Source organism: Colossoma macropomum, unplaced genomic scaffold, assembly GCF_904425465.1.
Source record: "Colossoma macropomum unplaced genomic scaffold, Colossoma_macropomum, whole genome shotgun sequence".
In the NCBI taxonomy this organism is placed as follows: domain Eukaryota; kingdom Metazoa; phylum Chordata; class Actinopteri; order Characiformes; family Serrasalmidae; genus Colossoma; species Colossoma macropomum.
The window spans coordinates 1783574-1855662 of record NW_023495267.1 but is presented as its reverse complement, the minus strand read 5'-3'; positions in this window follow the sequence as shown (position 1 = coordinate 1855662).

Here is a 72089-nt window from a genome sequence, read left to right as displayed (position 1 = left end):
CTTGTCTCTCGGTAGGCATGCATGACATTCACATTTTCGATTCATTTTAAGCAGGTTTTGTAATGAGATGCAGGCACTGGCCATCCAAGGGAGCAATCCTAACACAAGCAGCTGTCTGGAGAGAAACACAGGACAGAGTCGTCTCTGTGCCAGAGCAGACCTAGCTAAGCGATCATGATTTATTTGTGCTAATTTGACACTTTGCAAGAAGCCACTGATTCATGGCTAGCAAAATCACCCAGACAAATAGAGTAGGCCTGTTTGTGATGAATGGTCCTCGCTGTCTTCCCTGGCACTTGATCCCAAAGACGTGACTTTTCCCAGTAGTGGCAGCTGTTGGTCAATCAGAATCTGCAGGAGCAATCGCAGCCTTTTGTTGCACTGCACTTTCAGCTGTATTTAGAAATCACCAGAAATTATTGCCAAGAAAGCCAAAAAGAGACACTGCAAGATCACATTATCTTCTTTTTCCTCACATGATGGTTGGACCCTTGAAATGGTGCTTCTCCACAGCCTAGAAATAGAAATATGTGCACATAAATCACACCTAAAAAACAAAAAGGAACTACATTCATGAACTGCTTTACTGCAGGTTCACCTTGCTGGTGTATAGTTAGAAACTGCAGCCCGTCTTGCTGTCATGCACAATTTGTATTAGTCATCCTCTAGCACTTTGTCAGTGGTCAGTTTCTGACCACAGAACTGCACTTGGCTGGATATTTTTAGGTGATGGACCCCTCTCAGTCTAGTAGTGACACTGATGTATGTAAACCCCAGTATACTCGTAGCAGCCTGTACCACTACTATGCCACTACCACTGCCAACATGATTCTGATCCATTTAATTCAGATGTACTTGTGAAGTGCTTTTTATAACAGGTTTTGTCACAAAGCAGCTTTACAGAAATCTGGGTCCAAGCCCGTAGTAAGCAAGCCAAGCGTGAAGGTTGCAAGAAAAAACGCCAAGAACAAGAGGAAGAACCAAAACTCAAAAGGAGAACCCATCCTCCTCGGGTCAACACCATACAGCAAAACAATGGCAACAACAGAAATAGGAGTTATGAGAATAATGAATAAGAAAATGACAATTATATTTTACATAAATGCATAAAGCCTAATCATTAGTCAGAAGTATTCAGAGTATGCAATAAAACACAATTAATGTCTATCAAAGGCCATCTTAAAGATTAAATAACTAAATCGATGATTGTTGTGAATACTTGTTAGTATGGGCAGGTAAAGAACAATATAATGTACAACGTCTAGGACTGGATAGTTTAGTTAGAGCCCACGCAGGGATGTTCCCTACTCAAATATTATCTGGTCAAAAGAGTTCCTATGGTTGTAAACTGACCAATGGGTAGAGGTTGGCTGATTAACTATGCATGACAAAAGAATGTCTACAGTCTGTAACTGTAGACCTACAGACCAAATCAGAAAGTTTGTCAACATGAAGGTTGGCTATACCTCCGGGTCGATAACATCCAGTCAGTGTGAAATTTACAGTAAAAACAAACAGCACAGACAAAACATTGAAAAAAAAAATAGCAAAATTCTTTTGTATTTGAGGCTGTACTGTTAAACATATGCAGGTATGTAAAAAGGTTTTACCTATGTCCTTCAGGTTTTTCTGGTTTCAAAATCAGGTGGAGCTGCTTTAAGTAGTATTAACTCCAGTGAGAGATACTCTGTCTTTAGAAACATGAAGCTGAAGCCAATGACAATTTAGTGAATTTAGTGAATCATTTGTTCTTTCAGATGAAGATGAATTTGTCAAGCACTATTACATGACCAGAAAGTGCACAATAATGCAAACTAGGACAGTGTGTTGAGGTGCTGATTGCTATTTTTGGAATTATTACTGAAGAATGTTTGCCACAACGGGACACGAGCTAGTTAAGTAGCTAACACTATTAGCATTTAAGCTAGCAGCCAATGGATGAGTGTTTTTGCTCACATATTATAATTCAACAGTGAAAAATATAAGCTTTCTTAAATTCTCCACCTGATTCTGTTTAAATGTAGGCGTTTTTGTGAGTGCCTGCACATAATAGTGTAGTACCGTTTTGATATCAGCCAATACGTTAAGCTAACTAGTAAGCAAGGTAGCTAATTAGCCAAATTATATGCTTTCGAATGATACAAAATGAGCAAAGAAAGCATTCACTTGTTAATCATGGTTATTGGAACATTGCAACTGTCGCTTAAGCATACATGGACATGTGTATATGGACGCTACAAATTACACTTACGATTTCTATGTTTCTATGTGTAAACAACCAAAATCATGAGTGTGATCTGTAGTGTCTATATGCCTGTGTGATGTGTGTGCAGGCGAAGGTGAGTGGGATTCTGCCCAGGAGACGGAATTTGGCATAACACCTGCAAAGACCATCAGGAGAGAAACATTCATGTCAACCTACAAGGTGGAGTAATACTATATTAGAGTAATATTACAGGACTTTATTACAGGAGGTTGCAAACTTTCAAGGCTTATTCAACGTAGATTGACAAAAACTGACCGAACTTTTTGGTGTGAAATTTCTATTTCTTTGCATACTAGCCTGGAATGGGACTGAGGTTAGATGGCACAGATAAGGTTATGGCCTCATTGCAATCTTTCATAAAAAAAATTGTCGGGTATGTACACTCTGCTGTCAGATTTTCATTGTTTTCCCATTTTTTTTCCCGCTGAGAGACTGTCTTGCAACCTTTTATCTCTTATCACTCTTGCCAATGAGTAAAAGCCAGTCTGAAATTTACTCTTGCTCAGTCACGCTCTCTTTTCTCCTCCTCACTTCCTCAGACAATGTCATCTTCGGTCTCTTCGAAAGCCTCTGCCATGATGTTAATACTGAGAATACTGAGCTAGCTTCTTGTTATAGCTGAAGAGCCATTGCTGTTGATGTGTGATGTGGTGCTGTAAAGCACTATGCAGTTCTCGCAAGAGGTTTTGTGTCCGCTCCTCTGAAGTTACATAGCATTATAGCAGTCGTTCCGGGCCCAGAGTGGCAATGACAGAGGGGCCATTCTCCCTATAATAAGTCTATGTACTATCAAAATGATTTTTAAGCTGTTATTTTAAGGTAAAAATTGTTAAATAAATGTTGCTTTACACCCTGCAATGAAATGTGTGGCTGGTGCAAGTTCACAATTGTATGACAAAAATGTACTCAAAGTTGTGAATTTATCAATCTGAGAAGATAAAAAAAGCTTTGTTTGTCCCCATATTTTGATTAAATAAGCCTCAGGATCCTAAGTGATGCTTTGCTGTTGTGATATTTTAGAACTTGTCCTCTCCTTATTTCTGCACACTTGCTAGTCTTCCTTTTAGGTTTGCGAGGAAGCTTGCAGTTACAGTTACTCGGTGAAGACTGAAACGAGTGTCTAGGATAAACAGAAGTATAGCCAGGATGTGATTAAAAAGCAGTTTGTTTCAAAAACACACAGGCTATCTTTTAAAAGGTAAAACAGTTACCTGCTTGCTCTATGAGGCAACGCAAGGCCTTCAGCACCTCCTTAATTATAACTTTCAGAGCTAACATCAAACCGACAAGGATCCGGCCAAAATGATCGCACCTAACACTTTACGACAAGGTCTCCATGACATCACTCTTTAATTTGCCATTTGAGGTTACTTCTGTCTGGTCAAATGTGTAACTTTAACCATTCATAACCACAAACTGTCCAGACATGTTTGCGTGATTCCTGGTTCTACGAGTACATAACCTTGATTGTGTTTTATTAACAGCCAACCTTTATGTGACAGTAATTGTAAATTACAGATGTGCTCTTCACCACATCAAACCAGCAAAGAACAGCATTGTGTGTGTACGCCCAAATGAAAGAAAAAGAAAGAAGCCTTGTCTCTTCCGTATGGAGTTTAATAAGTATGACCGTGAGGGGACAGAATCACTCTCTGCTCTTTTGTAAGTTCCTTGCTGTCTTTGGGAGTCAATGAATGACATTCCGACCACGCTGCATCTCGTAGGCTGACTGGAATGCGGAGGAGAAGTTGTGCTGTTGTCCGGCATGTCCAAGAACTCCTCTCTAGAGGGCAAGGCCCTGGGCAAGAGCGATGCTCCATGAACATAAACACCACTCCACAAGACACTGGCCTCCCTCTCACATAGATTCATCGTGCCAAACTGACCGCGCGGGGCAGACTGGGGGGGCAGTAGCCTTGAGATATTTGAGCAGAACAGAAGGCTTGGTATTTCTCTTCCTCGATTTGGAAAATGCTGAATTCTGTTGTTGCTGTTTTGCATGGCTATAGTGTTGCATTGCGTGAAGAACAGGACAATCGGGGGTAATATACTTGAGTAACTGTTACAAAAAAAAAAGTTTTTTGGAGGATTTGTACTTTTTTTTTTGCTTTTTATTGAAACATTTAACAAAAATTCACATAATTGAAAATTTCCCACCGTTGTGTCACATTATCACTCACCACCACAAAAAGAAACCTTATATTGTTATCTAAAGTTATTTGCTAAAACATTTAGGTTTACACACGAGTAAGTTTGGATGTTGATACTTTTGTACTTTTACTCTACTTTTATATTTTAGGCTTTCACTTTCAGACTTTCACTTTTATTGAGAAAAAAACTGACACAGTACCCATTTATTCACTTAAATGGGAGGTTTTTTCCAAATTTTTCACAGTAGTTTGATGTGAAACCATCTGTTTTAGAGAAAGTTACGGAGTCAGAATTGTTCCTAATGGTAATTATAGGAACCAGATGTCCGAGGAATTCAATACTTATAAAACCATTACCTCATAGAAAGCTTTTATATTAAAGGAGGCCAATCTTATTTGCAAAGAGCTGGTGTGGTTCAGGTCTATTATAGTTAATTAAAACTATTACTAAAACAAAAACTAGCAGCAAAAAAATTGTCAACTGTAATAAAAAAAGACTGTTTTCAAAAGCACAAAAACTATAATGTCCACTGCAAAACTAAAATGAAACAGAATTTCTAAAAACCATCTTTAGTTTTCATTTTTTCAGTGCATTAACAAGAGTTTAGAAGTGGATCCCTTCTGTGTTTGACCATCTTTAAGGAAAGCTGGAGCTGAGCCAAGTTCAGTCTACTGTTCTGTTCATTTTAATCTAGTCTTATCAAATGCCTGCTAAATAAAAACCTAAACTAAAACTATTACTTTTCAGAAAATAAAAACAAAACCACAACTACTAATGCACCCTTAAGTCTAACTGAAACTAAACTGAAATAAACTGAATTTCAATTCAACTGTTTGAAGACATAGATGGACTGATTAAACAAGTAGAATCAGATGTGCTCCTGCTTGTTTGTAATGAAAACCTGCAGCCACAGGCCCTTTGAGGAGATTGGACACCCCTGCACAAAATGGTTCCAATATGCTGCTTGATGCCTGAGACATAGTTTAATGAAAGTTTTGAGAGATGATTTTGGCCAAAATCATGAAAAAAATGTATTATCGACATTATGTTAATTTAATTTTATTATCAACATTAAGTATAAAAATGCAGAAGACTTGTTGGTGTTGGTCATTTTGGAAGGTAAATAAAATGGCTTTATCTGCATTGTAGACATCATGACCCCTGGTTCCTATCACCACCACTGTGAAGAAATGCATGTTGGTAAGTTTCCCTACAATGCAACACTGTACACTAAACTGTTCTGAATAACTTTGTTTAGATCTCAATGATTGATTTATGCAGTAATTTTGGAAAGATGGCATTCTCCTTTGTCTGAAGTTTTCCCAACCCCAAAGAAAAGAATTATGCAAGCACAAGAGCCACGATCCAGCAGAGAATATCTAACTAATAAAGTCATAATTAGCAAAAATGTTTATCACAGAATATCCATTATTCCTGAATGTGCTGTAATGATTCCCAAATAACACTTTAAATAGCCTCGGAGTGTTTTAAAGCCTTGTAATTAACTAAGTAATTACAAAAATACAACAGCACAGAAGGACCCCAATACGAGTCAGGTTTGACTTATAGTGCTGATTGATCACATTTAGCAGCAGCAGCCGGACTGCCCTCACTAGAGAGCACTTCACTAATTACGGGGTCAAAGGCCATGGGCCGGCCTCTGTGTTCATTAAACAAAGTCAAACCAGCTAGGCTGATGATCGGTCTGTGCGTGTGATGCCCTCACTAATCTTAGGAAGAGGATGTTGGGGTTGAGCCCTGCTCGAAGGTGCTGTTATCTCTTCTCATCTAGCCATATTCATCATCGAGACAGGCTCCAATGCTAGACATGAGGCTGTTAATCTAATGCATGGATCGAGTCGGCCACTTAAGCAGGGGCAGGGGGTCAAGCTGCCCGGGACCTTCTGTCGTCCAGAACTGTGAGGCTAAGCACGGGAAAAGGTGAAGTGTTGTCAAAGTAAATACACAACAGGTCAGGTTCTTTAAATAAAGATATTTAGCAACACAGTAACACCTAATAAGTTCAGGTTTACTCAAACCATTTGAGAAATGTACTGCCTCAAATTATGTTTAGAAACACAGTTATTCATTATGCTAAAGTGGCTCTGCTTGATTACACAACTGTAATGATCATGCACACCTTCAAAAAGACTGCTGAGTTAGAAGTAATAACTACAAAAACTAACAATTAAAAAGAAATACAAAACATCAGTTTAGAATAGAATAGAATACCTACAAAGTGTGAACTGCACCCAAACTTATATATAGCAAATAAAACACCTAACACATTTAGGTGAAAAGGAAAAATAAGAGCTAATAAAGACAAACCAAGCAATCCCACCCCACGCTCTCTTATAAGTTGTCTGTTCAGTTTGTTCTTCTCACAAAAATAAGTAGTTCAGCGTATTACATTATGCTCGCATTGTATAGCATGTTAGCTTATTATGTTAGCTTGGATCTAAACCCATAGCTTTGGCTTCAAAAATGTTGAATACTAAGCGTTGCCCCTATCATCAGAAGCTAGCAAGTTCGATCCCTGGTGACGCTACAGCCATCTGTGGCCGGGAGCCTTGCTCTCTCTGGTTGAGTAGGATGGCCACCGTCTCCCCCATTACTCAGCACTATGCTAGCCAGTGTAGGCATCTGTTAGCTGATGTGACAGAACTGGCAGTTGCTGCTTTCCTCCGAGTGTGTTCAGCTGTCCAATGATGTTGCGTTAGCAGCAGTTTGAAAAGACGCAGTGGCACTTCACAGGTCTCGGAGGAAGCCTGTGCTAGCCTTCGCCCTCCTAGTGCTGGTTCTTACTAGAAGGTGGAATCGGATATGTCTAAATTGGGAACAAAACTAGGAAAAAAAGTTGAATACTCTCATAAACTGAAGATGGAACCATTAACATATTAACATAAGGCAAATTTTCAACCACTCCTTATTTTTGCGGCATTGATAAATATGTTGGAATGAGACACCACTGTATCGAATCGATCAAATTCTGGATTTTGTAAATCTTTGCACCCTAATTAGTACTTGAATTTTCAACCAGATAATACAAACAACTTGCCTGGGTTAAATGAAACTAATTATCATTTCAGAAACTATAAGTAAGAGTAATTAGAACTTTATTTAGGTACAAATAATATCAGGGTGTACAGTCAAGTTTTTTCTTTACTGAAAGCTCAAAGTTTACCAAGAATACAACCATATGTGCATCCCACCCACCTTAACCCCAAAACCAGACTACCCAAACAATCCTCTCATTGCACACGTCTCAACCTACTACACCACAGCCCTGACCTCACACTAATCCACTATAAGCAGGACCGCACATGCCATTCTACATTGTCTCAGCCAAGATCTCATGTAATCCATCACCTCCAAACTTTTGCCGCTTGTTTGTTTTGGATCCTTTCATCCTTTGTTTCTGTTTTCTCAGCATTTGATGGCTGCCAACATTAATCGGAATTTGAAGGGGTTCAAATGAGGATGCAGGGGGAAAAAACACAACATAAACAAATTATTCTCTCAAACAGAGCTGAATTGCAGAGACTGCACAGATTATCAGATCTTTTTCCTTCTCTATTTTTACCACGTTTTAATTCCAAAAGGCTCTGGTGCTGAAGGAAGCCTCCCAGAGAAAGGAAACACAATTCGTATACACAGCCTAGCAAATGAATACAACTTTATTACATTTAGGAAATCTCAATGAGCTCTGTGGGAAATGCAGCTACAGCTTGTCTGGCTGAGGCATTAAATATCGCTTAACTCTATTTAAGACACAGAGCCACTTTGGAAGTAACTACATCATACAGTCTTTAGTGCCGAAATCACACAGCCAATGCATAAACAAGTTCAAATTAAGCACATTTTGTTCTGTGGGCCAGGCCTTCATGCATGAACCCAAATTCTTGAACTAATCCTCTAATGCAGATAAATGTCCCTAGCGTTTTATTTGCAACACCACCAAAGGACATTTGCTTAATATGGATAAAAGGAGCATCTGATGTTCTTCACAATAAACAGTTCCTTGCAACGTCAGAGCGTTTGGAGTGATATGAAACTTCTGCAGAAAGGGCCTCGCTGCTGGCTGTGCTTTAGCCGTAGATAACTCAGTGAGCCTGGAGTTAAAACTAAATTATGACTGACCCCTCAGCATGGAGTGTCCTATCTAGAGTCAACACTGAGGTTAGGTTCCCAGGATCGGACAAATCACAGAGCAACATTCCATGTTGATCAAAGAGCAGAGGACGAACATTACAATATAAGCACATCAGAGTGGAGTTTCAAGTGGTACACTTTGTCTTTGGAAGTTTGCAGTGTGTTGTAATATTGTTCAAAACGTTAAGTAAGTGGTATGACATGACCTAACGTGGGTTAAAATGCTCCAGATATTTTATGTAGTTAAGCAGATTCCAGCAGAACGTGCTTTAGGTTGTTTGTATTCCCGTATCATTGTTAACTGTGAATCTTCACAGCATTCAGACAAACATTTCCTATGATTTGTCTTGAAGATCTTCACAACTATGTTATTTTAATCACTCTCTTTATGATGCTTGTAACATAGCATCATTTTGAAGCAACTCACAGCAAGAGCTAGCCAGGCTAAAGTACAGACTCCACAGAGCAGAGTTAGTTTTAATATGGTGTTACATCTAAGCCTCGCAAAGTAAGAGCTGAAAGACGTCCATATCTCTCTCATATAAAATCATGTTGGAATGGTTATTGACAGATTGATTAAAAAAAATTATAGATGTCACGTACATACAAAAACCAGCAGCTTTTCACATTGGATGAGTAGTTGAGGCTGCCTCTTCAGATGAGTCAATGAACTAACACTACAGCTAACCAGTACAACATTGGATGCTGATGATGACTCCTTGTCTTTTACATAAGGTATGCTACAGTAAGTTAGCCTAGTCAAGTAATGTCTTTTCAGTCATGTCCTCACCAATAACTGTAACATAATATACATTAAATGGCCAAAATGGCTGAGCTGTTGCAGACTCTTTCATTTAACAATCATAGCACACAGCTGATAGGGGCAGATCTACCAGGAGACAAATTTCTCAAACTGACTTGGGGGAAAGGTGGAGGTCTATGCAGTGCCACGTTTAAAGTCACTGAGCTCTTCAGTACGACCCATTCTACTACCAATGTTTGACTATGGAGAATGCACGTCTATGTGCTTGATTTTATCCACCTGAATGGAAATGGATGAATCTAAACCCCCTATACTCAATAATTAGGCCACATACATTTGGCCAAATAGTGTACATACTCGCTTATTGATATGGGCAAAACTTTCACATTTTACAGTCCTGTTAGAGGGAAATTCCACTGATTTTTTTTTTCTTCTGCATAATTTAATTGTTGAGATGTAAACAAAGTCATTCAAAGTTGTTTCATTTGAAATGCTTCATTGTAGAGAAACTTACAGACCTCATATTTTCTTTATGGCAGTGATAGGAACCAGAGGTCGACATGTCTACAACACAAATATAGCAATTTTATTTACTATCTAAAGACCAGTGAACGTACAAATGTCTTCTGAGTTTTATATGTAATGTTGATGATAACATAGTGGAAAGAATCTAAAAAAAAATTCTTTGGGAAGTATTCTGCCTTAGAACGCAAATAAAAAAACACAAAGAATGCTTCTTAAAAAATACAGTTTAAGCTTAAACCTTTTTATATCACAGTGTCTCAGGCATCAGGAAATGTATGAGAGAGCTTATAGGGGCATTAAACTCGTTGGACGTCTGGTTCCCATCACTTCCACTGAGGACAAATCTGACTATGTATGCTTCTCTAAAATGGAGCATTTCATATCAAACGACACTGATGACTTTGTTTACATCTTAATATTTAAATTATGCAGAAAAAACTCCTACATGCACACTCCTACATACAACCATTTCAAATGTGCTCAAGACAGAAAATGATTTAAACAGTGCATCAAAACAATAAGAATCTTAAAATTCAGTACACAGAAAAGTCTCAGAATGTAATACCACACTTCACAATAACTGTGCAAAGTTACATTCCTGTATTTGTACAAACATCAATGTAAAAAAGTAATATTTGTATCATTGATCATATTATTAATAATTAAGCTTCAGAGTCCACCATGAGAGATCGGTCTTGATCATTAACAAGTTGAAAAAGGGCAGCTGGAATCATGTCATGCCTTTGAATTGCGAAAAAAAGTCTTTTCAGATATTTTTCTTGCTCTGCAAATTTCCCTCTGCAACCCTACGCCGTTGTGCTCATCTTAGTTCATGAAATGAACTCTAAACGGCAAGATCAAACAAACATGCTACATCTAATAAAGGTCAAACAGTTTATGAAACAGATTAAAGTTACTTAAATCAAAAGTAAAAGCATCACAGTAAAGAACTGAAACAGTCATGAAGCAAGATCAAACTGGCTGTTTCTATTCTTGTTGAAATTCCATGTTTGCAATTTAAAAAGAAGGCAAAAAATACAGCACAGATAAATTAACAGCACATAGAACAACTCTCTTGACATCTGGCCACGGAAATACATTTCATCTTCATCACATCATCGCACCAAAAGCTTTCATAACTATTTGATGGCATGCAAAGCTCACAGAAATGGGACATGTCTTAGACATCGGGTCATGAACACTACGTACTGTTCAAGCGAACTCATTTGAGGAAATCTCGGCATACTTTGCGGACAAGATCATGCCAGTAAGCTGAGCCAAGCTCTAGAGTGACAAGTAGGAAAACTTAGTCCCTCACATAAAAGTAGAACGTATTTAGGAGGCTGTACGTACATTTCTGTATTTGTGGATAATGTGGGCTGAGTACATTTACCTCATCAGATTGCTAGTGTAATATATTATTATGCTGCTTCTGTAATGGGCTACCTATCTATTTGCACTATGCTGTGCTGCTGGTACAGTTTACGTATAATTTGCACAGTTAATCTACTGAGGTCTGTACTCCTCTTTTGCAACAACCACATTCGTGCTTTGCTGCTTTCTGTCTCATTCTGTTAGTTGGGCTTTAAGCCTAGCATTGCACTGTTGTGTACAATTGTATTGTTATGCATGTCTTGTTTAAAGGGGTAGTTCAACTATTTTTTTCCCCACATACCTCAAATGTAGGCATGTTTGGTGTCTGAAGATTGCTTCTTTATTTTAGCATTGGCACTACAATGTTAGCAAATTAGCATTAACAATAAGCATTATGAAATGCCTAAATCATGACACACTTGACACATGTCAAGAGATTGTAAGTCTTAAGTATGTCATAATTATGGCACATAGCTAAAACAGCAGCCTGTATGAAGAATTCTGTCCACACTTTTGTCCATTTTTATATATAGCAGTATGTCATACAGTGTCAAAAAAGCACATAAGCAAATCAATTTGAGATTACTGAACAACTTTACGGGGTTTGATGTGTGTGAAGATTTAGGCAGGAGGTGTAATTGGTGTACACTTGCATTAATCTTGTAGCTCCAGTGTAAAACTAAAGAAGCAAACTTCAGACACTGAACATATTTTGGCAGATCGACTACATTTCAGATAAGGGAAATCTGTTTACATTTAATTTTTCATCAAACTATGGCTTTAATGTGACTATGTGTAGTCTATGTCGTTGTTACTTGTATTGAGTGGTCCAGCAAACACTGGCACTGCCTTATATGTTGCATCAACAACATAAAAGATGAAGGAATGCTGTTTCATTTATATATGAAGTTAGAACAACAGTAAAGTTCTTCTTGATCTTGATCTATTTTCCTATTTTTGCACAACTGACGAAGCGCATAAAGGCTTGATAAATAGCTGATGCATCAAATCAGGCATGTTAGATGAGGGAAAACATGAAAATGTGCAGAACATGAGGTCAAACATCAGGCTATGCAGCTGCCCTTGGTTCACCTTGAGGAACTTTAAGCCTTATCTTCGCTCTCCTAGCGCAGCAGTTGTTCCTTACACCGTGGCTGGCTGCGGAGCTGCAGAGGCTGACCACTGCTCTACCATTTCACTCCTACCTGTCCTGCCACCTCGTCTCTCCTCCCCCACCCCCTCGTTCCCTTTTTTTTTTCCCTTTAGCTGCGGTGTACTGTTCCACGTTACCTTGGCAACATGGCGGTTATGTTCTGCTCTCCATTCAGCTGGTGCTCTGGTGCCCCGGAGGGCAGACACACATGGCTCGTCGTCCTGTCAGCCACACAGAGAAACACATACGCACACGCACACACACACACACACACACACACACACACTTGAATACTCCCACCAGAATAGGGAACAGCCCTTTGGATAGCTTTGCATATCCCCCCCCCCAAAAAAAACAATCTGCAGCAAGACATATACATCTCAAAGAAGAAAGGGTCCATTATTTCTGCACCCCTAGTTGCTCATCTAGCCAACCTATCTTGCATTATAAACCTCAAGCTGTAGTGCAAAGCTACAATCATCAATTTACCCGGAATGGATGAGGAGGTTTAAATAATGTCTACGATTCCGTCTGCATGCCACATGCTCTAATTGAGAACGCAGGTTGCCATGGGAACATATTAAAATGCTGGAAATGGGGTGATGGGAAAACACCTTGCTGCCGCTTGGCTTCTCCCAGCTGGACTGACATGCCACTGGTCTCTGACGCTTCCATCCTACCTAGCTTGCAAGACTGTGCTCGTTCCCCTTCGCATGACTTCCCTACATCTTCTGCAATATCACACACAGAGAATGTTAAAGAGGCTCTATTTCCTCATTCTGTTTCTTTGTTGTTGTGGGGTCCTGCATGCATTTACTACTGACTATCAAATGCAGAACACTGTTGGTTATTTTGTTGAGAAATTCTTGCAATTTGTGTTTGTTTCCCAGATGGATTTGAGATGGGTGAGATTACAGTGACTTTAAAAAAATATTTGTACACCTGACCAATGGTTAAACTGAAATAAAGTTGTTTAGGCTACTCCTTAAATGCTTGAAAATCTTTGCTTCAGACAAAAACAGCTTTAGCATGAAAGACTTACGCTGTGGAGAAAGCCAGATTGCACCAAGGGGGCGCTTTTAAATTCTCTCAAGCGTGTTTGTTTTCAGTGTTGTCAAATGGAGCAACACGCACCACGGCTAAAAACTGTTCTTCTAGCCTGTGCGGCTCACTTTGAGGTTTTAAAACGCGGGTTCAAAATCCGTCAACTTTTCCAGTGAGTGCTACAAAAAAAAGCATTATCATCATCACAATCAACACCGTTATCGTGGATGCCTCCTCTCTAGCCACCAACACAGGAAAACCTACTTTTGGCTGTTTTTGAACACCCAGAACTGTACAACACTCAGCACAACGATTAACACAAACTGAACATGAAAGGTTTTCAGTTATTATAAGTCAGTTTTGAAATGTTTATTGCTTGTGCAGGTTTTTGACGGTTCTCTAAGGCTTATTTTGAGACTTGCTTCTTTTTTAGCATGAGACACGACACGCTTCACATTTAAAAAGACGTCATCTGAACACCCCTTAAGTGTCCTGTAAAGCACGGGGTGAAAATATCAAAGTCTGGTTGGCTGCAAATCTAATGATCATTTTTTCTGTTTGTTTTCTAACACAGTGGACTTTGAAATATGGGTTAAATGCAGGACTAGGCAATATGAAAATCTTTATGGTTATTGTGATACGTCACAATATGCTAAAATATACTTTTCTGGGTATACTGTGGATATCATCAGTACCTAACACTTACTCAACACTTCCCAACTGCATGTATCATTACAAAGAGAGCTTTTAAGCCTGGATAACCACCAGTGAAGTAACTAGCTAGCACTTTCAGTGTTCTATAGGATACACCATTTCAAGCTTGGTTTTATTTGTTTACTCTCTTACTTTATTCTTTATTTTGTCATGCCCTTACCTTTTTGTGGAAAGTCTGGATTTTAATGTTGCTTTAATTCTTGGTCATCTTTAATAGCCACCTAAGCCACAGAACTATAATTTAGCAAATGCTAACAGTGTTTGCATGATGTGTGTTGGCTAAATTCTTGCTTGCATCAGCCACTAACACTGACAACTTCCAGCTAAATGTAACATTACCTCCATAATCTGTGTTACTGTGCCTTTAAGACTGATCTGATGATCTCTGTTTTGATTGACTGCATCATATTGATATTTCAAATATTTCTATTAATCCATTCATTGTATTGATATGTTCTATTTTCAAACACACAAGAAACAGTTGTCAGTTGTCAAATTGCCAAAAAAAGGAAAAACAACAAAAAATGGAGACCCGACATCATCTTAGTATCTTCAGAATCATTTGCATTTTTTTAATATTGACAATCAAATTCATAGCCCCTCTAAACAGCTTCTGGCTGGAAAGTTTTCTGTGTTCCAGACATCACAAATGTGGCAAAGTGCTAATGGTCATTTTGGTGTTCTTCTCTCAGGACAGGCAGAGGTGGTGTGTTTAAGAGGTGGTAATTTGAGGTAAAGAGTCGGTATGATGGTAAATGTTGACTTCAGCACACTTTGTCTGGAAGCTTATTCAGCACTTATGCCTAGTCTCCCTATGTTAGGGCAAACAAAAATGCCACATAAGCCTAAGGGATTAAACTAACGAGGGATGGAAGCATCGGTTACATCTGGATAATTTATATAAGATCATAATTTAAGGTGGTAACTCCCTGCTTTTAAATACACCCTCCCTGGCAAAATAAAGGTAAAATACAAGTCATTTAAACAGTACTGTGCAAAAGTCAGTGAAAACAGCCGTTGAGTACAAGTTGTTCATTTTTCAGGAGATATTTCTGAGAACATTAGATATAAAACAATCCACTTGTAAAATGAGAGAAAATGATAGTATATGATTTCATTGTTTATCCTGATAAATTTTGTCATTGGTTTTCTGATTTTATTGTGGATACTGTCAGTAGGTAAAGAACACTGAACAACTGCATGTTTCATTACAAAGAGAACATAATTAATCTTAATTAACTGGATTTAGCGCAGCATTGTATGTTGCATAATAAGGATTCAGTTTTTAAATGTGACACTACTATCATATTGTGTCTGTGTGTCAAAATATTGTTATACATGTTGTGTATTGTGATATACTGTTTTTTCCCCCCCATCATCCACCCCTACTGCTAAAAACCATGCAAGAACTGGCAGACCACCAAAACTATAAGCAAAAGATAAACAGTACTTAAATCTTTTATCTTTGAGAGAGAGGAGAAAATCAAGTTCCACTCTTGCTTCAGGTCCAAAAAAATCCACAGGTGTTTCTGTCCATCCTTCCACTGTGAGAAGACAACACTATGAAAACAGAAAGGATGGTTAAGAAGCCATTACTGAAAAAGGGAAATACACAAAAAAAGGAAAATTTGCAAATCAAATAAAAATGCTGCCAGTGTTTTCAGAACAATGGCTTGAGCACCTCAGAGTCCAGACCTCAACATCACTGAATGCGTTTTGGATTTCATGCATTGTGAGAAGCAGAAAATGCAACCAGTTTTTAAGGCTGAACTTTGTAGAAAAATTCTTGCAGATTTCTTTGAAAGAACAGAATGGAAAAGAATGGAAGGTGTAATAAAGGTAAAAGGTGGACACATTAAAGATGAAACTAAAAAAAAACTGATTCATAAAATACTTAATGGCTGTTTTGACTGGAACTTGCATAAACCAGGGGTTACATCTTACTTTTCCACAATACTGTATATCATTACCCCATTGTATCTAAGAGAAAAATGGCACCATCAGTTCCCACTGGAGCAATGTTTGTTAAATCCATTGCTCCGGTTTGCAGGGAGGGAGGTTCAGACAAGTTATCAACCTCAGAATCTCTGGTCAGTTAGAATCCAGTCAAGACTTTACAAACAGAGTGAAGGAGCTGTTATGGGTGTATGAGCCTGATTAGTCATGAGCCCTCATGTAAGGAAGCTGTGGAGCGTAGCAGTGCCTCACACACTCTACAGAGCAGAGATGGAGGAGAGAACTCCATTAGCAAGCCCTGCATACTGATATGGCCCAGCCACTGAATGACATCTTTCACTGAGGCAATCAATTTAGAGACATAATTATGATTTTCATACACGCTGTAATTCACTGAGGGCTGTTGTGGTAAATGGATGCAGACGCCAGCTCAGATAACTTTCGTCTTTCTTCTTTCCAAGAGGAGAAGCACAAACAATTTTATGTTTGATACATTGTAACAACTGAATGTGCTTATTAAACCCTCTTGAAAGAATACCCCAGTGTTTTTCCTAACCTAACGTCTATCGGTCTCATCTGTCTCATTCCATTGATTACCACAGAAAGTAATGTTGATGTTTTTCTCTGTGCATAGTAAAAGAATAAAAGACCCATTAACTCATAACTCATTCATGAGATATGGCATTCTAATGCCATATATAATATAAGGCATAGGAAATAGTTTTTTAAGGGGAAAAGCCCAAAAAGATGTGCTGGGTAGATATGACTGATTCTACCAAATTAGTTCAAAGTCTGGACTTCAGACCAAAATTCTTTTACTTTGAGTGAGCCTGTAACTTAATTATGTTAATTTTATTAAAACAAATGATTGAACACTGCATTTTGTTACTTTACCAAATTACTTTTTCAGTAGTGACAATTTTAGCTAATTAGCTTTTACTACCCTGTCTTGGCTCCACAGCAGAATTAGATTTTTAGGTAAACATAAAATGATCCTCCTTTGCAGTAAAATAAAGCTCTACTGATCGTTCTAACAGTTTTAACAATGATTATCTTAAATGCTGGAGTTCATGTATAACTGCTGATCATCCTTTAACCCTGAAGCAGACTGCTAGTCACCATAGCAATGCAGACAACAATCTTGGCTAGCTAGTAGCTAACGAAAGGGCAAAGAGAAAGATTTAAGATGAACATTGATAATTTGGAGATGAATGGACTTATTTGCATTTATAAGAACTCAGCTGGTTTCCTGATACATTTAATCTGCAGCGAGAATTTTCGAATTCGAACAAGAAGCTGCCGAATGAGAAACTGACTTCAGCCTCATAAAAGGTCAATGTTGACAGACATTTTACAAGAAACTATTCTACTTTTGGAAAAGTTTGGAAAAGAGGCTACAGCTGAGCTAAAGCTTAAAGCAGAGCAAAGTAAGTCTGTGTTTTCATTTATATATTTTGCCTGTACTTGGACATCAGTCTATACTGAGACATATTTACAGCCAAGAAGGTAAAATGTTTCTTCAGTAAAACGGACATAAAATGTTGTGGCTCCAAAGTGGTTTGATTTTTGTTAAAAGGACAAAATGACTCTTTACACTTTATTGTTCTTTTATATTTTTATTTATTTATTTTTACTGTGGGACTGCAGTTTGAAATAATTTAGTAGAATGGCCCATTCACAAACTGCACAGTCACTGTTTAGCAGAGTGTACTTAAGTAATACTTTTTTACACAGTCTTTCAGTTTTGTTGCATAGTTAAGAGTGAAAGGGGAATCCTCGGCTGGAGCGTGATTTTCTGCAAATGAGGCAGTGTGTCTGAGCTGTCGGAATGAGTTCCCTCTTCGCTCGCAGTGACTCTGAAGTGCTAATTGGGTAGAGAGGACGCTACACCTTACATTATTCTTAGCGCTCCTCACACAGTGTGACGCTGTATGAAGATCCCCATTGGGTGAAGTTTCTCTATATTTGACTTGCTCAGTGCACTAAAGTTTTACCTTGTTAGTTCATGTCTCTGGTTTTATTATGCACTATTCATCATATCCTATCATTTAAAGAGAATTTTTTTCAAAATAATTGTCTGCACTATTCAACTATTGAGAAATTAAATACTGTCTGTGTCCAGAAGTAAAGGCAGCTGTCTCGATCCCTTGCTGCTGTCTCATCAGTCGTTGCCTTAAATGGCAGTTTTGTGTCGAAGGTATCTGCAACTGAATTGAATTAGAGATACACTGTGAAGGCAGCGATACGACATGATGTTCCCTAGACACCACCAGCTTAGTGCTAGCTGTTAGCGTTTAGCTCTGATAGTTTCTGTTACCCAGAAAAATGTCTTTTAAGAAGTCTAGCATACTTAACTTTGTCTAACTAATATGTGGTATTTCAGGTACATTAAACAATCACCGCACAGGAAAAAAGCTGTAATGCTTAAAAAAAGTTTCACTGGGTTTATTGGCTAGGCTACCTAACTTTAGTGTATAGCAACTAAATTAGTAAGCAGACATTTGCAGCTGAACATGAAAAACAGGCCTAATGAAGAGCCACATTGCAATACTGGTAATTTTAATTTTATTTTTTTTAATGGTAATTTTACAGGACAAAGAAAAAAACATTATAAAGTTAATATAAAACAAATTTGTTTCATAGGTTTGTGCAAAACAAAATTTCAGCACAATGCAAAGATCAACTGGAATATTCAAATTATGCAAAAACGTAAAAAACACAACACAGGAAGTATATATATTTACGTGAATTGTACATAAATTACATGTTTATGTTTAAGTAATCATGTTTTTTCATGTTCTCACACATTTTTAACATGTGAAGAGCGCAAAAACCACATGATGTGAAATCCATGTGCTTATTTTCTGTAAATGTTTTTACAAGTTATGATGATACTGGTAAAAAAAACTGGTAAATCTGTGGGAAAAAGTAGGGCACTGTTAGGTACTATTTTGCCTGAATGTACCTCTCTGCCATGAACGGCTTTTAGAAAACACGTTTTCGGCCGCAAAACTCTTTTCTCTTTAGACTATCGCAAAACAATGTCCCAGGATTCAGGCAGCATATTTATCATCATTTCATGTAATAACTTTCTGTAAAGAAGCTTTTAGAACCATGAAATGGCTTGGATGTCTGGTCACTGTGGACAATTCTTAGCAAGTTTTACTAGAATTAAAGATTTAATTATGCAGAAATTTTGAAAAATGGGTGGAATTCCGCTTTCTTGTTTTGCCATAATCTTCCATCAAAAGGTAGTGACCCATGGCTAAAATGTCTTTTGAGTTTTGATCATGGCACCATGCACCAGCAGTCAAGGAAAAATAACAGAAACTCCTTTGACTGCAAGGGTTCTTATATACTTCAATTATTCATTCTCATAACTTCAGAACTAACACATTAGTTCCATAGTAGTTACTCAATAATTTGTCACAGTTACAATAGAATGCATGTTTCAAATATTGGCAAAAAAACAAGTAGTTCTAGCAACTTAGAGTAAAGCAATTTTTGTTACTTGGCAATCAGGCGTCAGTGGAGTAATGATCAAAAAAGATAATATAGTGCCATACTTTTCCACTACTCTGATTGACTGGTGGTAATGTCTTAAGATTAATAACTGAATAATTAGCCTAGTGTTCCAGGGATTAACCAATATTATTAAGTTTCAACTCCCACTGCTACCACCTCCACCTATAATCGAGTGAAACACTCAGCTGATACCCTCATAACATGTTTTTGTCATGTACAGAAGGAAAATGCATTATGAGTTCTGATTCATGCTGACTCGGCATAAGTAAGTGATGCTTTGAAATATTGGAAATGTCTTGTGTGTCATCACTACTTAGTACTGCTTGCCAACAGGAAAAAAGGACTGTTTCCCGTAAGGGATTGTTCATTTCTTCTCGTAATTGCACTCAAACAATAAGCACTGTTGTATTACTTGACACAGTTTTTAGTACTTTACCATTCTTGTTTTGTTTAATTCCATTTAATTTTATTTTGTTTTGTGTCCAGCTGCTGTACTCTGCACTTTTATATATTTATTTTTTTAACAAAGGTACGTATTTATGTGAATGTCTATGGGAAGGGATACCTGCACGTGTGTGTCTGACAGTGTGTATATGTGGTAGAATTCAGGTATTGATGTCTGAGTAACTGTACAGGTGTGAACCAGCTAATGTGTAACTGAAGACAAAATTCTTTGTACATGCAAACAAGCCTGATTTGATTTTTATAATACTGGAGCTGAATTTCAGTTACCTGCAGTAGGAAAATGCCAACTGGTCCATCAGATCCCTAACCTTATAATAAAGAACACATCGACACACCCCTTGTTTCACCAAGACAAGTAAAGCCAAGTTATAATTACACTCAGGAAGACTGACAAGACAGTTGCTAAACCTTATATTGGTTTGGAAGCCTCTGACATCACAAGTAACCCCAAATTAAAGAATTTTAAACATGTTTTTGCTTGATGCAGATCAAAAAGAGGATCTAGAGTTTCCTTTAAGCCTAATTCAGTTGAGTATGAGTGAGAAATTCTAACAAGTCACCTGTTCTGACCTGTGCTACCTAATTGAGCAGCACACTCATTCTGAGCTGTATTTACTGGCACAGAAAACAGTTTCCCATGACCAAAAACAATAAGTCATTAAGAGTCTCATTCAATTTCAGTCAACCAAATTTTGCTTGGGTTGTAGTGTGATTACAATCCATGATAAATTTCTTTACTGAGACTGAGAATTTCTTTTGTCAAAGAGCTCTAGAGGTCTGGAGGATTTTGCCCCGCTTTTTAAGTAGCATTGAAGTCAACCTGAAATCCAAATTTACTTTGCTGCCTAGTTAGTTCTTTTTCGTTTTCCAATAATCTTCCTTCAAAATATAATGACTCTCCCTGCTCCTGAGATGCACAACCGTCTGAGCATTGTCCCTACTGCGAGGAGATTCCATGGTCGAAACCCGGCAATGCTACACCTATACAATCGTACGCAAAAATAACACATCCTCTACAGCAGTGTTTCTCAACCCAGTCCTTGGGGTCCACCTGATGGTTCTACATTCTTGTTTCATCCCAGATCCCAGCATGCTTGGTTAGAACAAAAACATGGAACCACTTGGTAGGCCCCAAGGACTGGGTTGAGAAACACTGCTATACAAGGAACAAACAAATACCATATTTGCCTGTAAATTTTAGTACACAAATATATGCAATACATAGTTTTTTTCTTGATATGTTAATTTCAGCAATTAGACAGTAACTGTGCACTAAAGTGTTCAGAAGTGTGTTCTATGTAGAGGATGTGTAACATTGTACTTTTGCATATGACTAAACTGAGGAGAAAACTGTTAGGAAAAGGAACTCTGCTGAATGTTGGCTACATCATGATGAAAAAATAATATTGACCAATAAAATCATGTTTTGCTTCCCATTCGCACCACTCCAACCTATCTCTGAGTAAAAAAAAGCTCAGCTAGCTTAGAGACCTTCCCTGATGCCGTGTTTCACTCAAGACAACATCATGAAAGGAAATAAGCTATGATTTCTGATTCACATGAACCTTAATTCTCTAGCATTTATCCATCTTCTATTTCTAAACAGCAAACTAAAGGGATACTTCTTTAGGGTGCTGCTGTTCTTTGTTTATTGTAATCACTGTTTGTATATTTTAACGTGTTTCCATGTGTCCTTCGCAAAGTCTAGCCATTGTCCTGCAGGCTGAACCTTCAGAGAATGTTCCGTACTTTATCGTTCTTCGTCATTCTTTTGTATCCCTGTCTGTTTCTGAATTCTGAATCATTACCACCATTACATCATCTTTGTGCACCCACAACCTGGTCTGTGTTCTCCAGGACATCACAATTTTCCCAAGTGTTGATGGCTTCAGCTATATATCAACTTAGGTTCTTAACCAGGCCAAATTCAGAAAGGGCAGGTTTGCACTGTATAAAATACAAAAGAGCGTCCTTCATTTAAAATCTGTGATACCATGTGATATCTTCATCCATGGCATTCAAAGGCACATGCATACAAAGACACCAACATATGCTGAAGCATATGTCCCCTGCCCTGAGACAGAAAACGTTCCTTTTTGTTTTTAATAAGTGCATGCAACCCATCTGCACTTTTAGACATGCAACTAGGGTTGTCGCGCTAAAGAATTTTGACTTTGATACCAATACCAATGTAGAATCATAATGCGTTGAAAACAAATACAAAATAGGGTCATACCTTATGTTGATGAGTTCTACAAGCATACAGTTACTTATGTCACTGAATAAAGTATTCACTTGTGTTCTGGATGCTAAAGGAGAGTCTCTGCTAGGGGAGTAATAATATAATGATTTTTAGGTTTGATCTGATCAGAGTTCAAGATATGATTCAATTTACAATATTTTATGTGTTAAAAATCTCTTGCTTCTACAGAGATTTAATTAAATACTACATGGATTAGTTTGGCCCAAAAAAAAAAACTCTAACAAAGCAGCATGTCTTTGTACAAAATAGTCTTCAGTGCCACATGCCACAAAGCACATTTAAGTATGTACAAAATCTACCTTATGACACCAAGTATCAAGTATAACTAAGCTACTGTTTCAAGTGAAGATGGCAAACGTGACCATCGGTAGAGACTGATGGTGACACTATTGTAAATATTGATACATTGTTTTTAATTTTTTGATAGTTTCTTGAAATAATTACACCTTTAGGGACAGATTTACTGACATTTTGTAAGTACCAGTATTCAAATATTAAAATCACTATTCAGGCATTTGTTACCTTTCATCTCAGAAAGACAGAGAAAACACACAGACAGTACAGACAGTTATGTTTTAACAGGACTGGAAGATGTAATGATGGTAAAATAACAGTCAAAAAAAGGTTGCTGTAGGGACTTATTTGTCTTAGAACACCCTTCATGTATGGAGTAAAATACATATGGAGCAAAATAATTTGATTAAAATACATTTTAGGGGACTCCCGAGTGGCGCAACCGTCTAAGCGTTGGCCCTATCATCAGGACATCGCGAGTTCGAGCCCTGGTGATGCTACAGCAATACGTAGCCGGGAGTCCAAAAGAGCACAATTGGCCTCGCTCTCTCTGGGTGGGCGGGATGGCTGCCTTTCTCCCCCCATCACTCACTAAGCGCGATGCTAGTCAGCGCAGGCGTCTGTTAGCTGACGTAACAGATCTGGCGGTTGGTGCTTTCCTCCGAGCGCGTTCAGCTGTCCAATGACGTTGCGTGAGCGGCAGTTTGAAAAGATGCGGTGGTTGGTTTCACAGGTCTCGGAGGAAGCCTGTGTTAGCCTCGCCCTCCTAGCGTTGATAGCGTCGTGTGTGATTGAGTCCTAACTAGCGGGTGGAATTAGCAAAGACTAAATTGAGGAGAAAACCGGGTAAAAAAAAAAAAATTTTAGACCAAACCTTTAGCACATAACTACTGTAAAACAATGTCTCGGACATCAGGCAGTGTTATCATAAACATTTCAGGCAATAACTTTTTGTGAGGGAGCTTTTCGAGGTGGACGTCTGGTTCCTATCACCACCACTATGAACAATCCTGACTTCGCAAGTTTCTCTAGAATGGAGCATATCACACCAAACCACTCTGAATGATTTTGTTTACCTCTCGACCACTTAATTATGTAGAAACTTTGAAAACTCAGTTCCCCTTTAAGACAGCCAGGTTACACACTAAGTTCAAATGATTTTTTTTTTACAATGATAGTGTCGTATTGAAAAAGCACTGAACTTTCACTACGTTCTAAAATGCTACGTGCAACTTCCCAGTGTATCCTTTTAGCCCCATGAGCACATTGCCTGGCAGAAAGCCCGAGCAGGGCCGTGCTCTTGTGATGTGCAATCCTGTGTTTCTAAATGACAGGGAGAGAACAAACTCATCCCGTCTTTCCACACACGCTGACTGGAGGCCATGCGCCTGATCCAGTGGCTGATTTAATGGTGTGTCACCAGGGTGCTCATTTATGTCTGCGTGCAGCTTGTCTGGATGAGACTCGACTGGTCCGCTGTCACAACACCGAGATTTGTCACTGAAGACGTACAAGCAGGCATTTGCGTCAGTATCCGAGATAAGGACATAGTTTTCCTGTTATTGCGAGGAACGGAGCTTTTGTTCGTTCCACACTGCTATCTCTCTCTCTCTCGCTCAGTTCCATCAGTCAGATCGGCCATTAACATCTATGATGCACATACAAGTGCATAATGCACGCCAAAGTCTCTCTCTGTGTCTCTCACCCTCTTAGCTCAGAGTTGAGGCGTGGGAGCAGGCAGATGTGTTAGTAACGCTTCAGGAGAAACAGCGATTACACAGGCCACTCACACATTAGACACCACCTCTCCCTTTCCATTAGTTGCGCAACCAGCAGGACAGGAGCAGACCTGATGTGCGCAAACACAGATCCATCACTTCACACTCTCAACCAGCTGCTGGCAACCTGCAGAACTTGGAGGCGGAACTGTCTCCCATTACTCTGGCAGAGATTTTGACATTTTGTATCATAGTGCAGCCAAAGACACAAATTACCCTCAACTCCTTTAACCCTTTGAAGTCCAGAGTTATTATTATCATTTTGTTATACCTTTGAATTACATTATGTAATTATTCATATCCTCGCTGTCACATTAAAACCTTGTAACTCCATTTGTTTTTATTTTTTCTAAGCAACATTTGAAAACATCTCCTTAATCTAGCTTCTAATTAAAGTTCTACCTTTTTTGCGTTTATCGTTCATTTTGTGGAGATATTTCTGAGGAAATTAGATATAAGATAATCTACTTGCATTAGGACGAGGAAAGTCAAAGGAAAATAACAGAAAAAGCACAGGTTTCCAAAACTGCCATTTATAACAACTGTGCAAAACCTGCCAGACCACCAAAACCTGTCACTATCAGATAAACAGTATGTAAAGCTTTCATCTTAGAAAGAAAATCAGGCTCCACTCTTGCTTCAGATCTGAAAAAATCCACAAGTCAGCTCAGGAATACTCTGATGAACCATTGTCAATAAAAACTGTTGGTTGCAGTGTCCACAAATATACAAGTTAAGACTGTACTGTGCACAGCAAAGGTCATATGTCAACAATGTCCAGAAACGCTGCTGACTTCTCTGGACTCAATGCACAGTGGAAACGTGTACTGCGGTCTGGCGAGTCAACCTTTCAGACTGTTTCTGGAAATTATGGACATTGTGTTTTGAACACATTCTGAACAACACATGCTGCCTTCTACATGCTGTCTATTTCAGAGACGTCCATGCTTATTTCAACATAACACCAAGCCACGTTCTGCACATTATAAAACAGCACAGCTGTGAAACCAGAGAGTGCGGGTGCTAGACTGGCTATTGGAAATGCGTGCAAAACACAAAAACAAAGGCCTTGTACAGTTGCAGAGCTGAAGACTTGTACAATAGAAGAATGGCAAAATATTTTGCTTTCAAAGCTGGATCAGTTTGTGTTCAGTCCCCACACAATTATTAAGTGTTGTTAAAAGGAAAGCTGATGTAGTATAATTACAAAAAAAAAAAAAGAATTTCACAAGGATAAAACATCAAATATTGTGTTTTGTAGTGTTTTCAATTTAACACAGATGAAACAATTTTACTAAACAATGCTTTTTTGGAATTGGGTTTGTGTTACATAGTTACATTGACTTACAGTTAGGATTGTTTGTTCCTTTTTAAAAACATGAGCTTTTGTTATGACAGTTTCATGTAATTTTCATTTTTTTAATATTAGACATGTTACATTTAAATATGATTTCTAACCTTTTCTAACCTTTCCAGGTTGAAAAGATTCATTATGTTTATTGAAGTCTGTCTGCCAACCAAAGATACCCAGCCAACAGTGGTCATGTGGTCAGAAACTGACCACTGACAAAGGGCAAGAGGACACAGAGCTAATAAAGTCACCACATTGAAAAGACACAGTATGTCAGGTATAATAATAGTAATAATACTCAAAGCATATATCCATGTTTGATCTTCAACCAACTGGTTTGAATTCAACAGATACTGAATCATGCAATTTGAGATTCTGAGGTTCTGACGCTGTAGATGTTTTTCTTTGTTGAGCTCCTATAAAGGAAATACTGTGCAGCAACTCTGGTTTAAGCATGTAGGATTTGGATTCAGCAGAAGGTCTGCATTAACTGGGATCTGCTTGGGGCCAAGCACAAAAGGCGTGGTTTGTGTGTTTGCATTTGGCAAGAGTTCTTGGGCCAGGACCTAATAATACACTGACCAGAGCCTGCAGCCGGCAGCCGCCGCCATGACGCAGGCTTCTCTATCACTAAACATAGCCTGGCGTGCCATACAGAAGGTGGCGGTGGGGTGTGTGTCTGGCCTGCCCCTCATCACATGGACCTCCTTCAAAGACTCAAGGTTTGGGACAACTGCTCACATTCCAGGAGTGGAAACGTGGACAGCATGGCTGTACAGCAACAGCTCTAATCCCTCAGCGTCTGCTGGGACTGCAGCCGGAGATGCCAAAAAGCCACGCTGAAGTCATGCCAAGAAGAGAGGGCAGCAAACGACTGAACCGCTGAGTTGAGCTGAAGAACCTAAACTTAATACTGATTTGCTGTTCGAACAGGGGAAATCATTTGAACTTTAAGATTGCGGATGGCAATTGGAATTTGATAGAGACTGCATGTACAAAGTAAATAAAAATGAATATGTAATATTTTAAAGTTTCAGAATGTACAATATTTGAAATAGTTTTTGAAAAAAGTAAATCTGAGGACGCATAATACCAAAAGCCTATTGCTTTCAAAAAAGGCAAATTAATAGGTAAAGCAAATTTGACCTGCCTAAACTTCCCAGAGCTCATATTTGATCATATTTTTATGCCAGTCTACTTTTTCATTTTTTCTTAATGAAATGAATAAAATAAATACATTATAATTAATATTATTAATTAAATAAATTACAATTAATAAAGTTTTATTAATAGATAACGCAGTATTTTTTTTTTATTTCCAGCCAATGACTGAACTGTCTAGTCAACTTGAAAACCCTAAACTTGTTTCTGATTCGTCTGTTAAGAGATGCTGTATTAGCCTCTGCAAGCTGAAAGAACCTTTGTGGATAAAAATATCTGTGCTCTTTACATACTGACGATATCCATAATATGCTCATGAAAGCATACTGAGACACATAAATACATAATTTATCAAAATACTGATACTTGTCATCATACAAAAACAGGCTATTTTGAATTTACTTTTTTGTAATGTCATGAAAACCAACACATTTGCATATACGCATCTATTTAGCCAAGAGCAGTTTAGCCCCACCCACTCAAAATGAAGTTATAAGGAGTGTTTCAGTCCGGACTGATTTTTAAGGAGACAAGGCAGTCACAGAAAGCAGGGCTGTCTCAATAATACATTTACCAAGATCAGAATGCTGGACAACAGAGGAGAAAAATAAATGCCTTCATGCCATCATTATAGTCATTTTTGACCATTTGAAAGCCTAAGCATAATAAAACCAGAAGCCATAAAAAGTAGTAAAAGTAAAATACTGTCATAATTACATTCAGAGTGGGATCTTGATGCTTTATGTTAGCCTGTTCTCAAACACACTGGTGTATATGAGCCTGGTTAAAGAATATTCATATGTGATGATAGGACAACATTATGCTGTGCTTGTGTCCTCGGGATCAGGATGTTCTTAGTAAATCACATTTGGTTTATCCTTACACACAGCAACAGGGATCATTTTACTCTTTTTGAAGAGGCATCTGGGCAGCACCATGAAACACCGCCAATCTCATTATGAGTCAACTTCAGGTCATGAACGCCTCAAAACATGTCACAAAGATCAAGCCTATCCTTTTTCAAAGTCAAGTACAGAGCATTTCTTATAAAGGGTCAAAGGGACTCAGAAGACCCTCTTAGAATTAAAGCTGAACCTCACCCTGCCCACCCCCAAAAAAAGAGAGAAGCAAAAGGAAACTAGCTGCATTCAGAGAAGTACTTATAATATCTTGAAAAAACTAATTTGCCCACATCCTACATCTTTCTTGTATTTCATCTTATGAGGTCCAACTATGACGTGTGTTGTTTTATGTACCAAACATGGTCATAATGGATTTTTACAGTTTCCAACCTCAAACCTCATTTTCCAACCTCTCTATCATTTAGAACAAAAAAATGCAACAATGAATTCAGAACATGCTGTATATGGACCGTATGGACTGGGTAATGAATAGTATGTTTTGAGGCTTTAGCAATGTTTACCTATTACTTGAAACTCCTTTGTTGAAAAAAAAGTAAGGAAAGTAATTTTTCCATGATTTAGTATATAAAACCATACAAATATTAGACATGGTAATCAGAAGAAAAATAAAATACAAGAAAAATGTAGGACATGGGCACCAAGTTTATACTCAAAAGACGCTGTCAAGTATATCTTTTTGTAAATGTGTATAAAAGAAGAAGTATAATTACTTTAAAAAATCTGCACTCATGCACACACACTGTTCGCCATTTCACTGAAGGGACACGCATTCCCGTCACAGGAAACTGGGAGGTGTTAATGCATCGCCTGTGATGTCAGCCACTGAGGGTGCCAAGATGTGTGTCAAGCCTCAAAGCCCTGCTAACATTTTCAACCTTGCATGCATAAATGCAGGAGTAAATACACACAAATAATGCTATGTGTTTCAGGCAAAATAAGGTCCTCAGCTTAAAAAAATTCTTAAAAAAAATTAATTAATCAGGCCAAAATTTTGGTCTAAACCTCAATACAACCCAACCTAAGCCAGACTAGCACAAACCAAAGACTAATATTAACTCAAAGACCAATATTAACTTATTACAGTCTTTGTTTTTATTACCCAAGTAACAACGTTAAAGCTACACTATGTACGTTTTGGGGATTTGGAGACCTCTCTGGTGGAAATGTGTAAGTGCACGCAACATGCTGAAAAATGCTTTTTTCCCTTTCCCGAGTGGATGAACGCCTCTGACTTTTATATTACTATTTCAGGCTTTACAAGGTGACTTGCAGCAGTGCACTCACACAACATGTTTTAGCATTTTTTTCTACTGACTCAGTTATGCTACTTTTTTCAAATTTAAACTGCCCATTGACAATGAGAGCAGTCAACAGAACACTGATAAAACACAAAATGAAAAAAATGAACAGCCTAACCAGCAGTTATTCAAAATTATGTTCACAATTTATTCACCAATCAATGTCTTCCAAAATCACCCCAAAAGTTTTTAATTTGATAAACTTTAGGCTAATTAATGCATTGTTCTCATGCTGGCCTTGCTGGTGTTTAAAAACTCCAGCAAAACTACTGTATCTGATCCACTTGTACAAGCGCAACACACACTAACACATCACAACCACGTCAGTATCACTGAAAATGATCCGCCACCCAAATAATGCCTGGGTGGGATATGCAAAGAAACAGAAATTATTATGCAAAGCTACAGTCTATAATTGTAGAACTACAGAGTACACTTATATGGTAAGTGGAGCTGATAAAATGGACAAAAATATATATACAACGTATGTTTACCTAGTGAAGTGCTCAGTGTGTGTAGATTTTCACTGTTTCTGAAACTAGCTAACATCAGCTAGAGTCAGCCTCATTCGCGATAAAGCCACACTTTATTAACTCTGCCTTTTTTATCACTTCCTTAACAAAACATCCTTGGCAAGACGCTCACATTTAAGCACTTGAGTAGCAAAGTGCAATATCGATTCTTACTCATAAATATGATCAAAGCTTTAACATTTTACAGTCCTGTTAAACCACAGAAGTGATGTTTCATTGAATTGTTGACCTGTATGTTTCCTGCATCTTTCCATAATGACTTGTAACAAACACCCAAATGCTAATTTTAGTATCCAAATACTAGCACCTTGAAAGGTTAGTCTTCCAGTACCCGTGCACATTCCTAGTTCAAACCCATCCAAATGCAAAGGGAATAGTCTAGTCTTTTCAGTTTCTAAAAGTATTTCAAGCTCTAATCCAGACTGCCCTCTCTACAAAGTTAGTGTGGATTCAAGTTCATGTGATTTCATGTGTGAGTGGAATTACATTCAACAAGAAAATGAGGGCTGTGTGACTGGTCCTCTTGCAAAGAAGCATGTCTGTGACTACTATGCCTCACTACTATGATGAGGAAATAGATGCCATGCCATTTACTGCTTCAAAGGCTACCATGTGGGTGTGGGCCACGGACCATTCATACACAAGCATTTGTAATCTGAGCTTACTGTGGTGTGCCAGTTGGTCCCCTATATTAAATATAGCACAAACACTAAGTGTGAATTGCTCATGATCTTACGTTGGCCATTTTGCGTTTATATAAAACAAACAATTTCCAAAAATTGAGAGCTTTTTTTAAGATTGATGCCTATGTAAGAGACTGCCATTGTGGCCGTAATTTGACTGCACTGTAATATAAACATAAACCAAAATAAAAGAAGTCCAGCCACTCATCTGATTCACACAGTTTCCCTTGATACAGTTACATCAGTGGGACAAAGCTTGTCTGCACCGTCCTCTATTCTACCTTGTCTTTCACTTTTAGGAAAACAAAGCTGTTGACCTCTTTTTGAGGTCTGGAAATAGTCAGAGTTGTGGAATGACTTCAGCCTGCAAGAAATCACTCTGATCAAAGGGCTAGAAGGGTTTTTGTAGATTAGGAAGGGAAAGACAAAGCTCCTAAGCTATCCCACAACAATAACATTGTGCTGCCACACAAAGATGGACATTGTCCTGTGGAGGCAACCTCTGTGAAACGTGCCCTACAAAGAGGCCACAGAATAAACTGTTGGAATAAACTGTTGACACAAAAGAACCCAACAGCATTCAAACATTAGCTTGTAATTAGAATTTGATAGAGACTGCATATTCTCAGGAAATTGAAAAAGAGTCAGGATAAATTATTTCTTATGCAAATAAAGTACAATAAAAAAAAACTGCTCCAAAAACACACTATTTTTCTTATACTGCACATTTCTATTAACCCTCTGTCTGAAACACTCCGTTAGAGCTCCTGTGTCTTTAAGCTCCGCCTCCTGATGAACCCATTGTGCTCTGATTGGTCAACTGCCAGATCGCTTCCGCCCCTGTCTTGCAGTCTGCAGAACAGGACACTGCCGTGAAACAATCAGAAAATAACGTCTTCTTTCTCTGATTCACAGCCTTGTTCTCGCTAATGCCGCTCCCTCTCTTTATTACTCTCCAGCTTGCTCGACCACTCTCTCTTGGCCAACTTTGAACAGAAGTGAGTTAAGGACAATAAAGAGAACAGCTTTCAAGTATGACTCGGCCCCCTTCGTTCTTACCAAAGAGTTGTTGAAAAGAACCGGATCGTTTGTGAACGTTACATAACTAGCAACAGAGCCTTCCCTCCTGAGCAGCTGTAATCACCGGTGTGACTGTTTTTCCAAAGCCGTTGGTTCTGCTGTATGAGTACACTTCCTGCTATCTACACTTTTTGCCCATTTCATCAGCTCCATTTACTATATAGGTGCACTTTGTAGTTCCACAATTACAGACTGTAGTCCATCTGTTTCTCTGCATACTTTGTTAACCCCAATTCATCTTGTAATTGTTGAACTACAATGTGCACCTATATGGTAAGCGGAGCTGATATTGAGTCATTATAAATATTGGACATTGAGTGTTTTTAATGATGTGACTGATTGGTGTATATCCCTTCATCGGTCTTAATAATCATACATGTCATACATGTAATAATTTGCTAATTTTAATCTGCGGTAAATCATGGCTAAATTGTTTTGGCTAAATGTAGGTGGGAATGAAGACTTATTAGGGTGGGAGCAAACAGAGTGTGAAATTTCTAACCCAATCCAATACCTTGAGGTAGAGCTCAAAGCAGGGATGATGGTGCACTTGTCAACATTGTCCCATGGATAAAAAGCTCATGGATGTTATGCTTAGCATGGCTGAAAACGCCCCCTAAAAACTTTTGAAAAGTATGTGTATATGTGTTGTATATGCGGAGAACACAGTACTTATTGCAAGAGAAAAACATTTTAGTTAGCTAACAATAGCATTTTGCTAGTTAGCTCGATTCACTTATTGACTGTACTCTATGTGTGAAAAGAGCACAGGCTAGAGGAATTTGGGGGTGGGTTTCAGAAGGGGCATACTCCATGGATCTTGCCACAATTTAGCATCAAAAGGTTAATAAGTTGTTAATAAGTTTGTTAGGAAAACACTTCTGGCCCCGTGAGACTACTCCTTTGTAAGCAGGTAATGGGAATATGTAGAGGAAACAGGAAAAATACAATATCACAATACTTCAAAACATTTTCAAGATGCATGATATTTATCACAATATTTAGTTTTTCTTAGGCTTGAACAATCAGAACAGAAAAACAGCCCAGCTGTGCCACATTTCATAAATATGACCAAAACTGTGAAAACAATGATTTTTATTCTATGCTTAACATACTACACTTCACAAAATCCAATAAATAGGACAAATTATGCACTCTTTGTAATAAAAAAACGCATTGTGTTGTTTAAGTATTTAAAATCTCCATAGTTTACATATATACACACACAATATCCACAATGTATAAAGCTTATTGTGATTGTAATTTATCACGATTACAATAAAATCTCATTACACTGCCCACCTCTCGGAACATGTAACTTGCAACACAATGCACATGCTTGTCATGGGCAAAGTTGATGTTGTGTACAAAGGCCCCTTGCACAAAGTGAACTCAAGCATGATGCGAGGTATCTCACGAGAAACAAAAGCGGTAGAGATACAGAGTGACTGAGTGACTCACTGGATGAGACGCTTTTGACAGAAAGATGCATGTGTCAAAACGGAGCCTTTACACACACACTCTGATCCAGGATATTTTCTGCCTGTCTTATTGACACTAACCACATCTTGTCAACACTTTGCATAAGGCGACTCGATTTGGGCAGATTTGCTTTGACAATTAAAGACTCAACCTGGTTGGATTTTTTTTTTCTTTCTTTTTTCTTTTTTTCTTGTCTTTCGCTGGAAAGCTTCCACAGTTGATTTGGGAGAGAATGCATGACAACCCACACCTCTGTTCGTTTTAAAGTTGAACTGTCTCTTCATGCTCTTCCTCACCCTACGGGTCCAGCTCTGGCTTTGCACGGCATAATTAAACATCCATGCATGGCTGCCTTCAGCGAGTGCATCTAAATGCCTTTTGTTCTCTAAATCTGCCCACAAATCTGCTTACCCTCCCTAGCAAGATCCATCTTAATCTTATTTTCGCCAACACAAAATCTCCACATTTCATTTCGAGAACAACAACAGGCAGATGACAAGGCTTGTTCAGCAACACTTCCCAGAAGCTATGGAGGAATTTGCCCAAAACATGTGCATTCACACTTACAGCTGACCTCCTCTTTCCAGGATCATGCTGAACAGTCTTATCTAGATGCTGATGTTAATTGGACACATGTTGTACTCAAACTCTGTTTACATTGCTATCTGTTATTGCAGCTGGATGGCCAAGAGGGATCTAATGAAAGTGGATGTGGAACAGGAACAAGTCCCGTAAGTGCAGGGCGTGTAGCACCACTACTATGGCCTCAGCACCACCATTCAGTCCAACACAAAACACTGGGTGAGCACACAGGAACTGAGCCCATCTGGACGAGAATGAGTGCCTAGCCAGACCCCGCCCTGACTGTCCAGCAACAACACTATCCATGAGTCAATGGGAACCTTCTAGCGTGTTCTGGACAGAAAGGGATCCAGTGCCAAAGCCATGGCTCCTCATACGAACTGAAGAACACTCTTCTGTAAGCTCTATTCAGGATGAAGACAATATCTTTAAAACACGGTTTCCAAGGTGTGAACAAAGACATAAAAAGGAAGATGATACTACAGAAAAAGTGAATCAGATGTTTGAATCTGAATCAGTGTTAGAGAACAATAACAAGAGAACAACATAAACCCCATAGACTTGAGCTCAGATGTAAAAAAAAAAAAATAATAATAAAGGAACAAGGGAAAAGGGGGGAATTAAGAGTTAAGGAAGGGGTAACATGAGCAAGAGGTAAAGAGTGTGCAGGAAAGATGGTCAGACAAAAGAATGAAAAAGGAGACGGATTATAGAAGTTTGCAGTCCAGTGGTGTTAGCCTTTTACTCACTTTTTTGCCTTTAAATATGGTTTTCTTTTTTTCACCAGTGTGATTATTAGCATTACTTTGATTTTGCTGTGCGATTAACATCATCTAATAAAGTCTACAATTTGTAGATATTTATAGTGTCATAAGCTGCAGTTGTAAAAAAATATGTCTGTAACGCTACACAAATTGCTCGATATAATACCATCATTTCCGCACCATAATACGATAAAAACAAAGTACTGATTGTGTAAGTAGTGTATCTCGACTCTTGGTTGAATGAGTGTGAGCGGGGATTTTCTAACCTGGCTCAATCACTCCCAGCAAACTGCGGAATCCAGGGCTGTCTACAACCAAGTAGAAGCTTTAAACATCCCTATGAAGTGAGTTGTTTCACCTCTTTAGAATCAGTATTTAGTGGCTGCTTGAATTCAGTGAAGTTGATCCTGTGACTCCTGTTTTTTTTCTCCATGAGGCAGAAGTTGGCTCCCTATTTGCCAGATTCTTATTCAAATTTTCCGTTCCACCTGCATGTAACTGCTACTCCATTTAAGATGGAACGGAAAATCAAATAAGAAGTCAACTTCAGCTTCATGTTTTCTCCTCACTCCAGGAATGGACACATTTGGCTTGTGTCTTAGCATACACTCATAGAAAAAGGCACTAAAAGGTCCAAAAAAAGGTAATATGTACCATTCCCCGGTTGGGGGGACAATGAGTTTTATTGTGGTTGATGAAACCAATCAATGATAAGCCCTCAGCAATCTACATTTCATTCTAAAAATGTGTGCATTCATGCTCAGAAATTATGACAGCACATCTAACAACAAAAGCTTCTTGGTGCCACAGAAAGCTCCAATTTCACATGCAAAAAGATTTACTATGCCCAAATTGAACATGCACATATCCCTACTACTCTGTGGGCAGTTTTGAATGAGTTAAAGGGGACAAAGTCTCATGTTTTGCCAACGATATCTAAGCTAAGACAGCGTTGTGAAAGTTGGCGAGTAACAACTCAGTGTACAACATACAGAAAAAAAATAAGGTATCATGTACAAAATGTTTTACAAAAATATATTAAGCAGTCCATGTTGCTGGACTAATGAGTCTCTTTTGGATCTTCTAGAACTGTCCTCAGTATTGGAAAGCACCGCTGACTGCTGAAGAATCTTGAGTGAAGGATAAGAAGCCGGCTGAGTAATTGACTAAGCTTTGATGACACCACATCAAGCACAGAGGTCTGCCATTACAGTGACTTGCCCACACAATACTCATCCATGCCTGAAAGGCCTCCCAGAAATCTTCACCGATCTTCGCATTCAGCTGCATGACCCCCTCCTTCCCCTACCTCCCCCGGAGGTCAGAGCTGCAACTTTTCTATCTTGATCTTTAAACAGTATCAGCAGCTGGTGTAAAACTGCAGGTCCTGGAATCTTCTGGATTCACATGAGTTATTTCGCCTGTTTTATGCTTTACCTTTATTCAGAAGTGAGCAACAGGTGTGAAAATACCTGAATGGAACAAAATGGGTCAGCAAAGAATTTTAGAACAGATCAGATTACAATCAAAGAGAATGAAGGGGTCCTTCCACAGTGTTCCACCAGCCCTGACAGGTAACTTAATATGAGGCAGGTCAGGTTTGGGCTAAATGTAGTGTGGCTTTTTTCCAGCTTCATCAAACGTCTCAGGTTGAGTTACTCTTTCATGACATCAAAGACAACACATGCTTTTAGGGGACTCGCACCTGCACTGCTGAATAAGTGGGCTGATGTAAACGAATGTCACTATGGGATAACTAAGATCAAGAGCAAGCGAGCTTTGCTGTTAAATGGTGTTTAAAGCAACATTAGCGGCCTATCTATGACGATAAGTTCCAGACTTTGATGCCACTTAGAAGCAAAATCACTTCCAGGTGAAGAACAGTGTACTGCAGTTGTATTCCTCTGACAGTCTAAATTTCACTGAAAAATTTATTGCATAGCTTATCACTATATCCTTGACCAGAGTGTGCTCTTATCATTCATAGTTCACAGGACAAACTGAAACCAACTGATCACTGTATCATCACAACTGAAATAAGAGTAGAACATCTGCAGCACCCAGATGACAAGCACGGTAAAATCTTTTATATATACACAGCACTGTGCAAACGTCATTTAATTCACTTACAGTCAAAACACCTATTAAGTGCAAGATTCAAGAGATACTTCTGAGGAGATTAGATATAAGACAATTTAGTTGCATAAAAATGTACAGCGGAGTTTTAGGGCCGATGTTAATTAAAATAAAAACAGTAGACTTCTAGAATAAAGTTGTAATATTTTGAAAAAAAAAGTCATACTATTTCGAGAATAAAGTTGTAATATTTCGAGAAAAAAATGTCATAATATTTCGAGGATAAAGTGAGCTAACTGCAGGGGGGCTGCCATAAGGCGTTGGGGTCTCGGTTGCTGTACTGGCACGCCGGAGTTCCACACACTCCTGTCTCCTTGTGGATCGATCATTTTGATTATCATTCTCTTCAAACTTCATGCCCTCTTTGAATAGCACAGAGATGTAGCCACTGATTGCCGTGTAGACAAGCACTGCCTGCGATTCTCCTTCAACAGAACCAACAGTTTCCTCCAAGTCTGTCTGGTTCTTTCTTCTAAATAAACACAGTTTCCTGCTCAGCCGTTTCAGCCGTTTCTTATACTAATAACAGTCTGGTGCTGATGTGGCAAGAGAGACAGGGAGACTTGAGTGTTTCTTTATGGGTGAAATCGATATGAAAGTATAACTCCACCAACTACTCAACGCCCCTCGTTTTAACAAGAGGAGATGCTGCCTTCCCTTTGCAAAGACTTTGGCCATAATATTGCAACCTTTCATGGTTTTAATGCCACTTTAATGTCATAATTCTATTAGTTTTTTTTCTCAAAATAGTACGACTTTTTTCCTCAAAACATTACAACTTTATTCTCAAAATATCATACCGTACGACCTTTTTCTCGAAAAATTACGACTTTATTCTCGAAGTCTACCATTTTTATTTTTATGAACAATGGTCCCAAAACGCCGTCGTAAAAAGGGAAAAGCCAAAAGAAAATAAGTGAAAAAACAGGCGTTCCCAAAACTGCAATTCAACAACTTATTAAAAGACATTCAGAATGGGACTCCTAACAACAGTGCAAGACTTGGTAGACCACCAAAACTATCACCATCAGATAAACATTACTTAAAGATTGTGTTTGAAAATAGGAGAAAGCCACACTTTTGCTTCAGATCTTAAACAATGCACAGGTGTTTCTGTCCATCCTTCCACTGTGAGAAGACAGCTCAAAGCTATGAGTCTGAAACAATGAGCAGCTATCAAGAAGTTGTTACTGAGAAAAGGAAACAGACAAAACATCAAAGAAGCTGTTAATATTCTTAGAACAACTGACTGAGCACCTCAGAGTCTGGTCCTCAACATCACTGAATGTGTTTAGGATTACTTGGATCATGAGAAGCAGAAAACACAACCAACCACAAAGACTGAACTTTGGAGGTGCCGAAAAATATCCCTGCAGATTCCTTTGAAAGACTGACAACGGAATGGAAGCTGTAATAAAGGCAAATGGTGAACAAATTAATTATCTAGAAAAGAATGTAAATAAAAATAGAATGCAATGATGTGCAAATCATGTAAACCATATTTTAAAGGAAAATAGTACAAAGACAACATATCAAATGTTGAAACTGAGAAATTTTATTGTTTTTTGAAAAATATATGCCCATTTTGAATTTGACGCCAACAACATGTTCCAAAAAAGTTGGGACGGGGGCATGTTTACCACTGTGTTTCATCACCTCTTCTTTTAACAACACACTGTAAGCGTGCTGTTAAAGCAGGAACTGAGGAGACCAACCGCTGTAGTTTTGAAAATGAAATGTTTTCCTGTTCTTGCTTGAAATAGGATTTCAGCTGCTCAACAGTTCAGGGTCTCATTTGTTGTATTTTTCATTTCATAATGCGCCAAATTTTATCAGTGGTGACAGGTCTGGACTGCAGGCAGGCCAGTTTAGCACCCAGACTCTTTTAATATGGAGCAATGCTGTTGTAATACATGCAGAATGTGGTTTATTATTGTCTTGCTGAAATAAGCAAGGCCTTCCCTGAAAAAGACGTCGTCTGAATGGCAGCATATGTTGGCAAAACATGTATCTATCATTCAGCATTAATGGGGCCTTTACAGAAGTGCACATCACCCATGCCATGTGTAGTAATGCACTCCTATACCATCATGAATACTGGCTTTTGAGCCGTACACTGATGACAAGCTGAGTGGTCTTTAGCCCGGAGGATGCCGTGTCCATGATTTCCAAAAAGAATTTCAAATGTTGATTTGTCAGACAACAGGACACTTTTCCACTTCCCCTCAGTCCATTTTAAATGAGCTCAGGCCCAGAGAAGGTGGCAGCATTTCTGGATCCTGTTTATGTACAGTTTCTTCTTTATGTTTTAGAGTTTTAACTTGCATTTGTGGGTGCAGCGACAAACTGTTTTCACAGACAGTGGTTTTCAGAAGTGCTTCTGAGCCCCTGCAGTGATTTCCACTATAGAATCATGTCTGTTTTTAATGCAGTGCCGCCTGAGGGCCCAAAGATCATGGCCAGCAAATACTGTTTTTTGGCCTTGTCCTTTACATACAGAGATTTCTCAAGTTTCTATGAATCTTTTAAATATTATTATGTACTGTAGATGATGAAAAGCAAAAGTTCTTTGCTCTTCTATGTTAAGAAATGTTATTCTTGAATTGTGGCACTATTTCATCATGCAGTCTTTCACAGAGTGGTGGACCCCTCCTCATCTTTACTTCTGAAAGACTCAGCCTCTCTGGGATGCTGTTTTTATACCCAGTCATGTTACTGACCTGTTGTCAATCAACCACCAGGTGTTTTTTTTAGCATTACACAACTTTACCAGACTTTTGTTGCCCCCGTCCCAACTTTTTTGGAAAGTGTTGTTGGCATCAAATTCAAAATAGGCATATATTTTTCAAAAAACAATAAAAATTTCTCAGTTTCAACATTTAATATGTTGTCTTTGTACTATTTTCAATGCAATATCGGGTTTAAAAGATTTGCACATCATTGCAAAATTACATTTTGCACAGCATCCCAACTTTTTTGGGAATGGGATTATATATTTAGTTGTTTTGGTTTCTGTGTTGTCAGTTACACACAAATTCTCTGCTCTTTTCCTGACGCAGAAAAAATAATCATTTTGAAAGTTGGAACTGATCCAATGCACCAGCAAAACAAGAATACATTTACAAAGTGCTATCAAAAACTATGAGCAACACTATTTATTCAGTGTTTCAAGCACTGTACTGCACAACTACCAATTAAGCTGGGCCAGTTATGCTGTCTTGGGATCCCACAATAAGAGGGTAGAACCTTAGCTAAATTCACAACTTAGAAGCCTCCTCTATTTTTTTTTTTTTATGAAACATGCAGTCCACAACATATACTCAGAAAAGCTTTTCATGACATAGTTTGTTCTGATATCATATAGTCGCATTGCCCAACCCTATTTGGAATATCTCGCTCTGTTCCTGAGAGTTACATATTCACATGGTCATGCTGCTACAGTCACAGCTGCCATTACCCCTGGGTGACCAGTGCTTAACTGGATCAGTGGTTTTGGTTGGACAGTGCCTGAACATTCGTCCTGCTCTTATAATGCTGGACAATGCTATTAAAAGGATACTGAAGTGGGCAGCAAAAGAATGATTTACTCACCCTCTTAGGCAGGGGACAAAGATCAGTTGGTGCCCACATGAAAGCAGGGGACAAAGTGTGTGACTTTTGGTCATTTAAGGAAGTCTACGGGTCATCTGAATTATCAAAGAGGCCTTTTCTGGCCATCATGGTGACTCAGGCTAGTTAGCTAACAGGATGTGACACAGGGGACAGGGTCTCTTTGTCTCCATTTTGCGGGATGCACAGCTTGAGTGACTTACTAAAACACAGTGGTGGGAAAAACAAAAGCGTGCTGCGGGAACATAACGCTGGGTGTGAACCTGGGGCGCTGAACAAAGAAAGCCACTAGGGAAAGTACAATTGAATCAGATGATGTTTTACCCCACCCAAGAGTTTTAACACAAAACACATGAACACAGTAACAGCAAAGCCTTAGCAAGTTCACGAAACATCTAAAGTTCACTTCCATAAAAACATTGTATGACTCATTCAAAATAATAAGAGTCATGTTTTCTGGTTTATATCTCCATTGTGTTTGGATGAAAGAAGTTTACAGCTAATGTTGTTCCACCAGTTCATTGCCTGCTGCTGAAGTGTCACGAAAACACGGCAGCAAAACAAAACAAAACAAAAAAAAGGACAAGCCTTTACATGAGCCCTGCATCCTTCCAAAGAGCTCAGGTGTGTGTAATACAGTATGTTTGGTACTTTAAGTAGTCTGAGCAAGGAGAACAGGAAAAAGGAGACCTTCAGAAATCATAGTGAATCAGAAATCATAACACGTTTTCCTTTCGTACCATGGCAAGGAAGTAAAATATGATATAGGGAGGTCTCTGAACTAGCTGTGTATTTTTACTAGATGATAGCTGAAAGTAAGGCTGAATTAATTGGAGAAAATATCTTATTGCAAGTTTTCTCACCAATATTGTAACTGCAATTAAACTGCAATTGTTTTCTATAAATTAAGGTCCAGGCATTTTTTTTTGGCCACAAAGACCTGAATATTCATTTTTTCTGGCATGAGGCTTGAATGCTAACTGTAGTGTGCCAGACAGCCAGTTAGTTGTGGGTGTATTGTCATGTACACTGCACATGCATGTTTGGTTGCTTCTGACTGGTCTACAGCACGGATTCTTAATCTGGGAGTTGGGCAAAAAAAAAATTGACTCCAAAAAAGTGTTGCACTATGAAAAGGTTTAAGAACCCCTGTTCTATAGGCATCGTACCAGCTTCTGTGAAAAATATAACACCAAAAAGGGTTCCGCTGTTGTCACAGAACCCTTTTTGTACTATATAGAAGAATGTAGCACCTCTTCTATCTCAGAGTGATGTAGAGAAATTTGGTGACGAATTTGTTAAGAGTTGATTACTGTAATGGTCTTTTAACTGGGTCTTTACATCCTCTACAACTCATACAAAATACAGGAGAAAAAGAACTGCACTGGCTGCCAGTGTGTTTTAGAACAGATTTTAAAGTTCTTTTACTAGTTTTTATAAAGCTATGGCTGAGCCCTTGTGTATCTCACAGAATGTCCCTCTTTTTATGTTCCAACATGTGATGTTACATCTGGCCTTCTGCAAATACCTTCCATAAAATACAGAAACTGCAGAAAGGCCACTTTCATATTACACTTTTAAGAAACATTTGAAAATGTACCTCTTTTTATTTAGGATTTAATTAGAATTTCATCCATCTTTTTGCTTTTATCTTTTTAATCTGATCTATGCCATTGCTTCATTGGATTCTAAATTAATAATCAACTTTTATTTATTAAATTTTTCCCTGTGGGTTCAGTTACCAGGCAATAACTATAACAGAAGAAATCTATTTCTTCTATTACTGTTAGAACTTTCCACTTGTCTGTAAAGCACTATGAGCTTTGTATGAAAAGTGCTCTATAAATAAAGTTTCTTCTTCTTCTTTTCTTCTTTATATTATTATTATTATTATAAAAAAGTGAGTGCATCACCAATAAACAATATGTGTAAGATAACTGGCATTTCACATCGATCAACATATAAAAGACGTTGTGATTTGGAATGTAACCTTGAGGCAGAAAATCAAACTGCCCACTAAACTCTGGAGTACGAGTGACGCTGAGGCTCCCAGATCCAACATAAAAGAGTTTCTTGGTTGCAGAAAGAAGCACAGGATATGTCGAGTATTACAAGAGTTAAGCAGTCTTTGTCCTCAAAATGATGAACAGTCTACTGACTATGCTTACACAAGTACATCTTTGAGCCACTTCTTTAAAAAGGTCCATTTAAAACAACAAGGCTTCTACTGTGAATAGAAGGTCTTGAGTGGGACAATTTAGAATGACCAAACTTCCCTAAATGACCGACTCCTCATTGTTGAAAGGGACGTCACACAATGCAGTCGGCGCCATATTGAGGACCAGTACTATCAACAAAGACGCATGTTTGCTGCAGTAGGAATGATCACAAAGGGCAAAGTAGATCTGTATTGCAACACTGAACATGGCAATAAATGCCTTGCTGACATTAAAAGAGACCACCATTCCACCATTAATCACATTCTCATAGATACGTTATATGGATATACCAGTCACAATCATGAAATTTAAACTGACAATTAATTACCATATAAATAAACGTCTTTTTGGTTCCCTGTATGCAACTAATAAAGTACAAGATTAAAGATCATATTGGCTAATCTTGCTTCTTAGCTGTCAATACTCAGTAGTTCTTAAATGACAACAGAAACAGCTCAAGCTCAAATAAACAAACATCACTCACCGCTGCCCTCTAAAGGTGTTAACAAACATCAAATAAACAACCATTACTCCCTGCCATCCTCTAAATATGACATTAACAAACATCAAATAAACATTCACCCCTGCCCTCTAAAGGTATCAAATAAACAAGCAGTACTGACTGCTACCCTCTAAAGATACTATTAACAACCAAATAAACAACCATTATTTACCACTGCCCTCTAAATGTGTTCAAGCACTAGTCAGAAGTTATTGTTAAACCTTTGATAAGTCTCAATTTATGCATTCTTTAATTTAAATGTATTTGTGACAACCCAACGGATGAAATCACATGCTGTTTGTTGTGATGTCTACATTCAATTGAACTAGAAAATAACTGCGATCAGTTTAAATCATTTTGATAAGCTGAAATGATGGCGATCAGGTAATTATGCAATTATTGTGAAAGGCCAATATACAGATGGATAACATCCAAGAAATTAGATTTTGTCTAACATTAGCTAGCTAGCTTAGGTCACAACACTCATTTTAGAGCACAGAGCGTTGATCAAAAGTCTGAAAATATTGCTCTCTCTCAATATCTTTCAGTAATCTATCCTCTAGATACATTCAATAGATTTATCTGCTGGAACCTACAAGAAAATAGGGTCCTGTAATAAATTATGAACAAAAAGTCATTAGTCATAGGCTTTAGTGTCTGACTGACAGGCCTTTATTTGGCTAAATTAAGCTTGCCTAGGCTTATGTTCTCCTATGTTGTCTTAAAACTATGTCCAAGTTTAGAAAAGTAAGATCAAATCATATGATAAACACGGTAAGATCTACGGGCATCCACTACATTCAGTTCATTCAGGTATCCCTTTGGGTTTTGGCAACCAGGAGATGCACCAAAATGACCCGACCTACTTTAAAGCAACACTCAAATTACTATTTACCCAGATATATCCAAGGAGCTTTTGTTAAACAGCTCCTGTGCTTACCCTACTTCCAATGAAATCCAACACCTAAATAAAGCACTAGATCTTTCAATCAATATACAACACATCTTACAAAGAAGAAAAGGTGAGAGCTCTTTGACAAGTATAAAGTCACAGACTCCACAAACAGCCTGCCACAGCCAGACAAGCTTCATGGGCAGAATTCAGTCCCACTTCATGGTGCATCAGCTGCTGGAGGGGTAAAAATAGAAGCACGGGAGTCAATTGTCTATGCAGGTGGTGATATCTTGCTCGTACTGTCCGTAAACATGCAGTTTATCTGTGCAGTGGACCCCTAGAGCTTTTCTCCTATACTTTGCAGGGTTCTGCACACAGATTGGACGTGACAGTTGTGACAGAGTTATTATTCCCTTCATTATTTCTGCAGTCACAATGCTGACGGGGAGTTTTAAGGTCTAGACACACACATACACAAAGATCTAGCAATATTAAATCACTTGTGTCAATACAGCAATTGTCACAATCTACTGCCTTTAGTGTTATTCGTTGTGGTTATATCAACAAGTGAAAACAGATAAATGTCTAAAACAAGCTTTGTCTCCAAGATCTGACAGATCTGATCCATCAGACCAGGTGAGGAAAACCTCAACACATTAGACTAACTAACTAGTATCTACCTACAGCTTTCAGTCCATTGCTAAAACTCTCACTATTTGTAAAGTTAAAAAAATTGAAAATCTCATGCAATGAGAATGACACACTTTATCTTTTATTAATCTATCCAACGCCCCATTAAAATGATTCTTGTTGCAGTTTGGCAGCTGCAAAACTACAATGAGAATAATATTACCAATGATGCAAGAGAACAGTGCTGTACAAAATAACAATGTTTCACTCTCCCTGTTGGTTTATGGAGTGATATTATGAGCATGTCCACAGGGGGCCCTACGTCAAAGGAAGGGAACTGCTCAGAAGACTCTCTGTTTCTGGTAAATACTCAGCCTGTGGTGATTCTTCACCCCATAGCAATTGCCCAATCCCAAACTGCACTGACCCCAGATATCTCAAAACCTTCACACAGTAACTGCACTGATCCCAGATACCTCAAAACCTTCACAAAGTAACTGCACTGACCCCAGATACCTCAAAACCTTCACAAAGTACTTGCACTGACCCTAGATACCTCAAAACCACCACAACAAATCACTTACTGACAAATCACTGCATAAGGACTATGATTTTTCAAATTCCCTTTGTTGAACCTCATATGCCAACCAGCCAGACTGTTGTATGAACCAGGGGCTTTTAATAGCTGCCTGTTGGTAGTGGTTGGGGTTTGGGGGAGGCAGGTGGGATTCTGGGTCAGAAAAGTACCTCATACCACACCAAGCAGAGAATTCTTGTTTCATCATATTATTGATCCACAGTTCCTTGAAAATGTAAAAAAATATGATTAATACAATATGAAGCCCAGGATATCAAGTGGCATCTTTTTGCTTTACTCAGAGGGGTGCTAATTAAGTTCAAGTTACATATAGAAATCTGTAACATGTATTACATTCCTACACAAGCCCTGGTCAAACATTTTGCTTGAGACTCACCCAAGCTAGTTCACCCCCACACCTGTCACAGTGACAACTCTAAGAAATACTGAGCAGTCCTATACGCTACCATTTTCAACGCTTTGACTATCATTCATTACTGATTTTGCTAAATGACCTTTAATACTGCACTTTGCTTTATGACCCTATGCTGAAGCCCACTGATGAACAGGTCATTTGAACTACCAGGAAATCTGTGGGGCCACTATCAGGCAGACAGAACAAATAGAGTAATAGAAGAACACTACTCCTTAGGCCCGAATCATCAAGTTATGGACCCCTGGGCACAAATGCTTGGTGGGCCCCTACTTGGCTGCCTTCTTTGAGTGGTCAGTGATTTTGTTATGACAAGTTAAAGAAGGCCTGTGCAGCACCACAATGGTAGCATACTAATCACAGTGTTAGTACGTCACCACTATGAGCACATTTTCCCCCAAATTTGAGACAAAACAATAGAAAGATTACATACACATTAAGTACAGTCAGCATAACAGTTGTTTTAACGACTGGCTCTTGAGACACTGAGCACTAACTGCTGTTAAAACAATAGACGAACCATAAAATTGTACACATTTTTGTGTCATTGTATATAGTTATGCTAAAATGTTAAGTTTGGACGGATTTTACATGTTTGATATTCACACCTTTATGGTGTTTTGTGCACAGGGGCCGCATTAGTGAAATATCCTAACTCTGAAAACCTATCTGTTTAACCACCATGACAACTTTAGTTAGGACTGAATTTAGGACAGTAGCTACAAGTCCACTTCCAAAAAAGTTGGGATGCTGTGCAAAATGTAAATAAAAACAAAATGCAATGATGTGCAAATGATTTTAACCCTATATTTCATTGAAAATAGTACAAAGACAACATATCAAAATGTTGAAACTGAGAAATTATACTGTTTTTTGAAAAATATAAGCCCATTTTAAATTTGATGCCAACAACACTTTCCCAAAAAGTTGTGACGGGGACAATAAAAGGATGGCAAAGTTGTGCAATGTTTAAACCTGGTGGTTGATTGGCAACAGGTCAGTAACATGACTGTGTACAAAAAGAGCATCCCAGAGAATCTTTCAGAAGTAAAGATGGGGAGCGGTTTACCACTTTGTGAAAGACTGCACAATTGGGTGCAACAGTTCAAGAATAACGTTTCTCAACGTAAAATAGCAAAGAACTTTTGCTTTTCATCATCTATGGTACATAAGATCATTAAAAGATTCAGAGAATCTGGAGAAATCTCTGTATGTAAGGGACAAGGCCAAAAACAGTATTTGCTGGCAGAGATCTTTGGGCCCTCATGCAGCACTGCATTAAAAACAGACATGATTCTGTAGTGGAAATCACTGCATGGGCTCAAGAACACTTCTGAAAACCACTGTCTGTGAAAACAGTTCATCACTGTGTCCACAAATGCAAGTTAAAATTCTAAAACGCAAAGTAGAAACCACATATAAACAGGATCCAGGAATGCCGCTACCTTCTCCGGGCCCGAGGTCATTTAAAATGGACTGAGGGGAAGTAAAAAAATATCCTGTGGTCCAACGAATCAACATTTGAAATTCTTTTTGGAATACTGGACACTGCATCCTCTGGGCTAAAGACCACTCTAAAATGCTATATCTAACAAGAATGGGAAAACATTTCACTTTCAAAACTACAGCAGTCGGTCTCCTCAGTTCCCAAACGCTCACAGAGTGTTGTTAAAAGAAGAGGTATAAAGCACAGTAGTAAACAACTTTTTTGGAACGTGTTGTTGGCATCAAATTTAAAATGGGCATATAAATAAATAAAATATATAAATAAATAAAATTTCTGTTTCAACATTTGATATGTTGTCCTTACTATTCTCAAAGACATCCTAACTCCACAAAATTTCTTAAATACTGTCCTAACTTTAGGGAAACCCCAAAGGTGTCCTAACTTTTAATAGCGTCCTGTTTTAACTGTCCATTTCTATTGAACAACTATACTGTGCTGCTTATTACAGGCAACTGTGATAGACAGCATAGTTCACTATTAGCAAAATGACATTACACTTATTTACATTTCAAAATGGTGGTTTCAATCGTGAGAGGTTTTTATTTTCGAATGCGCTTTTTATTTCCACTGTCCCTGCTTATTACCTTTGTGTGCTGATGTTGAGAAAAACTAGTCAATAAAGATATTGCAGTGATAGTGGTGAATAATGAGGAGACAGCATTGAACATGTGGCTTTTTATTAGGAGGAATAACAATAGTGCTACTGGCTAAAGCATTTGGAAAATGGAAATGGAAACGGAAACAGGGGAACGGTGAACGCTCTTGATAAACAGCATGGGACACTGTCACTCATTTTTTTTTACATCGGTAACGTTAGCTGTCTAGTTAAATAACTTTTTAAAACATTTTTAACATTATTCTGATTGCATATATGTTTCAGTGTATCACTGGTTGTTTGGTAACAGATGTGCCAGTTGACTGTTGACTTTGAAGATTTGATTGTTTAGGACTTCCTAACTTGAGATAAGACGCTAGGAGATAAAATAAATTTTCTAAATTAAATAGGATTTGCTTCTGTAATATGAATTTGTGAAAAATTTTATATTGAGGATTTTATATTGTGGATTGGAAACAACAGTAGCTAGTAAGCCATACCTTCAGACATATTCATTCGTCACACATTCTTGATTTTTTTCTAGGTTCAGCTATTTGCAGCATCTGCAGTTTCTTGAAAGTGACCAAACACCGTGAGATAAGAGTACAAAGGAGCTGCAGCATCTGCACAGGACAACAGAGTCAGGCAAAGCCAGGAGAACAATGTAGCATCTGCACAGAACATAGTCTTCTGTTCAACAGTTAACCCTTTTAACTACTACAGAAAGTGGCTTACTTACCACAAGGAACACCATGCATTGTATTGCTGTGATTGCATGGCATATGGAAAGCCTACTGACAACAAATTAATCAATAGTGGATTCAATGTGTACATGCACTGAAGGTCAGTGCAATGATAGTTAGTGTGGGGCCAATCGTGGTGGCCCTAAACAAAAGTCTCAAGTCCAGGTTCTGAATCCTGCTTTGGCTTGTGTTTCTGAAGGGTTTTAGAACTCTTTGTATGTATATGCAGCAAGCAGCCATGTCTGTCATTACAGGGACAGCAGCCTATGAGCACAATTCCCTTGAGATGCAGAGAGGAGTCTGACACATGCAGCATTAAGGACACGCTGTCCCACAGAGGAGCGATGAGCGTTCCAGCCCCGTGCTATGAGGCTTGAGCGAGGAGCAGCACAGCTATTACTTTTTTACACACTACACTGACCAAGTCCCTACACACTGCTGTTATCTCCTGTTGCTCGCACCCTCTGTGTGCTTCTCTCTTTTCAACCCCATATTAAAGCCCTTGCAAAAAGTGCTTTCTTTAGCCTCTACAACATTGCCTGTCTTAACTCTTCGTTAAGCATGAAAGATGTTGAAACTGTAATTCATGTTTTCATGACCTCTCGTCTAATTTAATTACCTCTTTTTTGGCATTCCATCACTAATCTTGCTGCACAAGCGATCAAAGAAACCCACAAATGTAAGTATATTTTCTGTTAATAAATTATGATGACCACTGTATTATCTTGATTTAATGTCATTTCAATGTACTATGGTCCTTTTCTGCATAATAAGCATAAAAAAACGCAAGTAGTATGCATGTCTTGGTAGCTAGCTAGCTAAATTTCCCACTCCACCATTAATGGTGGAAAATTCTCACAAGAAACTGCCGAATGGCTGAATTCAGCTTTATATGACTGAAGAATTAGGGGTGGGCGATAGTAAATAATTGTCGTATCCCCCTTCTGTGAAGGCATTTGATTCCCTAAACTTAACTAAAAACCAGCAGCAAGGTTGGTAAAGTTTACCGCTCCTCTGCTATCACTGAAGACTGGCAGCGTTGCCTACAGAGCACTGCTAGTAGCCTGTTAATGAAGTAATGTGCTTTTTTATTTGAGGGTTGTCCCATTTCGTATGGGAAGATTTCAACCACTGCCCCTTGTAACTCAGTTCCAAGGGACAAGGTGACACTTGAAAACAAGGGGCAGGGGTAAAAATAAGAAATGGAATTGGGCCTTAATGTACAAAGCCCATAGCTGTAATGTACAAGGTCTATATAGCTATATATTCCCTTATACTCTTGCTTATTTGTGGAGGTCTTCTGGCACTGGTAATTTGGTGGTCCCTCCCTTTAACTATCCACTTTTGAGGGCTGATTTTTCAGTGTAATGGCCTCCAGGTAATGGAGCACCCTTCTTCTATCTCTTGGACTTGCTCTTTTCTACCTTCAAATTCCAGCGCAAAACCTTCCTCTTCCCCCAACACTTTCACTCCTTTCCCTGTTCAGTGTTTCCTTCCCCATTCATTATGTTTTCTCTGTTTATGATTACGTACAGTCCTATGCAAAATTTTGGTCCCTCAGTTAAATTACCTTTTGTTGATTTTCTATGTGAAAATAAGTACAAATGCTTCTACATATTTTAATGTACAGTTACTGTTTATTTGCTGAATTTAACATATTAGGGGAAAAAAAAATAAAATGTGGCCTGTGTAAAAGTTATACATATCTTTTATTGTATGCTTTATTTTTCCTAATATGTTAAACTCAACGCAATATAGAAATCTGCAGAAAAAATGCCATATTTAAGTGTGTTCTCTGTAGAGGATGTGTTCACTTATTTTTACTCAGAAAATCAAGAAAACATAATTTGACACATTTAAAAGAAATATGACTTTGTAATTTATTTTTTCCCTCTACTTTTTGTCTTTGTTTCTACACTTTGTCATCTATTTTATGCTATTCTTTCTACCTTCTTCTGCGTATTAATACTGTTACCCAGTTGTAAAGCATCCTATGAGAGAGGTTCTATGTAAATTAAGCTTCTTATTTTTATCAATTATCGACAGAGGTCACGGAAAAAAAACAGAGGTTTGAATATATCACTTCACTATCTGCCACATGGACTGTGAAAGGCAATGCAAAGCTTCGCTACGTCCCATTGGCTGAGTTACTCTATAGTGTTTGAAGAGTAACTACTGCACTTACTGAGGTCCTATTAACAACATATACACGTGTGCCTTCCTTTCTAATTGTTTTCATTATCAGTGCACCATGTGGGACTTATACAGTTGATATGACTTTAAAGAAGCACATTTCCATATACTAATGAGATTACAAGTTACAAGCTACTGCTTTGATATTCTGTTGGAGAGTCTAAAAACAGCCAGCACATTAATTAGCCTACCTGATCCATGTTCTGTTCCCTTTGAAACTGTGATGAAATGATACTGCAGCTTATTAGGAAATCAGCCACTGCCAACAGTTTTCTTTAATGGGGGACTGCAATGACAAATTGGTAGCACACAGACACACTGCTTCCTTCTGCCCCATCATATCATGTATCAAAGTGATAGTTCATTAAATTGAATACTTTATTATTTGGGAATTTCACTCTTTTTGAAAGATCACGATTTTACTACTATGTAGAAACAGAACAGCAAAGTAAAATCAAGCCTAGTCATTGTTTAGATGTGTCATTTTTGGAATCCCCTGAGTCCAATGCCCATTTCATCCAACACATCCATCCAGATAAATCTACTGCTGCTCTATTCCCCCTCTCTCTGACTCTCTCTCTCCCTCTGCTGTCTCTCAGGACAGTGAGTTTGCCATGAGGACAGACATTGACATTCCAGGGGGGTCTCTTGGCAGCTAACAGGATTTGCTGCAGATGCCAATCAATACACTGTGCCATTCTGTCAGTCATTTAAAGCTGGAAATGATCGATGGATTGATGTTTTCTCTACGAGTTTCCCTGCACAAGTTTCAAAAATTGCAATCAAGATTTTTTAGATATTCATTACATGAAAACAGACCAATGACAACTTCCTCTGAAACACTGAATTAGTGCTTCTGACTGAAATATAAAAACTTAATGTAAAATGTTATTAGCAATAAAACACTGGTAAATTTGACTTACAATTTTCAGCTGGGGGACTTTGTATAGTTGCATATCATTAAATGTACTTCTTTGGATAAAGCAGGATCTTGTGTAAAGTTTCATTCTCAAGTAGTCTGTATTTAATATCATGCAGACTGTGCTGAAGAGGACAAAGGCACACTGCTCTGTGCACACTGTGTTCTCTCAGGCAGTCAGGTGGCTTTTTAGAGATGAAATGGCCATTAGATTGCCATGGAAACCTCCACAGGGACTCGACAGCAAACATTTAAATGAACAGTCACGTAGCTGGACACTCTCCCCACAGATTTCCTTAACAGCTTTATGCTTTATGGGGGCTAGATAAATGCTGATATTTTTAATAATATTTAATCCTCACTTACGGGTGTGGGCTAAACTAACACTGACAACACCCTACAATATTTATAGTTAATTTTGCTATACACCATGAATCTAAAATGTTAAGAGCCATCTTTAAATGATATTAAAGGAATTGACAAAAATATTAAAGGTTTGGGGAAAAGAAAAAAGAAAAATCACCTTTATAAGGTTTTCTTCCTACTGCAGTTGCTGATCAGCCAAGATAAGTTTGGTGCCCACTTCCCCCAGGGAAGAAGTGGATAATGTTGATTATTTCGCAAAAATGGTGCCATGTCAATTTCTGGGATATAGTAGACAGTAAACGAACAGTTGGCTCTAGTAGTCAAAGTGTTGAATGCAGGAGAAATAAGCAGGCATAGATACCTGGGCATCTTAGACAAAGACCAAATTATTATAGCTAGACGAGTGAGTCAGAGCATCTCCCAAAAACAGCAGGGTGTATGGGGTGTTCCAGTCAGCAATGGTGAGTAACTATTGATAGTGGTCTGATGAGCAACAAACCACAAACCAGCAGAACAGTGCCCAGGGTTTATCGATGACCAGGAGCAGCTAAGGCTAACCCATCGGGTCCAAACCAACAGAATGGCTACACAAGTAACAGGAATTTTTAGTGATGGTTACGAGAAGAATATGTCACAACACACAGTGCATCACACCCTGCGTAGCCACAGGCAGGCCTGAGTGCTGAAGCTTACCCCTGTCCACAATCAAAAACACTTACAATGGGCATGCACACAACAGAACTGGATCTCCGAGTAATGGAAGGAGATCACCTGGTCCAATGAGTCCTACACGCGCACAGCTTGAAACATGCACTGTTTAATTGGGAAAGCGATGGCACCAGGAAGTACTATGGGAAAAAGACAAGCCAGTAGTGGGAGTGTGATTCTCTAGGAAGTCTATTGCTGGGAAATCCTGAGTCTGGGCATTCATGTGGATGTCAACTTGAAACGTGCCACCTACCTATACATTGCTGTGTATAGGTAGGTGGCATAGGTAGTATTCAGCAGGATAATGCACCCTACCACACTCCAAACATTGTTCAGGAATGGTTTAAATGGTTTATGGAACATGAGTTAAAGGTGTTGTCCTGGCCTCCACATTCCCTACATCTCAATCCAATCGAGCATCTGTGAGGAAGTCCACAGTGGCTCCACTTTGCAACCTACAGGATCTTCTGCTAACATCTTGGTGGCAGATACCAGAGGGCAACTTAAGGAGTTGTAGAGTCTTACAGAGTGTTATTTTGGGGGCACGTAAAGGACCCATGGTACGATAGGATAGGTCATAATGTTTTGGCTCATTGGTGTATATTTTCAGTTCAAAGAATCACATTTAAACATTTATAAAATGAAACAACAGTATATTTTATAAATGTCTGTTTATATATAAATGTATTTTTTTCTGTGAATAACATGATACAATTCACACCAACAAAAAAGGAAATATCATACAGCCCCAGCAAATCATGCAAGTGACTCAAAAGATAAAGATTAATGCCCAAAGTTGCAGAAAGGGTCATTATCTCTAAGCGGCTGTATTCTGGGTTAAAAAGTGAAAATTTGAGAGAGGAGACTGTTGCAAAAACTAATCAGAGACCTATTATACTCTCATCTCCCACACAGTCTTTGACACAGAGACTTAAGTGAGGTTAATTGAGAACGAAGAAACAAGTGGCCTGCACCTTTCCAATAATAATGAGGCACAGTAACATTCTTCAAATCTGAAGCCAAATTATATACATATATCAGCTGTGATTAATGTTTGTCCTTTTAAATAGAAAATGAGACTAAAATGAAATCTGTGTTGATCCGAGTGTAGAACTGTAGCACAGTGTCAGGGATACGATAAGGTAGCTTAAGAAATATGGTGAAATTGTCTACAGGCATGTGCCCTCTGGTTGATGGGGTGTGTGATGACCTTCTCTTGCAGGTTGTAATCACCTCCTTTATATTTGTGAAGTCAGGACACAGCAAGCACTGTAAATGACACACAACTTGATGAGCTAATGGTAATAAACCTGAAGCCCTGCAGCCATAAGACATAAAGCTTGTCTCTATTTGAATGTGACTTCCCATGGACCAGAACTAGAGCCAATCAAACAACATGCATAGCTTAAGAAGAGTTACTGTATTATTCATTAGCAAAAGCAGTTTTGGCTGTCAGTTAACTACATTATATTAGATATACAATGTGCAGAACTGTCAAAGATTGCATTGTATCCTGCTATAGAATAGCCAGAGGAGTCAATTTTATAACTGAAATGGGCTACAATTGCATCAAATGGTGGAAGACTTCCACACAGGCCTACACAATAAGGCTGTCACTTGTGTCTTTACTTCCAAGATTTCTGCACTTCACAAACGAGGGGTGCTCTAGGAACCGGCCCTCAGGGTGATCACTCTGTTCCATCTCCACACTACACACATGCACACATTCTTATGCATTTACACACTGGCTGGAAAGACTTTCAGGACATGCATGAGGTCATGCCGTTACACCCCAGTGAAATAAATGTTCAGTTGAAAGAAAATAATACACTGTTCTGAATTATAACCACAGGCTTTTCAGACTCTGGTGATGTTGAGCATACAAGAATTCAAGCTGATGCCCAATAATCAAGCAGTTACATAATGGCAAGGCAAGGAATCTATATTGCGTGAAGTGATAAACATGCATTCATCATTATATATACAGAAATAAATAGACAGATATAGATAGATAACATAGTACTTATTTGATGTGGGGGGTATCGATATTGGGCCAATACTGACAGAAAATGCTGGATTGGATATCAGTGAAAAAGTGGTGTATTTCTTCTCGTGGGGCACTACAGTGTTTGAGTAGTAAGAGTTCAAAGCGGACAACCATGCTCAAAAGCTCATCTTAAAGAGGCATTCTTGTCTGAAACAAGTTCAATGTTATTGTGTAAAGGGCTTTTCACATGGCAAGTGGTAATCACATGTCACCCATTCATTTTCAATACAAGGAGGGCAGACAGGCAAAGCGATGCAGGCAGAGCAGCAGGTGGTACGACAAGCAAGGTCAACCACTGCATGCATCTCTAAGATGAGCATACATCTGCAAACGCCTGCAACTTTCGTGGTTGTGACGTGAGGATAGCACTAACGTCAGCCAATGAAACTGCAGATTTTGATGGGAGAAAAACGGAGGGGCACATCATCCATTTTTAAGCTGATATTTCTGTGCTTTTGATATTTAATTTTCTTCTTAGTTAAAATGTTTTTTGCAATTCCTATTATGCAAATACATTGTACGACCATTGGAAATGGTTGCTTGCTTGTAGATGGCCATTTTAAGTGAAGTGAGGCATCAGTATCAGTCTCCAAACATCTCTACTTCAGTGCAGTCAAGAAAGTATATGACGCGATGAGTGACTAACTGCTTTGACTCTGATGCAAGAAAGAAGCTGAAATGGATATCCCACAAATGTGCAAGAGGGACAAACAGCCAGGCAAACAGGGAACTGTTCACTGCATATGAGAACACAGCCGTCCGGGCATGATGACAACCCCCTGCTCTTGCACAGAGTTGCAGGTAGTGTTGCTGTCTTTGAGGCTCCTGTGTTTCCTCAGCTTGGCCACAAAGGGGCTTTTCACAGCACAGAGGCCGGTGCACTGGCCAGCTGGCCTGCCGGAGACTGACCTTTAACGTGAAGAACCTGACAAGCTCACAGCTGCAGGGGGATGTCAAAGATGCCAAGCCTTAATGAGCTAAGCCCTGATTTACTCACCAAAGCTGCAAGATGCTACTTTTTAACTAAGCAACCACACACAAATCTCAAAGGATATCCACGGTCAGTCATGTTCTTGTAGGACAGAGAAAAATGCAAAGTCAACCACATTTTAGCAAACTCCACATTATGAGGGAGAAAAAGCTGCTTCGAATAGACTAATCAATCAAAGGAAGAAGTGTTGCCTCTGCTGTTTCTTCATCTTGTCAGGGAATTAGCAGATGCTGCTCAACACACATCTGTGTAGGAATACACAGGAGCTGTGGGTTATGACAGAACATATGCATTAAGGACTACACTGTTGTTCTATAGCTGACATCACCAGTCCTATAGCTGACTTCACCTGGAGATAGCATCAATCCGATATCCAGTATCAACACTGGTTTGATACAAACACAAAATGATAATAGGATATCGAAGGATGAAAAACTAATCTGACCCAATTCCATTAAATCTAGCTGGCAGCACAGCATAATGTAAAGCAAATCGAGGAAGGTCACATGACAAGAGTAGCAATATGTACAAACCCAATTCCAAAAAAGCTGAGACAGTACGAAAATGATTTGCAGATCCTTTTGGAACTGCATTAAACTGAAAACAGTACAAAGACAAAATATTTAAAATTTCAGCAAATTACCTTTATTGCTTTTTGTACATATATGCTTATGCTAAACTGATACCTGCAACATGTTCCAACATGTACCAACAGTTGCTGTAGTGAAAGTGGAATTTTTTCCTATTCTTGTTTGATATACCATTATAGCTGCTCAACAGGTCTCTGCTGTCATATGTTGCACTTTTTAATGCACCACACGTTTTTAAAGGGAGAGTTCTGGACACAGGACAGTCTAGTCTAGCACCTGAACTCTCTTACTACGATGCCACGCTGCTGTAACACATGCAGAATGTAGACTGGCATTGTCCTGCTGAAAAAAAGCAGGGACATCACTGAAAAAGACATCATCTAGACGGCAACGTTTCTCCAAAATGCGTATATACACCTCAGCATTAATAGTTCCTTCACAAATATGCAAGTTACCCACTAACACATCCTCATATGATGACAGATGCTGGCTTTTGAACTTTGTGTTGATAACAATCGGGGCGTTTTTTTCCCCTCCATTTCCCTATGGACACAAAGTATTCCTGAGCCCATATGGTTCATAATGTTATGAACTGTGGTGAAAACCCCAAATTGTTTGCAACTGTGCATTGTATAACATTGTTCTTAAGCTGCTGGACTATTTGCTCATGCAGTTTGCATGTGTGGTGTACACCAAGAGTATGGTACAGGCTGAATGCTCGATCCCTGCTGTGAGGGCATTTTGTCGGCATGGTTCATGTCCACTTGTCACCTTACAGGAAAAGGTCACAGCAAATCAATACAAAGTTATTCTGACTGATCACCTTCATCCTGTGGTGAAACATTTCTTTCCTGATGGGCGTGATCTCTTTCAGAATGACAATGTCCCCATCTGACAATGTCTACATCTAAGAGGGATACCGAATACCTAACAAACAAATACCCGAACCGTTGAATATTTGGGTCCAGCACAATACGATTATGGACAAGATGGACAAAATTATCTTGCTGCATGTCTGATGTTATCTATGCTAGCATTTTCTTACCTGATTGGACTGTTGTATGAGCAATCTTCTGTAGACGGTTTGCCTTCATGATTTTATTACTATAAATTTGAGCACCGCAGTCATATAATCTTAAAATAAAGGAAGGCGTTCCTCTCTCTCCTCTGTCCAAAACCCTGCCATTTTTTCCTGATTTGACCCTGATCAAACTGCCTTTTAAGCCCTCTAAAAATCCTCATCTTGTGGGTTGAGCATGAAATGAGCTGCTAAGATGAGCAGTAGCACTTCCAGGCTTTGGTTTTAAGTATACTCACAAGTAACCATGAATTACATTTCTCATTTGTTTAACACAGAAACCTAAATAAACAACACACCGACACCAAATATAATCCAAATTGCAGGAAATTACCACTGCAATCCAAACAAGCAGACCTAAAACCATCGTAACTGTTCAAAACGACACACAACTCAAGCCATATGTTCCCGCACTAGTGAATGAAGATGATGAGCTGTCTTTACTGCAGTTCCCTTAATTCATCAGTGCAGCTCACAAGATCACATTTTATAAATTTCCCTCACATTTTAATGCAGCAGCAGAGACCATATTTTTTTTTTCAGAAAACTCATTTCAAACTACAGAATGTGTTATTCTCTGTGCCTTCTAGTAAACACTGTGTCTGTTTGCTTTAGATAGGCTTATAGAGTAAACAAGATGACTCAGTGTGTAAAACATGGGCAAGGATGATGTTTAAACATCTGCACACCACAGCATTTCTGAGAGTCAGTCTGACTCCGTTACAGTGACATAGATGTACTGTCCTGAGAGAGTACATATCTTTGCGGTCAGATCAAAATGACTTAAATACAACTTCTTTATTGATGTTATTTTTATGTATTTTTATCTTCTGAAAATGCCAGCTACCCTTCACATTATGCAAACATTTCATTGTGAGTGTAGCAACAGAAATGGGTGAGATTTAAATAGAATATAACCTTGGTTTTGATTGATAACAAAAAAATTGTTTGACATGTTTCCATTTCTAATTTTGAACCTTTGTGAACCTTCAGCTTCTCTAATGTCCCCACCACTAGTAAGAACATTTTGTTTAGTGTATTTCTTATTTTATTATTATTATTATTATTATTATTTTTACAGTTACGAGGGACCATGCTTTTCTGCCGTATTGAACTGTTTGAGCACTTAGAGAGGCTGTGAACTTCTTTGGACATCTCTCTCTCCCCGTAAGAGCTGAAAAGCAGAAGAATAAAAAAGCTCAGTCCAACTATAACTCTCTATAACACTGTTTGTATTTGTTTGACATGTGAGGAAAAATCTGTCATGAATTTAAATTTAATGTGTAAATGTATTATTTTCCTGGAAAAATGTTTTGAATGTAGGTTTTTGCCATATTTTAGGTATTTCATAAACATTTTTTCTGAAAAAGTTTTGTTGACGTTCAAAATATATTACCGATTGACCTGTTTCAATTGGCTCTCAAGGACTCATTATCTCCAGTATATATAAATACATGCCACTGTTCAGCTGTGCTCCTTGAGAAGTCTTGCTGATACTGTGACTTCTGGGCATTTCTGTGCAGTTTTCCTTGTTTTTCGTAGTGTTTTCGACTGTTTCCTGGTTTATTAGTTGTTTGATCACAGACTCTCCTTTCGTATACCTGCCCGTAGTGATGGCAAAATGAAACTTCATGAAGTATTGAAGCTTTAAAGCTTTCCAGCAACTGTGCTTAAAAAAGGTTAATTTCTGAAGGCTTCAGGAGTGCTCTAGAGGCCCCTAGTGGTCAGAAGTATATAGGCCAGGCCTGCGTGGCATTGAAGAGAGCGCTACGCTTTAAATTTAGACCAGTAAATCAATGAAAATAAACAGCTGATTTAAGCAATGTCAAATAAAGATTTTTTTTTTTGTTTTATTGTAACCTAAATGAGAGCGGCACGGTGGCGCAGTGGGTAGCACTGTCGCCTCACAGCAAGAATGGCCTGGGTTTGATTCCCGGCCGGGCAACCAGGGTCATTTCTGTGTGGAGTTTGCCTGTTCTCCCCGTGTCTGCGTGGGTTTCCTCCTGACATGCAGTCAGGCCAACAGGACATGCTAAAATTGCCCCTAGGTGTGAGTATGTGCGTGAATGTGTATGTCTATCTGTCCTGCGATGGACTGGCGACCTGTCCAGGGTGTATCCTGCCTTCCGCCCAATGACAGCTGGGATAGGCTCCAGCACCCCACCACGACCCAGAAGGATAAGCGGTTTAGAGTATGTATGTAACCTAAATGTGAACTTTACATAACATGTAGTTCTAATCCTGATGTGAGCAGAGATATGGTGCTTTTCCTTTTCTATGTTGATAGACCTTATAATGCTACTATTTGCACTGTACTGCTGGAATTTATGGACTAGTAATCATGTCTGTGAGATACACACAGAAGGAAGAATAATGTGCTTCACGTGGACAGTGACAGTCTCCTCTACACAGGCAGTAAATGACCTCTGAGATTACTTGGTCAGAGGGTGATGAAGTGCTTGTGCAACTAGGTAGATGTAAAATGAAAACAAAGAGAAGTCTGTAATTACTTTTATTAAGGAAAAGCTGACAATACCACAGCCTGCTAAAACTGAACAATCCCTAAATGATGCTTCACTGATTAACATCATCACTACCCGCCTGCCTGTGTACTGACCCCTGCCTGAGGCTGTTATGAGGACTATAACTATTAGAAGCCCTCAAATAAAGCTACTTAGCACATGTATCCGGGCACACTCTTTAAAATTAAACTTCATAACATTCAAAAGCACCACAGTAGGAGACAGAACATCACGACAAAAGACAATACAACCCTAAAGGAGAAGCTACAGGCACAGCAAGAAATGAACAGTACAGTCTATCAGACACCATAATGACGATCAATAAATATATTACAGGCAGCTCCTGGTATGTATAACAATGACAAAATTATCCAGTCAACATTACAGAATTAACATATTAAGAACTTCTGATGTTCAATTAAAAAGTACTTATTGCTATGCTCTATACAGATTTTCCTCTACACCAGATACTGTACATAGGGCACAATGTTTTATCTATGCTGTCTGCAACCAAACCAACATACATGTGAGTGAAATCGCCACTGGGGAATTGCAGTGGCCCAAAAAGAACTTACTGTGGCATATCAGAAAAGTGTGGCTGGCTGTGTTTTTCCAAGATCAATACACTCTTTCGGTCATATCATTTGGTCGTGTGATTTTTGGGGAAAAAAATGTAGGAGCTAGGGCTCACACAATTAACACGTAATCACCTAATTGCAATTATTTAAGATCCCCCCAATTATTTGAGACTTCATTTTTCACAGTCATGAGATTTCAAACTCAAAGTACAGTGCAACAAAAAATGTGAATTGTTCGCAAATTGGGTCGAGGCAAATAAATGTAAATTAAAGAAAGCAGTAAATGCATTCATTGAGACATCATGTGACTTCATGAAAACAAAAAAGTCCAACATGTTTAGAGGGCAGCACTAAGTAATGTTCGTTTATTTTTGTTAGAATTAGCTACATAGCTAGCAAAAAAAACAAAAAAACATTTTGACCAGGACCTGACTGATATATAAGCTCACTGCTAACAACGGCCAATACTGAGGTCCTATAGTTTGATCAGTATTGTCACCAATCTCGCACTTTGTAAGATGTTTTTGTTAAAGTTGAAAAATATAGTATTCCTGAAAAAATTAATAATTAAAAATGGTGTGTGTGCACTGCCGCAAGTCACCCTGTAAAACCTGAAATAATAATTTAAAATCAGAGGTTATGACAATAGTAAATATCGTTCACAAAGTTTTGAGAGTTCTCTTTGAATATTCTTTCAACATGCTCACAATCATCAGATTTATCCACTCGGGGAGGTTTTCCTTTAACATTAAAGACAATATTAAACACATTATCACATTTAGCAGCACTTGTAACCATACAGATATAAATGTTAGATTTCTCCATAACGCATAATGCTATGAATAATATTTATTAGCTTCAGCAGATATGCACAAAAAAGCTGGATATCTGCATCAGCCCAGAATTCCAACATTGTTGAACCCCTACCTGAACATGTTGCTCTATGTCTCACTGACCTGCAGTCTCCTCTGGAACCTACATGAAAAAAATGGTGCAGTTACATTTAACAAAAAGTCATAGATGAAATAACTTCAGTATCTCAGAGACAATGTTACTCACGGGCTGTATTTCTGGTTCAGCTAAACTAGCTTCACCTAGTCTTGCTTAATTACACAATTAGTCTTATACACAATGAATGACAGATGCAGGTAAACTATGAATGGCACACACAGTGATGTGAACTTTCAGTCTAATCAGTCTACTCTAAGCATATTAGCTGAAGCCAAGAATTTTCATGACTCTTATGTAGTGAATGAGGCTGAGCTTGGAAACTCTAAGAGTTTTCAGCTGTGTGGGTTTGATGAAATGCCTGGCTTTCTGGCTGACATTCTAAGAGAACAAAACTTGGCATGGTGTTCTTGGACTGCACCACTCAAACCACAATCATGGCAGCCTTTCTTTCTGCAACAGGTCTGAAAATTCTTTGGTGTAGTGTGTCAAATAGGACTAAGTAAGTATCAAAAAAGGAAAGTTGTGAAATGCTCCTATATTCGTCCTTGTATCTCTGCAATGCATACAAGTGTCTCGCCTATTCAGTATGGGGTCATCTGTGCTGCCCTTACAGGAAAGCTATGCTTTTTGCTTTGAATGGTCAGCTGCTACCACCAAGAGACACGAGCTGTCACTTCCAATCAAACTGCACTGGATTTTGTAACAACGACTCAATGCTTTGAATTAATGCTTCAGTTCAATGAACATACTTTCCTGTCTTCACAAGCACATACAATTCCTGTGATGGATGACATAACGACAGTAACAAATCAGAGAGAAAAACTGGATTGCTATACAACCATATGAGGGCCTGGACAGCTGAAGTTCAGTCACATCTGGAATCTTTTCTTTCCTCTTCCACATACGTAAGGCTTTCATTTGAACCCTGATGACTACAACTTATGTGCTCTCACTCTCCAAAGACCAGTCCAAATCCTTGCTAGCAAGCTGTTTGCTAAGTTAAAATGTATGAGTTTGTGTGCAGAGTGGGGAGTGTCTGTGTTACATAATCAGTATGACTTCAGGTTTTCGATGACTGTTGCTCTAGGAGCCAACAACTGAAGGAAACATGGAGAGCACTGTTTTTGACTGGGCACTGGTCATACTGAAAGTACTGAGCAGTGGTATCAAACACAAACACGAAGCTATGTTAAAAACATTAATAAAAATATTTATTGTAGCCACTTCACAGTTTCCATTTGTACTTTAGAGCATCAGCCACAAAATTCACTGCAAATGAAAAACAATGGAGAAGAGTTTTAGAGCAGAATCTGTAGTCTGTGGTTTGAGGATTCATTTGTTTGGTGTTACTGTAGTTTGTCTGTGGTTTGATATGAAAATAATGCAAGATTTGTTCAGTGTTACAACAGATTAGATCAGCGATTGAGCGCTCTGTGTACTTATCTATGTATTTTTGGTACCATCTGGTGGCAAGTTTAACAAAACAAAAAAGTAGTCAAATAATGCCACCTTGTGGAGTTGGTGCTTATTACATTAATTGATGTTAGAAGCACATTTTCCAAATCTGTGCATTTTTAGTGTAGGTAACTAGGATTTATCCAAGATGTATGGGTTAGGCAAACAAGGTACCTATATAGAACAGTCTGAAAATTAACCAAAGTTTTTTGATTTTCTGTTTATTTACCATACCATTTTGACCATTTAATTTATATCTTAACATCAAAATCGCTAAAATCATTGGGAAAAAAAAAGTAAAAAAGAAAAATTACCTGCAACCCTGTTAGTGTAAGTCTAGAACAAAAGTCTGGGACAAAAGTAATGTGCTTTCACCAGCACATTTTCAAACAGGCTGTAGGATGACTGGATTTTAGTCATGCACCTTGATGTCATCACAACTTGGGGCATGGCTTATTTGATTAATAAGCTGTCAAAATAATATAACTATAATTATGCTCATTCATTTCACACAAACAAGCTAGCTAATAGGGATGGGTGGTACCAATGATTTGTTTGAGCACACACTGTATGAAAGAAAAAAACAAAACAAAAACTTTTCTACACTGCAAATTGGTAAATGCAAACATTCTTGCAGCAGTCTTTAATAACGTGCCCAATCTACAAATATATTTGTCTATTTATTGACCTACTATTGTAAAATTGTGCTCTTCCAGAAATAGCAAGTGTTCAAGTCTACTTGAATTGCCTTTTTTAATTGTTTCTTCACACCCCTGGTCATTTTAAACACAATTCATCACAGCATATCATATAAAACACAACATTCTTGTTTTCCTGTGGTCCTGGATTGAAGCGGAGTGAATTTTCTCCACCTGTAAAATGTCTTTTGTGTTTTGATAATATCACCATGCAGAAGCATGGATGGGAAAAATAATATTAACGCTAAGCTAGCTTAAAAGTCCTTCCTAATATTTATTCTTAATTTTCATAATATTAGCTACGTCTTGGTACATAAGAAACATAACTTTTGATTTTAAGGCAGTATTACGATCATGTAAGAATATAAACAAAAGTACATCTATACAAACGTAAGCAAAAATTTAAGCCATAAGGCTACATCACAATATTAAGTATGCATTACAAGCTCAGTTACAGTTTAGTTATTTTTTTACTCAGTTATCTTTTATTTGAGTGATGAAAAATTGAGATTGCAAACGTTATTAGAAAAACTAAGCAATAACAACATTCAGTAAACATTTTTTTATGATTGAAGTTATTGAAAATGGTGATTACTATTACCTACTACAATCTCTTTAATAGTTTCAAAAGAAATCCAATAAAAGAAAGCAGATGAAGATGCCTGGATTTTAACCAAATAATTGTAATTCTTTTCTTTTTTCTATTTTTCAAGCTGCCCTGGAAGCAGTAAACGCCATATACTTAGTTTAGCACTACACCTCCACCAGCATCAAAAGACAGATAAAAAAAAATAATAGATAACTGCATCAACAGATTACACTCCAGTGTTAACTACAGTAGAGTGGTGCTAGCTGTAGAGCTAGCGCTAACACTGCTGTGTCTGCTCCACTTGTACCAGTGCAACACACACTAACACACCACCACCACTCAGTGTCACTGCAGTGCTGAGAACAATCCACCACCCAAATAATACCTGCAATGTGGTGGTCCTGAACATTAAAGAACAGGGTAAAAGGGGGCTTACACAGTATGCAGAGAAACAGTTGGACTACAGTCTGTAATTGTAGAACTACAAAGAGCACCTGTATTGTAAGTGGAGCTGATGAAATGGACATATAATGTAGATTCAACGAGGTGTACTTAATGAAGTGCTCAGTGAGCGTATATAGTGGACCCATATGGCAAACAGTCAGTGAGGATAGGGTCTATGTAAGTAATTTTAATAGTTTTAATAAAGTGCATGGTGAATTTAATTAGCTTGCTAATGCTTTTAGGTATTTAGGTTTTACCATGCATTGGTTGTAGCTACCTACCTAGCTAAAGAGTCTTCAATTACGGTCCTGAAGGCTTAGCTCAGCAAGTATTAGCAAGCTACTGCTCAGCATCAAGTGAGTCTATGGTTGACCCATCCTTTATTATGTCAGCAACTGTAAATCCCTAAGGGGCATGCTGAAGTAGTTTTTTGGTTTGGTACATTTTTATCCTCATTTTCCCATCTAAAAGCAGAGATCCAAGCTCAGATCTTGAGTCTGCAGAGACTTGCACTTTCCTTCTTCTAACACTCCAAATTCAACCTTACAAAGACCTTCGTAATCAGCTGAAAAATTGATTCAGGTGTGTTAAATGAAAAATACCGCTACACTCTGACAACCCTGATCTAGAATGAAAGAACTGAGTGCATTTACATGTACTAAATAATCCGATAGAAAATCAGATTTTGTCAGTAATTTGTTAAATGTGTTTACATGCACTTGGGTAATCAGATAGGAAAACTCTGGGTCTGCATGAATCAGGCAGTAATTGGATTTCTGCTTTGTAACCTGCCAATAAACTCAAAGAAGACATGATGTAAACATAATGTAAAAGTCAAATGTTGTGCAACAGCTTTTAAATCACTTTACTGGAAAATATGGATACACATCATTTAGAAGGTGAACAATATTTAAATTCTTCATTTTGTCAAGCATATAGTTGGTTTGAACATCGCTCCAAATGTGTTTTGTTGCCATCTCGCTTGCTATTTCCGAGTACAGCACTCTGTTTTCGCACATGCGCAGACAGAGAAAAAACAAATCAGATTAAGGGTATATATTGACAGATTGACAGTGTGTTGGAAGTACACTGGTGCAGGGACTTAAGCTTTAGTCTAGACATGTACCAAGGTCTTCATGACAGTCAGCAGGTGGTAAACAATGTTTTCACTGCATAAAATGAATGCCTCAATGGCACAGGCCCATCCTTTAGAGTCGTCTATACATCTGTAGTATTCAAGCACTATAAACTCATGCTTTCTCAGGAAAACCTTACAAAAGACATAACCCTGAATGGTAGTGGAACCACCTGTTCAAACTAAGCACCTAACATCATTGCAGTTTTGTGTTCAAAGCTGAGGGGGCTAAAATTAACTTCAGTGCCAAGAGGCAAGCACCTAAAAAGTTATTCAAGTTATCACTAGATTCATCACAAGGGCAAACTGCATACTGAGAGATAAAAATGAGTAAAATGACAAAGGTTTGAAACTTGAAAGCAGGCATTTAGTGCAAAAGCATGTAAAAAGCAGCACCATGGAGAACTACCATAGCATTAATCTTGGAGTATAGGCTGGTTTTAGAAAATAACCTGAAAAAGATAATAATAATGAAAGCCAGAGCCAGATCTGTAACCACAGTTGGCCTGGGCGGTACCTAAAAATAATTAGCATGACATTTTCTTCTTAAAATCAAGTAACTCATATCCATAAACAGTGCACTGCAGCTTAGACTTACTTTCTAATTTTCAGCTTGTATCTTTTTTAACAATGAATCCGCTAATTAAGTCCTTTAATGAAAATCACATTAGGACACACATTTCACTAACACCAGTCACTAGACTGTGCTCTCTCAGACATCCTCTAAATCATGGTCGATTTAGGATCATTTGGCTGAAACCAAGCCTGTGCTGTGTGGCACGTTTGGCCTGCTAACTAAGTTATTGTTAGCTTAGCAGAAACACTACTGTTCCAAACACTACAGAACAAGTTTGATCTTGGCTTTTTGTCACTCCAATATCAGTCATATGACTCTTGCTTTCTCAGACAGTAGTTTTCATCATCTGCATTTGCTTCAGCAGAACACCAGTTAGTCATTATCAAGCCTGTACTGTGCTGTGTGGCATTTGGGTCTATAGATCCAAAAATCACAGAACAAGTTTAATTTTGCCTGTCTGCCCCTTCAGCACTAGTTACTCAAATTCACTCCCTCCGATTTAAATCTTTTATTGAATGATGGCTTGAAAATCATGCACTGCATTTATTTTTTGGCGACCATGTAAGTGAACTATACATTTTGATTATTTTGGATTTTAAATTAACACAGAATGAGACGGCACAACAGTGGTATAAATGCTTTTACATCACTTATGGCACTTTTTACAGCCACCCTGATAATACCATGATATCCAAATACATCACCCTATTGCTCAGACCTAAACCACAGTCATCATTATATGCTTTTAATGCATTCAGCATTAATGGTGCCTTCACAGATATGCAAGTCACCCATGCCATGTGCAATAATGCATCCCATACCATCAATGATGCTGGCTTTTTAACTGTGCATTGATACTAAGCCCGATGGTCCCTCTCCTCTGTAGCCCAGAGGACACGGCATCGATGATTTCCAACAATAATTTAAAATTTTGATTAGTTTGACCACAGGACACTTTTTTTTCCCACTCATTCTGCCTCAGTTCATCTTAAATGAGCTCAGGCCCAGAGAATGCGGCAGTGTTACTGGATCCTGTTTATATATGGTTTCTTCTTTGCATTGTAGAGCATTAACTTGCGTTCACAGACAATAGTTTTTTGGAAATGTTGCTGAGCCCATGCAGTAATTTCCTTAGCCTCTCTGGTATGCACTTTTTATACCCAATCATGTTACTTTTTTTTTCAGCATTACACAACTTTACCAGTCTTTTGCTGCCCCTGTTCCAATGTTTTTGAAATGTGTTGCTGGCTACAAAAACGGTTGTAATTTGACCAGGGATGAATGTGTTCCCCATTCATTTCATAATTCTGATATGACATATTTAGGTCTCAAGAAAGGTCTCACTTATAATAAAATACTCTTATTAACAGAGAAACACATTTATCAGTCTGTAAGTTGATTTCTACTCACACAAGGCTTACAGCTAGTGGACAAATGCGAAAATGACAGAAACGGGTACATCCGACTGGTCCATTTGAATGAGCAAATTAGGTTACTTTGTAGTGTTCATGTATTCTCAAGTAATTCAAAACTACAGAACTACAGAATGTCTGCAAACAGTGCCTCACGAAGTACAAAATGCCCAAAAGTTGTTCATTTTGGGGCTGCAATGTCTTATGTAAAGTCAGCAGTTATGTGAGATTTAGCGTGTGCCTGCAGAAAAAAAAAATCTCAGCCCAAAGGCACCTGTGGATTTAGAGGTTCAGGCACCTCCTGCTGTGCTTACTGCCTCATCCATTTTTTGCCCATATCCTTTTTAGATTTAACTGATACAATTATAACTTGAAATAACACTGAGCCTTACCTTTAGATAACCAACTATATTACTTCACGTTTTAAAACTTGTGGCAGCAACCAAACACAAAAAGCCTGCTAGTGTGGGTTCATGCATGGGTTTCATCTCTTTTAATGATGCAGAAAAAAGCTACTTGAGTACTAATAACGCCCCCTTGTGGGGATTCTGAATTACTATGGAGAAAATAATTCTGTAATTCTGACCATTTTACTGAATTAGTTCAAATTGTTGCCCCTCAAAAAAAAAACAAACAAACAAAAAAAACCCAACAAAACAAAACACAACAAAAGAGCAATTACATATTCAAAGCTTAGATATTTCTAAGGATTACATTATGATCTATTTAAACCCAAGCCATTAATAAAGAGAGTAATAAACTTAATCTATACAGTTTGTACTGTACTTTCTATCGAGAGGTGGCTGTCCCAAACCCCAAGGTTAACTTGTGAAAACAGTACTTACAAGTTTCAGAGGCATTACTATTTTATTAGTATTGACAAAATTGATTGTTCAGACATTTAATAGTTTAATAAAATAAACACAATTAAGTTTTAGGGTCATTCACAGCAAAAAGATTTTAGTCTAAAGTGCTAAAATCAGTTAAATGTCTCAAATGCATTTTCAACTTTGATTTAGAACCAGTTTGGCAGAATGAGCTATATATCACAAAATTAATATTAAATTTCAAATCTTTTATATACTGCTTCTGCACTATAAAAATAATTTGTCAAGTTCAACCTAAAATTACTTCCTGTGGCAACAACTAAATTAACTAGTGAATAAATACTTTGAATGAACAGCTGTTTCAAAGATTTTTTCGAGCTGAACAAAACCACTTTAATTGCTTGTAACCACTTAAAGAACTTTGTTTTAGCTTGAACAGCTGAACCATTTTTTACAGTGTAACTACAGATGCAAATAAAGCTATAGCATAACATTTTATAAATTTAATCACATCAATGTGAATGTCTACCACAATAATAAAACAGTTTGCAATTAGTTTACTTATTTTTCATAAAGACTGTCAAATGTGCATTTTACGGTCCACATATTACAGTTTTTTTAAGTGTAGAAATCACAAAGGAGTTCCCCTTTTACATTTACAAGAAGATTTTTAAAGTATTGCTATCGGTATTGGTAGCTTTGATATTACGACATAGCAGATTGAAAAGAAATTGAGTTATCGTCCTCTCTACTAACCATATCCAGAGTTAGAACACTTTATTAATGCACCGTTAATAAACTATGTCTTCCATTGATTATACAAAAACCGGTACAAGATAATGCAAACAAAATGCAACTGACAAAATCTTGACAGTTCTTGCCAAAGATATCAATGGTGTGTGTCTCTGTGGGCAGAGCATCTGAGGCTAACACTGCATTTACGTTGGTCCAGTGTGGTGACAGATAGGAGTGCACTTTCCCAATTCAGTTGCCTTTGGGTGTTACAAGGATATATATATATAATATCTAATTTACAAAATGTTGATTGGGTTAAAACCGGACCAATTCGGATTTGGGGGCAGCGGTCCTTGATTATCAATTGCACTTCTGTGCCAGACCAATGGAAATGTCAGCTTAACGCAGCATTGCACAGATCGCTGCCACCTGGCACAAAGCACTGAAAGTACAAAGCATGAAGATTAGATCTTCTTAGTCCAACTTGAGTTGGTACCACCGGAGCAGCACAAGGACACAGGCCATCAAAAACATATTAAAGCACTTCCAGCTTGCAATTTCCCCTGTCCAAAATGGCATAAAAAAATAATAAAGTGTGCCACGTTCCTGGTTAAAAGGATAATTATCGTTGCTGTTTAATTGCGTTTATTAGGGTAATTGTGACACCGGACGTAATTCTGTGAGTTCTGCCACGCCCAGGAGGACGACACAGTCTCCACGCCAGTGCACTGATGGAAAGGAGCTAATATTTGGCTGAGAGAGGACTGTGGGTGCCCACTGCCGAGGGTCGCCGGGACAGCTAACCCTTCAGGAGCAGGTTGTGTTGCATTTGCCACAGGCTGTGAGGAGCTTAGGGAATGTGGCCCAGCAAGGTGGCTGTTGTGGGGGCACCACGCTCCCGGTTAAAAAGGACGCTTACTGTTGCCGTTGTTGTGGAGGTTGTTGTTGTTGTAAGAGTGATTGTGTTTATTAGAGTAATTTCGTGTGAGGAGGATAGGCTTTGAAATGTAATTAGTGGTTAGTAGTGTCTACCCTCCTTGTATGTTGTGACTTCCTGCGACTCAAGAACATTGCAGAAGTAGAAGCGTTTTGCATGGAAGAGCTGGTAAAAATGCCTACAACAAGAAGAAAAGAAACACTCTCAGCTGGCTTTTGCTTTTGCTTAAGCAATTGCTAGCTGTTATATCTGCCAAAGGGGGCGTTACTAAATATTGACATAGTAAAGTCCCCAAACATTTACACATGCAACAAATACTATCTAATTTTTTTGTTAATCAGAAGTTAATCAAATACAAATTGTGTATTAATATTAGCAGAGGTTGTGGGTTTTTTCCCACTTTACATCACCCAAATATGCAGTTTGAACAGGGGCACCCAAAGTTTTGCATAGAAGGCTTGGGTCGCGTTTCTCACAAAGCCTTTTCAGTGACCTTAAACAAAGATCATGGAATGTTAGACCTGTCAGTTTCTCTGAGTGAGTTTTAAGTCAACATGAATCAGAAATTATAACGCATTTTCCATACTGTGATGTATATCTTGGTGAAACGATATCATGGAGGGTCTCTGAGCTTGCTGAGTGCTTTCATTTGATGATAGGTGGCGATGGTGGGAGGAGGGGTGAAGTACAATATTATTGGTTAATAATCCTCTCCATCCACTGGTCTACAACTCATGTAATGAAAAATCTGAAGACATTCTAGTGGCAGGCAAAATTCACTACATTTCGATGGAAGATTACAGGAAACAAAAAGTCTTTTAAATGATGTAGCATGATATGCATGAATGTGCTTGGCAAGGTTAAAAAGGTCTTCATTTTAAGTTGACTTTAAAGAATTGTTACATCCTTAAAGATTTCAGATCCATTTTCTAGGCAATGGGCTGGAGGACAAAGGATAGAGGAACTAAAGAGGCATTAACGTAGCCTGGCATCATTAGTTTTGAGATCCATCTCCGAGCACAGCAGTTCATCTACACCTGGATGTGCGAGCTGAGAGATCTCACTGGCCGAAAACCATACAGACACTAAGGCCCGGACCCATTTCGTGCACTTGAAGTCTTATGGTCCTCATTTTCAGGTGCCTATGAGGCTGAACTGCACAACTCCAGTCCTCCAGTAAAATGTAAATAAAAACATGTTTTTATTTACATCTGCTCTGACATGTATTTGAACATAAACAGCACAAAGCCAGCTTCATTAGTTTTTGTAAATATACTCTCATTCTTAAACTGATGCCTGTAACAAGTTCCAATAAAGTTGGGACAGGGGCGATTTAAGAGTAGTAAGGTTGTTAAATGTTTAAAAAACATCTTGAACTAGTGATGCAATTATGCTTGAATATATAAAAAAAAAAATGGGTCAGTAATACTTAAAACATTGTCAATAGACAGCATCAGTCACTGTCTAATGTACCAGTTCTGGCCTGCCAGTCCAGAACTTTGTCCCATTAAAAACGTGTGTCTTATTAAGCTTCAGATATAACAACGAAGGCCCTGTAAGGTGGAACAGGTAAATACATTTATAACAGAAAAACATTTATGCTGTCAAAACTGGATCTGTTTGTGCCTTCAGTCCCCAAACGATTATTAAGTGTTAGTAAAAGGAAAAGTGATCTAACACACCAGCTTTTTTGGAAATGTGTTGCAGGCATCAAATTTGGAATGAGCATATACATTTACAAAAACACTAATCATAAGAAAAATATATTTTTGTATCATTTTTAATTTAACAAAGGTAAAACAGAATTTAACAATCACAGTTTTCTTTTTTATTAGCATTTCACATACAGTCAAGTTTTTTTGTAATTGTAGTTTAATGAATCTTTTTACAGGAACGTGCATAACTGTCTAACACAAAACACAGAGAACACACTAACGCTGTATTTGGACATGAGGAGGATTTACATGAGGAGGAAAGGTCATGTAATTATTACCCGCATTTCTCCGTGATTGTCGTCCCGTCTGAATGTCAGTCATTTTTACAGACAGCACTCCTGCTTAAAGCATAACTACACCCCACTGTGTTCAGCTAACTCCACCACTGGCTCAACTTTGATACATGCTCAACAATGAGAGGGGCACTGCAGTGATCTACAGGTTTGGAGGTGGGCCTGCGAAGGAAACTGGGTGGGCTGGGCTGCTTTGTTTTTAT